This window comes from Lutjanus erythropterus, chromosome 3 (assembly GCF_056507025.1).
Source record: "Lutjanus erythropterus isolate fLutEry1 chromosome 3, fLutEry1.hap2, whole genome shotgun sequence".
NCBI lineage: Eukaryota > Metazoa > Chordata > Actinopteri > Lutjaniformes > Lutjanidae > Lutjanus > Lutjanus erythropterus.
The window spans coordinates 42,339,922-42,400,978 of record NC_139319.1 but is presented as its reverse complement, the minus strand read 5'-3'; the positions used below and the strand labels follow the sequence as shown (position 1 = coordinate 42,400,978).

Here is a 61,057-nt window from a genome sequence, read left to right as displayed (position 1 = left end):
ACAGTCAATACATCAGAGAAAATGTTTAGCTGATGGTGCAACTTAATTTAAAAGCACATCTTCTGAACCTCCACCCAAAAGAGGACTAAAGTGTTCCTAATGACCACAACAAATCTGACATTTTCTTATAAAAGTACTCCTCAGAATGTGTGGTAAGATACTGATCTTTGAACAAAAGGTCAGAAATACAAAACAATAAGTATGTCTTTGCAGTTAAATACAGTAGATCTATAGAAGTATTAGTGTAAAGGAATACAGTATCATGACTCACCTAATTTGCCGTCCATGTTTAGGTTGTAAAAGTTGCCGTCTATGATGCCTGAGTTAGAGTATGAAGCAGATGCTGCAGCTGAGGTGGATCCACCCTTCTTTTATCCCTGCAGAGCAGCACCAGACTCCTCCCACCCCTCCTTCCTTGTATTTACAAGAAATGGCTGCAGTTCTTTTAAGCTCCACATGATACTGTTCTTTGTCCCCCGCTGGCAAATAAGAATAGAACATGTTGTTAAAATGTTTCCAGGTTTAGATACAGTTTGTTAAACTTCAACCTTCAGCTGTTGAATGGTATTGAACAGCGTTCATGCAGTTTGATTAACAGTCACTTAATGTGTTCATATAATTTATTCAGTGCTTTCCATTAGTTGCAAATGTCATTTTCACATTTTTACTGGGACTGTTTTGATTTTCCTCTTAGAATTTCTATTGAATTCAGGAAGAGCCATTATATACCAATGAATCTGACATTATGAAATAAATCATTGTATTTAACAAATTAATTAAAAAGAAATAAATATATAAATGTACCTGAAATTCCAAACTCAATGCATTATGTATATTTTATATGTATAGTTTATGAAACTAAGAATTATCCTCTAAATGAACGCTTTCAAGGGTCTAAAGGTGCATGAAAAATCATGAAATTCACCACAGACATCAGAAAAGGTGAACATTTACATCTGATTTGTGCATTAGTGTTACGACCCCAACTTGGGCTAGGGGATGAGGGGTGCAACATTAATTAAATATAACCAGGGTGAAAAAGGAAGGAAGGAGAACTGAGACAAAGATGTAAACAAAAGTTCATTTATTAACAAATGTGTCAAATTAAGTTAACAAATTAAACTAACTGAACCTACTGAATTAAACGCACACACCACACAAAAGACAACAATGTATATTTTATATGTATAGTTTATGAAACTAAGAATTATCCTCTAAATGAACGCTTTCAAGGGTCTAAAGGTGCATGAAAAATCATGACATTCACCACAGACATCAGAAAAGGTGAACATTTACATCTGATTTGTGCATTAGTGTATTACTAAGAGTTGTAAAATTTCAAGTAGTCCTCGTGAAACATTTCACCTAGATGTACAAAATTTGTCTGTCGCATGTATCATGCAGAGACTTAGGCTGCATCTGAAAATTGCTAATCAAAGTCAGTTGTTTTTCCACACTGCTCTGGTTTGTTGAACTTTTGTAGCCAATTTTATCCCTGTCCTTGTAATGTCTCTATTTGGTTCCTTTTACCTCATGCATTTTTACCGGCTTTTGCTTTTATTTTGTGCTGTTTTACTTGCTGTTTCTTTTTTTGTTTCTCTGTTTTGGCTGCTCATATTTTTTATTTTCTGTAAAAATGTCGTTGAACATGTATTGAGATACATATCTAATCGGTCTCAGATACACCCCCCCAATATTACCATTTATTTACCCATAAGTATGGTCAACAATAGTTCACATACATTTCATGCATAATATGTGATTTTGGACGCAGCTTCACAAAAAAGCTGTACCATAAATCCAACAAAGTCAGCCATTTTGAATTTACGGTGGCATCTTTGCACAGTTTTGGGGCACTTACAAGAATTGTACTCTAACAAACTCCTCCCAGACAAGTGACCAATTTTACCCGAAAGGTTTGAGCTCTTGTTGAATGCTGTTGTCGTGGCAATGCTGCACATTTTTGATGAATCAACATGAAACAGGGAGTTGTTGTAACTTGAGTGCACGTGGTCTAATCTGCTCCAGATTTCACGTTTGAGAAGAGTCCTGACCTGAAGACATGTCCACACCAACACTGAATCATAATCATAGTGTCACCTCCTGGCAACAAGAATGAAGCCTTGTGTAAAAAACTTCATTCACTTTGACTGAAAGTTGCATAGTGTGGATTACACAGCATTGCCACCTCTAAAAGATGCCTGGCCACCCTATCTGCCACCCTAGTTTTGGACAGTTGGACAGCTGGAGTCTGTGGATCCACCCCTGGTCCCAACAGACTTCAGATGACTGTTGCCTCAAGCAGACCTGTTGCACTGGCACAGTGATACAACATGATGAGCTATCATTTAATGAAAATGAAATCATTTTTTCAAAATGCAAAGATGATGTGGGGCTGGGTCTTCACAACTTTGCATTATGAATCTTTTATTCTAGTGGATTTCGTGCTCCCATTATAATCACTCATGTGTTGCAGTTATGACAAACTGAACACTTGTTAATAATTGTCTTTTTAATTGATTTTCAAAAACACAGTAATTGGACTATCATAACTGTATGTTATTTTTACCAATTCAGTTTACATTGATTTTCCGAAATCAATATTGTATTGTACTTGTCATTACTTCTAAAATTACAGTTATTGTGATGACCATGGGTCGACAATAAAAAGCAAAAAGATTCTTGCACACTGTCCTATGCAACTGCAACCAAAGATTTATTAACAACAATGGTATTAAATCTTTGATTGAAAGTGCAGAAGACAGTGTGTGAGAGTCTTTTCGCTTTTTATGAATCTTTTTAAGAATCATATATTTTATTTTTTAAAACATATTATTCTGCCTTGGTTTCACATTTTTTGCTTACTACATAATTCCTTGTAATTCCATGGTTTCACATGGTTTAGATGTCTTCAGTATGAATCTATAATGTAGCAAAATAATAACAAGAATGAAAAGATGTGTCCAAAAGTTGAATGGTGGAGACAGGGGAAAAATTAATTAAAGGAAAAGCCTGAATAAATAAGTGGAGATACATAATGAATGTAGATGCTTCCACAAAGGTACACATGGTACAATTAACATCCAATCATGCTCTGTGGCATGAATGTATAAGAACACTGAGGAGGCTCAGTCCACTCTGTGAGAGGACTGAGGTACAATAAGAGAACACATGAAAATGTGCATTTTTATCTTGAAAAAAAAGACATTTATTGGGGACTGAACTGTTGAGTTGGTGCTCCCAATTATTGAATGTTTATTTGTTATTTTGTGTTGGTGATGAAAGGCAAACTTAATGTAATGTTATGTTATGTTTACTGATTGATTGAGGACTGATTGATTGCTGTCAGCTGTCTGATATCCGTTGTGGGCGTGTTTTAATAAAAGCCTTGCACCCACAGCTGATTTCAGTTGTGTGTAGGTGACCTGGCAAACAGCAGAAAATCTCCATATTTCTTTCATCCTTGTTTTCGGTGCTTGCTCTTTTAACTTTTTGGATTCACAATGCTGTGCCGCTGTATAGCCCTACTCTGTCAACACTATGACTATGGCTATTTCACACAGGCACCACTTTTTTCCACAAAGAGAACAGGTCATGACCCGCCCTACTCTGCCTCTGACTGGCTTACCCTGATAATCCTACTTAAACATTAACCAGTCACTCCTCATGGCTGAAACTACACAACCCAACCAATGAAGGGAACAAATACTATCCAATCAGAGGCAGAGTAGGGCGGGTCATTACTTTCCTCTATGTGCAATAACCATAGTTCAATTCCAAATAGATTTTTCTATTAAACTCAAATATCACGTTTTCAAGTGTCCTTTTACTGTGAAAATTCACAAAGCGGTGCATTTACATTTTTGCCATATTCTGTCAGTAGATCCCTCTAAATCTAAGACCATGAATGAACATGATCTATGTAGGGGACATAAACAAACAACAGGTTGTGGATTCTATCCTATGACCCTTTATTTCACTGAAATTCACTGTTTGAGTGTTTTGGGGTTTTTTTTTTTCATCAGTTCCATTGACAGTTATTGTTAAAAATTGTGGGTTGGGGGGCATGAAAGGGGAGCATGACAGAAAAAGTTTTGGAACCACTGCGCTAAGCAGACCCATGAGGGCAGTGTCATCTGAACTCCTTTGGATTTAACAAGATAACTATTGTCTTTAGTCACTGATGTAGAGCGTGAATAAAACCTTGTCCTGTGAGACTCTTGTATATGATGTCAGACTGTTTGTGATCAGGTCTGACCCAAGTGATGGTTGTGCAGTTTAAAATTCAATAATTTCTTAGCCCACAGGTGTGTTTGAACTGAATCATTGTAAGTATAAAGATGTTGCTGTTGAATCAGAGACATTCTGTACTCAAATTATCTTAGGTTGCATAATTAGTTTTAAGTTTTGTAAATACAGTTGAGTTAATTTAACTCAAATAAAACATGTTCAGTAGGCTTAAGATATTAAGTTGAACCAACAACTCTTCAGTTACAGAGACAAATTTGATTTCCTTTGACATTTTGTCAGTTTGAAGAGTCAGTTCTTCATTTCACACAGAGAATTTCCAGCTGCAGTGTAAGGGGGTAGAGACTGAAGTCAGTACTAATCTTCATCATGGTTTTTATTAATGTGAAAACAAACAACCAGGATTTATCTTTAAAATGTTAGAGACACATGGTTTCCATGGGAGGGGTCTCAGGGGAATTCTGACTCTCACACAATGCATGCTGGGAGGCAAATGAATGTTGCTTTGACTGTTAAGAAGGCAAAGTATTTTTGTGTTCAGCATAAAACTGCAATACTTTTTTTAATGTGTTTTTGTTATGTGCAGTGAACACAAATTATTTGTTTTATTGAACAAGAAACTGACTACATGTTCTATGATTATAAAACAATGATCACATATTGCAACAGTTGTTTTACTTCATTCAACTTTCAAAATGTGTACACAGTGTGTGTGTGCTGTTATTTGGTCCTGTGATATTTAGGCAATATAAACTAGGAAAAAATAGAAACTTGTTGGGATAACATAAAAATTATGTCAGTCTTAAGTGAACATAAAGTTTTCATGTTTTATTTTATTTTATTTTATTTAATGTGCAATTACAGAACAAGTGACGACAAGACAAGGCAAGTGCGTAAACAAGTCAAAAAGGATACGACAATAGACCATTCTATTGTCTATTGTCGTATAAAGTTTTTATGTTGACAGTACATATCATGTATGTGTCATGTATCTACACTAAACTTTTGTGTCATGGATGACTTTACAGTGAGTTTCAGTGTTGTTGTGTTGTTGATGTGCAGGATTTAGGCCTTTATTTCTGTCTTTATTTTTTCCACTTGCAAATATTTTAGCCAGGTGTGTTCAGTTCGGTTCAGAGGCCTCCATCTGTAGCTCAGAGCCACAAATCTTCAAGGAGACAAACAAATGCTGTACATGTACATGTGTCTAGATAAACTGGATGTCAGGACCTTATTGAATGTGATGGACTGAAATCTAGGTTGAAGTAGATTCAAGTAGTTTTGGTGTCTAAACCCAATCAAGTACCTACTTAAATGTTACTTACTTTAATCTAATCAAGTTTGGTGCCTAAACCTAATAAGGTAAGTTTGGGGCATCAAGTTAATAACACGGGTTGGTGCCTAACTCTAATCAAGTGTTTTTTTTGTCTAAATCTAATCAAGTGAGTTTGGTGCCTAAACCTAATCTACTCGTTTCAGTGCCTAAACCTAATTAGGTAAGTTTGCACTGTCAGCCTAATCAAGTAGGTTTGGTGCCTAAATCTAATCAAGTGGTTTTGGTGCCTTATGCATTTGGTAATTTATGCATCTGTATGCATGATGCTGAATGGTGACTATGTACACCAGTCTTCGAACGTGTTGGTAGTCCATGGCACCAAAGTTTGTCAAGTTTAACTTAATCTTTGTTATTGTTGGAATCTTTATGTTGTAATGACAAATCTAATACCTTGAATTATTATTACTAAAGAGGGCTGTAAATTCATAGTCATTTCAAGAAATGTTATCTTGAAGATCAGTTTTAGAGGCATTCTAGATATTTAAATTTTTCATTAATTACAAGTTAAAAGTTTTTTTGATTTATTGAGCAATAATTTGTCAGCTGACAACAAAATTTGTAGAATATCAAAATCAGATTGCAGTGACTCTTGAATTTGTGATATAGAAGCTTTATTTGCATATATAATAGAATAATCTGCATATAGTTGTACATATCAATCAGGAAAAAGAGTAGAACTTCATTAATAAAAACAGAGGTTCTGGTGCTGGTGATGTAAATGTGGAGTTTTAAAAGTAAAACAGTATCTTAATATGAGGTAACATCAGCTGATGAATTTCCATCATCATCCAGTTTTATACTGAGAAGATGGACTGACTGTTTCTTCCTCATGAATTTAAATCATTAAATAATTCATTTCAGAAGAGAAGACACATAAAAAGACAGGAAAACCAAATCATTGAATTGTACAGTTATCATTCACCCCATGTCGCAGATGTCCTGGAGATCTCTCGAGTATAAGACGCCTGATCATATCTTCATACAGCCTCTGTCTTTCCTCTCTCCTTATTTCTTCTTCAATTCCCTCCCTCTTCATCCTCTCTCTTTCAATCCTCCTTTCTTCCTCGAAATGTATTCTCTCCCTCTTCCTCTCCTCCTCTCTTTCTTTCCTCTCTCTCTCTCTCTCAGCCTGCATCATCTCATTAATTTTCCTCATCTCTTTTTCATATTTTTCCTGAATTTTTCTCTCCATCTCCTCTCTTTCTTTGCGTTTTTGTTCTTCTTTCTCTTTGAGGACGCGTTGTTTCTCCTCTTCGATTTTCCTTTCAGCCTCTTGGAACATCTCGTTGGTGTAGTGGCTTCCTCCGTTCTTCTGGACTATATTTCTGATCTTCTGGAGCAGCACACTGACCTGAGTGTGATCCTTCAGTTTATTGTTGAAGACGTGGTACTGGCCGTTACACCTGGCAACAAGTTCCTGCAGGTCTGCGCTTCCACCCAAGAACTCTTCTATGGTCATGTCTTCAAGAAGGTCACCACCAGTAAAGAGAACCATGCTGTATCTGTCTGCTGCCTGGCCAAAGATTTCTTGAATCCTCTGCACCGTCTGTTTTTCTTCCTCTGTGAATCTTCCCAGCCTGATGACCACCAGGAATACATGGGGTCCAGGAGAAGCGAAAGAGATACACTGGCCTACATCTTTAGCTGTTTTGTCCTTGCCAAACCTGGTGTCAAACAGGCCTGGAGTGTCGATGACAACAACCTGTTTCCCGTCCATCGTACCTCTGCCCTTAGAACAGTCTACAGTCATAGACTTGGCACTGAACTTTGATTCAAAGCACTGTCGTCCCAGAATGGTGTTTCCAGTGGCACTCTTCCCAACTCCAGTCTTCCCCAACATCACTATCCTCACCTCCTCATTATTTGTTCTGTTGATTCCTGTGTAGAAGAAAGAGCAACATAAAACTTAATGTAACTTATACAGAGATTGTAAAGAACAAACATCTATTCAGCTGCTGCAGCTGTCATCTAATATGGATTCAGTGCTACAGTGCTCTAGGACAGGGGTCCCTAACAGGCGGACCGCGGTCCGAGTTCGGACCCACACGCAGTCCTATACGGACCTGGACCTAAAACCAATAAATTATTAATAGATTTAAATTTTTGACGGGACGCTTCTATTTTAACTGGCGCAACTTTTCTAGTCTTTCCGCCGCTGGTTTATCTGATCAGGAAACACACAGACCAACTGCAGAGAAGCTGCGTGTGGAGGAGACTGTTGTTAATGACGAGTTTATTACAACAGAAACTAACGTGATGGTTAATGACATCGACACCAACCAGATGCATTTATAAAATTAAACAACTGTATAAGGAGGCCTGTACGTAAAACAGGAGAGTCTGTGTTTCTCTGTGAGAAACTTTCAGATCTTCTCACAGCAGAGTGAACAGGTGAGGGAGGAGAGGAGGACAGACTGATCACTAATCAATCACTGATACCGTCGTCCTCTCGGACTGATTAAAAAAATAAAAATGTCAAAATTGGTGACAAACCAAACCTGGGTGTCCACACAAATAAAGTCTTTGTGTGAAACACTGCAGTTTAACATCGTGCTGTTTACAGACAGTCTGCTGTCTGTAGTTTGACAGAGAGACAGAGAGGGTCGTGTCTAGAAGGGAACCCTAGACCCGCGAAAGATCGCGCGAGTTTGATTATTAGATTTGATTACTTGATAGTAGAAATAACGAACACAAATCTCGCGAGAGTTGTACAAATAAAGCGTTACCTTCTAGACACGACCGAAAAAGGTGCGCAGCTCAAAAAATAGAAAATCATGTGGTGGTGTCGATGTTTTTAATGTGGCAGGTCGCCATAAATAAAACACTATTCACTGAAACACTGATCACTGACCTGCTGTGATGGAAAAAATACTCACATTCTTTACTTAGGTATTTTTACATCGTGGTATTAGTGTTTTTACTTAATTACAATTTAAAAATCTCGTATGTTATTGTTTCCTTTTTTGAAAAATCAACGTTTTTATTGCTTTTGTTGTATTTTAATGGTATTCTAATCGTTATTTTTTGATGACTAAATACAGACGTGCAAACTCATAAGAGGAGAAAAAGGTGTCATGTTGGTAAACCAGTCCTCTGTCCTCTGTCCCCTGTCCTCTGGGGGTCTGGGAGCGTCTGTCCTGCTCCAGAAGAAAAATGTTGTGATTTTAACATGTGAACAAAACATTCTGGTGACTGTTTCAGTTAAAAGAGTTAGTAACATCTTCTGTTTGTGGTTTCTGCAGACATTACTACCTTTACTTTTACCTTTGTACTTGAAAAGCAAAGTAAAAAGTAAAGTAAATACAGTAAAAGTAAAGTTACTTTACTGAGTATTTTTACTTTAGTAATTTATAGTTGTTCATTTAATAGACCTGTCTTATCTTCTCTTTTGTATATTACCATTGTTCTTAAATAAAGCAAAAGTAATAGAAAAAAAATGCAGAACACGCAATATTTCTTATCTGATTACTCGATTAATCGGCAGAATAATGGATAGATTATGCTTTAATTTTACTGGTCCGGCCCACTTGAGATCAAATTGGGCTGTATGTGGCTCCTGAACTAAAATGAGTTTGACACCCCTGATGTAGACGTTGATACAACTACTATAAACAATACTCTAAATCAGTGGTTCCCAAACTAGGGGGACGGCAGAGCAAGGGGGGCGTGAGTGACCAGGGGAGAAATATATGATTTATAGGTGAAATAAACAAATAAAAGCTTGTTGACACTGTTGTGCTGTCCTTTATTTTACTAAAATTAACATTAAAACTCTTTTTATCAGCTGCCTCCACCAATATTGTTAATGATTGGTTATAATTGTGGGGTGTTAAAACTAAAGAAAACACTCATCATAAACAAGGAATTATTTATTTACATTTATTGATCAGAGCATCCACATGTTATCATTCATAGTCAGCAGGAATAGTTTGCAGCCCTCTCTACCAGCAGGCACATCTGCATCTGCCACAGATTAAGTCCTGGTTATACCACCGTGTTATAATTGTACTTCAAAACAAAGATACAGTATCATGACTTACCAAAGTTGCCTGCCATGTTTGGGTTGAAGAAGTTGCTGGCCATGTTTGGGTTGTAAAAATTGCCAGCCATGTTTGAGTTCAACAATGTGGTGTAGCTCCTGCAGCTCGAGGTCAGAGTGTGTTTGCTGCAGCTCCTTTTTAAGTGTCCCAGTGCACCAAACCACACCCAGACTGCTGCACTGGTCTCATAGTGAAAGTGAAACTAAAGCTTTATGTGGTTGTTTCTGTTTCACAATGGTTTTTAATAAATGTGGTATACATAGGAATATATTTCAAACACAATAAACAGGCTTCAGTAAATTTGAATAATACATCTATAGTTTATGAATGAAGAAAAAAAAGTATCACTAAAATACCAAGTGACCCTTCACTGAGTCCCGTCCCTGACATGATGAACTGTTTGTCCCCTGATTGTCTCAGTTGTGTGTCTGCTCTTGTTTTATTTCCCTGTGTTAACTGCAGATCTCAAACCTTGCTCTCCCCTCCCTCACCACTGACATGAAACAGCAGCACTAAACTGCTGCACAGAGCAGCACCGAGCTCCCCACCCCTCCCTCCTCATCATTTACAGGAAATGCCAGCAGTTCTTTTAAGCTCCTATACTGTCCACTGCTCCCCATCACATGAACACAGAACAGCAGTGTTAAAATGTGTCTGGGTTTAGATACAGTTGCAGTTTAATGTTCTTATATAACTTATTCAGTGCTTTCCCATATTTACAGATGTCATATGCACATTTTTGTCAAGACTGTCGTACAACAAGTTGTACTATTTAGCTAACTGATCACTTATTAATCATAATCTCCACCATATCTATAAAATACAAACAGTCATTTTGGGTAAACGATAAATTAACTTTAACTCACTGATGTTGAGAATTTCTGTGGAATTCAAATAGAGCCAATAATCAGTCCCTCCAGGAAGCTGCGATTTTGTGATTGCAAGTTCCACCAATCACAACAGTCCTCTCAGTTAACCGACTCAATGTCCACAGTCACCAGATCTTAATCCAACAGAGCACCTTTGGGATGTGGTGGAACAGGAGTTTCGTGTCATGGATGTGCAGCTGACAAATCTACAGCAGCTGTGTGATGTTGTCATGTCAGTCTCTGAGGAATGTTTCCAGCACCTTGTTGAATCTATGCCACGAAGAATCAAGGCAGTTCTGAAGGGGGGGTCCAACCTGGTTCTAGTAAGGTGGACCTAATAAAGTGGCCAGTGAGTGTTATGTATTCTTTATTGTGACATTCAAATAATATATTTAGCCAATTGAAATTTATTATCTAAATTATTTTTTTATGACATTGAATGAAAAACATAATATATCTCAAAGCTAAATTATGAAAATGGGTGATTTATAAAAAATATTTATGCAGATTTCACTTATTGATGATGTATTCACCTCATAAAAATGATGCACTGCTCTCCCTTACATGAACATACATAAGCCACTCTTAATAAAAAGTATCTGTATCGATATTAGCGATTCTGGCGCAGATGTACTCGGTGTTGGATGGAGATAAAATTTTACAGTGTTGCTCAAGATTGGCTGACCTGGTTACTCAAGATAAGACCTTGTTGTCAGCAGTTTCATGTAGGAACTGTTTTTTTTTTCTACTAGAAATAAAGTGGTTTCTACATGCTCACATTAAGGTCTGTGGATTATCATGAGTTCCCTGTGTCATGAGTTTTGGAAAGAGATGCTGGTTTTGGTATTTTGTTGGTGCCATTTAGTCCCATTATACTGGAGACAGGACAGACATCTGCAAACTCTGCAACTCACACCAATGAAATCAAGACGGATTAATAGCTCTACAAGCCAGGGGAAAAGATGTATTTTTGATTTGGGGGTGAAGTGGCCCTTTAAATACTATATTTTTCTGAAATCCTATGTTGAATTGTATACTTGCCTGTAGGCAAATTTCACATTTTTGTGTGTTCAGCTGTGTAATGACTTAAAAACTTCCTGGCCATGAAACAGTTAATATCCAGGCCCTCTAATAACTGCACACCTCAACAGTTACTCATCCCTCCCTTCACCGTTTATAAGAAATGGCAGCACTTCTCTTAAACAGCAGCAAACACTGCAAATGTCTTTTCCCCCTATAAAATGAAAATGTAACAGCATTATCAGTCCTCTGGTTCCATAAACAGAGCTGTTTGGTAACATGTGACTCTGTGAGCTGAGGACTTTGACCAGCCTTCATGTTACGTGATCATGAGGTGTCATGAATGGGCTCTTGTGTGAGACTCACCATGACCCCCATCTGGCCTATTTCAAATTGGGTTAAAGAGATAGTTCACCCAAAAATGAAAACTCAGTCATTATCTACTCACCCTCGTTCTGATTGAGGGTTGGGTTTATTTTGTAAGTTCACAAAACACTGCTGGAGTTTTACAAGAAAACAGAGCTGCAGAATCTCCCAAACAATGGAAGTGAATGGTGACCAGTTTTCATACTTCCCCTGACATGCTGTTTGCACACCGTCACACCACACACACACACACACACACACACACACACACACACACACACACACACACACACACACACACACACACACAGAGTTAATACAGACTTTTGTGGACTAAAAAACTAAACCTGACCTTCAGTCAGTATGAGGCTAAGTACATAAAGATAGTTTTAATTTTTGGTTGAACTATCCCTTTAATGCAGGCAGCAGATCTATTCTGTTGTATTTTACATAAATACAAATAATCTGAGGGTTAAAGGCAACGCAAGAAATATCAAACTGATTTTTAAAGTTAGACAAAAAATAATGAGTGATTTCTCCGTCCAGCTGTGATTTCAAAGTTGTCAAAGTTGGTTAAGTTGTCATGGTAACGCCATTACTTAACCAACATTATCTTAACTACAATCCCATTTTTGTTTGTAGTATTTTTTTAATATGAGATCAGCCAAATAAAGATTGAAGAGCTGTTTGATGATGATATGAAGCCAGAACCATGGTGTGTGTGTGTGTTTCAAAATGACAAGAGTCCTCCTGCAAGTATCCATCAGTGTACCTTTCACTCAAAATGCACATAAAAAGGGTGAAAGGTCTGGAGTTTGTTGGGCCAGAAGCACACACACATATAAAACACCAGCAGCACATATTTAAATAAAGCACCATCTACTAAAAGCCTGGTGTCTTACTGCAAAGTGCAGTTAGCAGTTGAGCAACAGATATCAGTCTCTCTCTCATGCACACACACACACACACACACTCTCTCTCTCTCTCTGTGTCATTTGTCATGAGCTCTCTTTAGGGATGTGAAGTTTGTTGTAAGTTTCATTTTTATTCACAGCTATCATTGACATTAGATTAATCAATCAACGACATCAGTAAATATTAGCGGTGACATTCTTACATGTATCATGATACTCTCTTGAAAGATTGTGAACCGATGCTGAAAAGTCAATTATTTAGAACCAAATTCTCAACACTATGATCACCTGTAATAATCGCCTGTGCAACTTTAAGTAACGCACGGCACAGTCTTTTGTAATGAATGAAAACCAGGCTACTTCTTGAGTTTTGCGTTCAGAAGCATTTTGGCCATGAAGTTGAAGAGAACAGGGAGCAAGTTGTGTCGAACAAAACTAATCATGGATCATTACAGCTATGCTATGTTTTAAAAGTAGCAAGTGGTCACACAGTGAAAAAAAAAAGATGCATCAAGAGTCACCAATAATCGATTCATAATCTCTTCATTCATAAGCCCTCTGAATCAGAAATGAATCAGAGTTGTGTATGTGGATCTTTTTTTTTGTTGAGTTGATTCAGTTGAGTGCAGACAGGTGTCCCTCACTGGAGGACATGGAGAGAGAGAGAGAGAGAGAGAGAGAGAGAAAGAGAGAGAGAGGAGCCTGCTGCAGTGGTAAAAGGGATTTTTTTTAATTGCTTCAAAAATGCCTGTGTCCCTGTTAATCCCCCTTTACTACTATTATATTGAACATTAATTAATTGAACATGTGATGAGACCACATGGCTGAGTTTCCCCTTGTGAGTTTTCCCCTGGAAAGTCAGCTTCCTTTAGGGCTGGCTCACATCCCTGTTTGAACCAGGTCATGTGGCTTTATTTGCATGAACTGAAACAAGAACACTTTCTCTTTCAGTTGTTAAAAACAGACAGGTATTCCCCATCATTTGGTGCTCGCTGTAGGGCCTGATTTGTGTGTTCTTACAGAAAGTGAAACAAATTTTAACCTCACCCAGGCAGGAAGGGTGTGTGTTTGTCTTCAGTTCAGCCTCTAACTGAACTGCAGGAGACTCTGGTTCTTTCCGTTATTTCCCTCCAGCCTCCCTTCTTTTTCCCCTCTCCTCTCTACATCTGCATGTTCATGAAGGATCAGATCAGAACAGAATCTGATGTGGCTCAGGGTGTTTATTCCTCCAGAGGCTCTGGCTCTACCTCAGTCTCTCTCCTCTAAAGTTACCCAGGGTTCTGCAGCTGTCTGTGAGCGAGCAGTGTCTCTGTCCCTCCACTCCACCCGGTTCTCCCCACGCAAAACTCTGCAAAGTCTTGCAGTACACATGAATGCATGACATACTGGGAACTCACACTTAATACAATGTTTCCAGTGACATGGTGGAATGGTTTTTAAAACGGCTAAATCACTATATAGCATATGGCCACCAGCAGTAGCTATATGTCAGTTTTAACCTATGGTGGCTCTGTAACAACCAGTAAAAAAGCAGGAAATAATCAATTAAAATGAAAACAGAAAAAGATAGAGCAGGAAGTACATCCCTTTAATATTACCAGGGACATAAAGTTATCTGAATTTGTTTGAATGTTATGGCTGTTTCATCCAGATAAAAGCAGCTGTATTCATTTACAAACTGGGCGATAAAATAAACTTTTAGTGGATGAGCACTTCAGGATTAAACCTGAACTGAGGAGTAATATGACACCTAAATACCTTAAGTCACCTTCTCTCATGGCAGTAAGTGAACTGATCAGTAATTGCACTTTGATGATTTGGGGTACAACGGATCACAGTTTTGTCCTGTGTACCGTACGAATCGTCCCCCACAGTTCAGCACGAGTGTGATCCACAGACTACACAGAGCCAGCATAGTATGAAACATAGTTTTACTGTTGCTGCTATTTTTATCTAAGTAATAGTACCCAGTATCTCAATTCAGAGTTGCAGTGAGAAGACAGGACAGATGCTGCTGTGTTTTACTTTGCAGCACATCTCAGTGAAGAGCGACTAATTTAAAAGCCGTCACATCACCTCGAGTGAAATCCTGACTGTGACTTTGAGCAGTTTCACAGGTGGAACTAGGATAGTGCAATCAGAAAGAGCTGTGGGCGGGACATTGAGCCAGACTACATGTAGTGTAGAGTGATTATACTCTATTATACTGTACAGTGTATAATTATCTATTATAAGGTACTATAGTATCTACAGTACAGTACTACAGTGCTGTATAATACACAGTACAGTATTCAAAGTATACTGTTTAATATTATAATCATTAATAATATTATAGTGTAAGTTCGATTATATTATTATTATATTTATATTATATAATATATATATATATATATATTATTATATATATATATATGTGTGTGTGTGTGTGTGTGTGTGTGTGTGTGTGTGTGTGTGTGTGTGTGTGTGTGTGATGATTAATATATATAATGATTTAACTCTAATCCCACTTCTCTTTTTTGCTGATTGGACAAATGATCTGATCCGTGACTCAAAACCATGATACAATCCCAACCGTGATTTTTGCTATCTGTTGCACTCCTATTGATGATACTGTGGATGATTCTAAATGAAGCAAAGCAAGGAAAAAAATGCACTGAACGTCCAAATCCCCCAGCCGGCTGAGGGGTTGGAGAGTTTGCAGCTGGGGGGCCTTTCTGTGCGGAGTTCACATGTTTGCATAGTTGTTTATTTTTCAAAGACCGCACATAATTCATGTTTGCATTATGATTATACATGAACTAAAGTGGACTGGTGTGAGGCATCAGAATCACTGGCAGAAAATCAGCCCCACTCCACATTAAAGAAAACATACTATGCAAAAGCACATAAACACAAACAAAAACCAGTGTTTTATAGATGTGCAGAATGAAGTAAGAGATGTGATGTTCTGTGGGTGTGGTTCTATGATGTTCCAGGTATATGCAGCTCAACAGGAAAAGGATGATGGGTCAAAAGTACAATTACTGTATGGTTTGTTTAGCAAGTTATTTTAATAATTAATTCATGTACTTTTGTGGCTAAAGGAGGAAAAGCTTCCTTGTATTTGCACTTGAGTTTGGAGCACTTTTACTATATGTGCACACACACAAACACACAAACACACACACACACACACACACACACACCTTCAACTCTTGTGTATTTACATATATGTTTTGATGAATGATAAAGATGGATGGATGGATGGATTGGTTGATTGATTTTATTCAGTGATGTAGAAGACAAAACAAAGGATAACATGTAAAGTGTAAACATGATCGCTGATGTCATAAATCACACTTCATAAGGGCATTCACCAAACCAATAAAAACAAATTAGAGGCTATTAATGCACTGATACATTTCACAACACAACAAAATAAAAAGACACTGATAGAACGCCAGAATGCCAAAAACCTGTGGTGTTACTTCATGTGATCCTTAACCTGTCTGCCAACTGCAACTAGTCCAAAAAACAAACAAACAAACAAACAAAAAATGAATTTTAGTTGTAATTGCACTTCCAACAACATTTGCTGGTTACACAAAGAAGAGTAAGTTGATGCTAACTTTAACATAGTTAGTTAGTTAATGTGTAGATAATGTTAGCTTAAGAGCTCAGTCACTTCCATCACATGCTGGCCATCACAAAACGATCCATTCAGTTATTAGTGATTATCAATTATTGATTTGACATAATGACAAAGCAATTTTTCATTTTGGTGGCACTGATCAATTTACTGACACAATAACTAGATTTTGAAGCATGAATAAAATGTTTTGGGGGATTTACAATCTTTTGTAGTATATTAGTGATGTCCCATGCACCACCTGTGAGAGATGCACTCAGTTTAGAGAATGGTACAGCCTGAATCTGTCTGGCGCTCAGCTTGGGCTCGGGCCATTTCTTCATAACGCTGATCTAACCTTTCTCTTTCCTCTCTCAGTCTTCTGTCATGATCTTCCCTCATTTGATTCATCATGTTTGTCATCTGCCTGTCTTTGTCCTCTCTTTCTCTCTCTCTCTCTGCCGCTCTCTCCTGCATCTCCCTCCGTCTCTCCTCATTCATCTCCTCCCTCATCCTCTTCCTCTCCTCCTCTCTTTCTTTCCTCTCCCTCTCTCTCTCAGCCTGCATCATCTCAGTCATTTTCTTCATCTGTTGTTCATGTTTTGCCTGAATCTTTCTCTCTATCTCCTCTCTTTCTTTGCGTTTTTGTTCTTCTTTCTCTTTGAGGACGCGTTGTTTCTCCTCTTCGATTTTCCTTTCAGCCTCTTGGAACATCTCGTTGGTGTAGTGGCTTCCTCCGTTCTTCTGGACTATATTTCTGATCTTCTGGAGCAGCACACTGACCTGAGTGTGATCCTTCAGTTTATTGTTGAAGACGTGGTACTGGCCATTACATTTGGCCACGAGTTCCAGCAGGTCTCCACTTCCATCCAAGAACTCTTCTATGGTCATGTCTTCAAGAAGGTCACCACCAGTAAAGAGAACCATGCTGTATCTGTCTGCTGCCTGGCCAAAGATTTCTTGAATCATCTGCACCGTCTGTTTTTCTTCGTCTGTGAATCTTCCCAGCCTGATGACCACCAGGAATACATGGGGTCCAGGAGAAGCAAAAGAGATACACTGGCCTACATCTTTAGCTGTTTTGTCCTTGCCAAACCTGGTGTCAAACAGGCCTGGAGTGTCGATGACAACAACCTGTTTCCCGTCCACCGTACCTCTGCCCTTAGAACAGTCTATAGTCATAGACTTGGCACTGAACTTTGATTCAAAGCACTGTCGTCCCAGAATGGTGTTTCCAGTGGCACTCTTCCCAATTCCAGTCTTCCCCACCATCACTATCCTCACCTCCTCATTATTTGTTCTGTTGATTCCTGTGTAGAAGAAAGAGCAACATAAAACTTAATGTAACTTATACAGAGATGGGAGAAAACAAACATCTATGAAGTTGCTTGGAGAGAAAAAAAAATTGGGTTACATTTAAAGTTTTTACACTGTGGGACACTGACAACATTTCTTTTACAGACTTGATTTGTACTTGTCTGGCCTTCTGTCCCTGATCTGATGATTCAGTGTTCTGTTTAGTTCACCATTTAAAAGAAAAGGCTGCAGTCCTTTTAAACTGCCTCCTCTGATAGCTGAAAGTGAAACTAAATGTTAGAAACCTGACCACATGTCCAGACTGACACATTTGTTTGAAGATTTCAAGATTTTCATGAAGGCATACCTTTTCTTCAACAAAATAATAAGGTTAAATGACAACAGTCAATACATCAGAGAAAATTTTTAGCTGATGGTGCAACTTAATTTAAAAGCACATCTTCTGAACCTCCACCCAAAAGAGGACTAAAATGTTCCTAATGACCACAACAAATCTGACATTTTCTTATAAAAGTACTCCTCAGAATGTGTGGTAAGATACTGATCTTTGAACAAAAGGTCAGAAATACAAAACAATAAGTATGTCTTTGCAGTTAAATACAGTAGATCTATAGAAGTATTAGTGTAAAGGAATACAGTATCATGACTCACCTAATTTGCCGTCCATGTTTAGGTTGTAAAAGTTGCCGTCTATGATGCCTGAGTTAGAGTATGAAGCAGATGCTGCAGCTGAGGTGGATCCACCCTTCTTTTATCCCTGCAGAGCAGCACCAGACTCCTCCCACCCCTCCTTCCTTGTATTTACAAGAAATGGCTGCAGTTCTTTTAAGCTCCACATGATACTGTTCTTTGTCCCCCGCTGGCAAATAAGAATAGAACATGTTGTTAAAATGTTTCCAGGTTTAGATACAGTTTGTTAAACTTCAACCTTCAGCTGTTGAATGGTATTGAACAGCGTTCATGCAGTTTGATTAACAGTCACTTAATGTGTTCATATAATTTATTCAGTGCTTTCCATTAGTTGCAAATGTCATTTTCACATTTTTACTGGGACTGTTTTGATTTTCCTCTTAGAATTTCTATTGAATTCAGGAAGAGCCATTATATACCAATGAATCTGACATTATGAAATAAATCATTGTATTTAACAAATTAATTAAAAAGAAATAAATATATAAATGTACCTGAAATTCCAAACTCAATGCATTATGTATATTTTATATGTATAGTTTATGAAACTAAGAATTATACTCTAAATGAACGCTTTCAAGGGTCTAAAGGTGCATGAAAAATCATGACATTCACCACAGACATCAGAAAAGGTGAACATTTACATCTGATTTGTGCATTAGTGTATTACTAAGAGTTGTAAAATTTCAAGTAGTCCTCGTGAAACATTTCACCTAGATGTACAAAATTTGTCTGTCGCATGTATCATGCAGAGACTTAGGCTGCATCTGAAAATTGCTAATCAAAGTCAGTTGTTTTTCCACACTGCTCTGGTTTGTTGAACTTTTGTAGCCAATTTTATCCCTGTCCTTGTAATGTCTCTATTTGGTTCCTTTTACCTCATGCATTTTTACCGGCTTTTGCTTTTATTTTGTGTTGTTTTACTTGCTGTTTCTTTTTTTGTTTCTTTGTTTTGGCTGCTCATATTTTTTATTTTCTGTAAAAATGTCGTTGAACATGTATTGAGATACATATCTAATCGGTCTCAGATACACCCCCCCAATATTACCATTTATTTACCCATAAGTATGGTCAACAATAGTTCACATACATTTCATGCATAATATGTGATTTTGGACGCAGCTTCACAAAAAAGCTGTACCATAAATCCAACAAAGTCAGCCATTTTGAATTTACGGTGGCATCTTTGCACAGTTTTGGGGCACTTACAAGAATTTTACTCTAACAAACTCCTCCCAGAGAAGTGACCAATTTTACCCGAAAGGTTTGAGCTCTTGTTGAATGCTGTTGTCGTGGCAATGCTGCACATTTTTGATGAATCAACATGAAACAGGGAGTTGTTGTAACTTGAGTGCACGTGGTCTAATCTGCTCCAGATTTCACGTTTGAGAAGAGTCCTGACCTGAAGACATGTCCACACCAACACTGAATCATAATCATAGTGTCACCTACTGGCAACATGAATGAAGCTTTGTGTAAAAAACTTTATTCACTTTGACTGAAAGTTGCATAGTGTGGATTACACAGCATTGCCACCTCTAAAAGATGCCTTGCCACCCCATCTGCCACCCTAGTTTTGGACAGTTGGACAGTTGGAGTCTGTGGATCCACCCCTGGTCCCAACAGACTTCAGATGACTGTTGCCTCAAGCAGACCTGTTGCACTGGCACAGTGATACAACATGATGAGCTATCATTTAATGAAAATGAAATCATTTTTTCAAAATGCAAAGATGATGTGGGGCTGGGTCTTCACAACTTTGCATTATGAATCTTTTATTCTAGTGGATTTCGTGCTCCCATTATAATCACTCATGTGTTGCAGTTATGACAAACTGAACACTTGTTAATAATTGTCTTTTTAATTGATTTTCAGAAACACAGTAATTGGACTATCATAACTGTATGTTATTTTTACCAATTCAGTTTACATTGATTTTCCAAAATCAATATTGTATTGTACTTGTCATTACTTCTAAAATTAAAGTTATTGTGATGACCATGGGTCGACAATAAAAAGCAAAAAGATTCTTGCACACTGTCCTATGCAACTGCAACCAAAGATTTATTAACAACAATGGTATTAAATCTTTGATTGAAAGTGCAGAAGACAGTGTGTGAGAGTCTTTTCGCTTTTTAAGAATCTTTTTAAGAATCTTTTTAAGAATCATATATTTTATATTTTAAAACATATTATTCTGCCTTGGTTTCACATGGTTTAGATGTCTTCAGTATGAATCTATAATGTAGCAAAATAATAACAAGAATGAAAAGATGTGTCCAAAAGTTGAATGGTGGAGACAGGGGAAAAATTAATTAAAGGAAAAGCCTGAATAAATAAGTGGAGATACATAATGAATGTAGATGCTTCCACAAAGGTACACATGGTACAATTAACATCCAATCATGCTCTGTGGTATGAATGTATAAGAACACTGAGGAGGCTCAGTCCACTCTGTGAGAGGACTCAGGTACAATAAGAGAACCCATGAAAATGTGCAGTTTTATCTTGAAAAAAAAAAGACATTTATTGGGGACTGAACTGTTGAGCTGGTGCTCCCAATTATTGAATGTTTATTTGTTATTTTGTGTTGGTGATGAAAGGCAAACTTAATGTAATGTTATGTTATGTTTAGTGATTGATTGAGGACTGATTGATTGCTGTCAGCTGTCTGATATCCGTTGTGGGCGTGTTTTAATAAAAGCCTTGCACCCACAGCTGATTTCAGTTGTGTGTAGGTGACCTGGCAAACAGCAGAAACTCTCCATATTTCTTTCATCCTTGTTTTCGGTGCTTGCTCTTTTAACTTTTTAGATTCACAATGCTGTGCCGCTGTATAGCCCTACTCTGTCAACACTATGACTATGGCTATTTCACACAGGCACCACTTTTTTCCACAAAGAGAACAGGTCATGACCCGCCCTACTCTGCCTCTGACTGGCTTACCCTGATAATCCTACTTAAACATTAACCAGTCACTCCTCATGGCTGAAACTACACAACCCAACCAATGAAGGGAACAAATACTATCCAATCAGAGGCAGAGTAGGGCGGGTCATTACTTTCCTCTATGTGCAATAACCATAGTTCAATTCCAAATAGATTTTTCTATTAAACTCAAATATCACGTTTTCAAGTGTCCTTTTATTGTGAAAATTCACCTTTTGCGTGCACAGAAAAAGCAAAAACAAAAGCGGTGCATTTACATTTTTGCCATATTCTGTCAGTAGATCCCTCTAAATCTAAGACCATGAATGAACATGATCTATGTAGGGGACAGAAACAAACAACAGGTTATGGATTCTATCCTATGACCCACTGATAATCACTGTTTGAGTGTTTTGGGGTTTTTTTTTTCATCAGTTCCATTGATAGTTATTGTTAAAAATTGTGGGTTGGGGGGCATGAAAGGGGAGCATGACAGAAAAAGTTTTGGAACCACTGCACTGAGCAGACCCATGAGGGCAGTGTCATCTGAACTCCTTTGGATTTAACAAGATAACTATTGTCTTTAGTCACTGATGTAGAGCGTAAATAAAACCTTGTCCTGTGAGACTCTTGTTTATGATGTCAGACTGTTTGTGATCAGGTCTGACCCAAGTGATGGTTATGCAGTTTAAAATTCAGTGATTTCTTAGCCCACAGGTGTGTTTGAACTGAAACATTGTAAGTATAAAGATGCTGCTGTTGAATCAGAGACATTCTGTACTCAAATTATCTTAGGTTGCATAATTAGTTTTAAGTTTTGTAAATACAGTTGAGTTAATTTAACTCAAATAAAACATGTTCAGTAGGCTTAAGATATTAAGTTGAACCAACAACTCTTCAGTCACAGAGACAAGTTTGATTTCCTTTGACATTTTGTCAGTTTGAAGAGTCAGTTCTTCATTTCACACAGAGAATTTCCAGCTGCAGTGTAAGGGGGTAGAGACTGAAGTCAGTACTAATCTTCATCATGGTTTTTATTCATGTGAAAACAAACAACCAGGATTTATCTTAAAAATGTTAGAGACACATGGTTTCCATGGGAGGGGTCTCAGGAGAATTTTGACTCTCACACAATGCATGCTGGGAGGCAAATGAATGTTGCTTTGACTGTTAAGAAGGCAAAGTATTTTTGTGTTCAGCATAAAACTGCAATACTTTTTGTAATGTGTTTTTCTTATGTGCAGTAAACACAAATTATTTGTTTTATTGAACAAGAAACTGACTACATGTTCTATGATTATAAAACAATGATCACATCTTGCAACAGTTGTTTTACTTCATTCAACTTTCGAAATGTGTACACAGTGTGTGTGTGCTGTTATTTGGTCCTGTGATATTTAGGCAATATAAACTAGGAAAAAATAGAAACTTGTTGGGATAACATAAAAATTATGTCAGTCTTAAGTGAACATAAAGTTTTCATGTTGACAATACATATCATGTATGTGTCATGTATCTACACTAAACTTTTGTGTCATTGATGACTTTACAGTGAGTTTCAGTGTTGTTGTGTTGTTGATGTGCAGGATTTAGGCCTTTATTTCTGTCTTTATTTTTTCCACTTGCTAATATTTTAGCCAGGTGTGTTCAGTTTGGTTCAGAGGCCTCCATCTGTAGCTCAGAGCCACAAATCTTCAAGGAGACAAACAAATGCTGTACATGTACATGTGTCTAGATAAACTGGATGTCAGGACCTTATTGAATGTGATGGACTGAAATCTAGGTTGAAGTAGATTCAAGTAGTTTTGGTGTCTAAACCCAATCAAGTAGCTACTTAAATCTTACTTACTTTAATCTAATCAAGTTTGGTGCCTAAACCTAATAAGGTAAGTTTGGGGGATCAAGTTAATAAGACGGGTTGGTGCCTAACTCTAATCAAGTGTTTTTTTGTCTAAATCTAATCAAGTGAGTTTGGTGCCTAAACCTAATTAGGTAAGTTTGCACTGTCAGCCTAATCAAGTAGGTTTGGTGCCTAAATCTAATCAAGTGGTTTTGGTGCCTTATGCATTTGGTATTTTATGCATCTGTATGCATGATGCTGAATGGTGACACCAGTCTTCGAACGTGTTGGTAGTCCATGGCACCAAAGTTTGTCAAGTTTAACTTAATCTTTGTTATTGTTGGAATCTTTATGTTGTAATGACAAATCTAATACCTTGAATTATTATTACTAAAGAGGGCTGTAAATTCATAGTCATTTCAAGAAATGTTATCTTGAAGATCACTTTTAGAGGCATTCTGTAAAATAATGTTATTGTGGTACATTATTGATGATAAAAGTTGTGAAACAATTCTTTGTAACATTATAATGGAAAACAATGTCTGGAAAGATTCAGAACACCGACACCAAAGTTGTTGTTTTTTTCAAGTCATGATCAGTGTGATTTATTAAAGATTAGTTCAGAATCAATGCACACAGCTAGATATATTTTTTTTTTTCATTAATTACAAGTTAAAAGTTTTTTTTGCTTTATTGAGCAATAATTTGTCAGCTGACAACAAAGTCTGTAGAATATCAAAATCAGATTGCAGCGACTCTTGAATTTGTGATATAGAAGCTTTATATCAATCAGGAAAAAGAGTAGAACTTCATTAATGAGAACAGAGAAAAGGACTAGAACCTTGTGACACACCTATCTGCAAGCAAATGTAAACAAAACAAATCAGATGACACATTGCTTAATGTTGTGAAGATAAAAATTAAACCACAGCAATGCATGCTGGGAAAGACCAGTAGTATAACGAACAGTCTACATGTATATTAACACTGTTACTGATGGTTCTGGTGCTGGTGATGTAAATGTGGAGTTTTAAAAGTAAAACAGTATCTTAACATGAGGTAACATCAGCTGATGAATTTCCATCATCATCCAGTTTTATATTGAGAAGATGGACTGACTGTTTCTTCCTCTCATGAATTTAAATAGTTAAATAATTCACTTTAGAAGAGAAGACATAAAAAGACAGGAAAACCAAATCAGAGAATTGTACAGTCATCATTCGCCACAGGTTGCGACTGTACTCTAACTCTATATCTCTCTCTTTCTCTCTCTCTTTCCTCTTCAAGTTCTCTTTGACGCTGTTCCTCTAAACGTCTCCTCATATCTTCATACTGCCTCTGTCTTTCCTCTTCATCTCTCCTCCTTTCTTCCTCTATTCTCATCCTCTCCATCATTAGCTCCCACTCCCTCCTCTCTCTTTCCCTCCTTCTTTCTTCCTCCCACCGTATTCTCTCTCTCTCTCTCTCTCTCTCTCTCTCAGCCTGGAGTTCCTCATTAATTTTCCTCATCTCTGTTTCATATTTTTCCTGAATTTTTCTCTCCATCTCCTCTCTTTCTTTGCGTTTTTGTTCTTCTTTCTCTTTGAGGATGCGTTGTTTCTCCTCTTCGATTTTCCTTTCAGCCTCTTGGAACATCTCGTTGGTGTAGTGGCTTCCTCCGTTCTTCTGGACTATATTTCTGATCTTCTGGAGCAGCACACTGACCTGAGTGTGATCCTTCAGCTTATTGTTGAAGACGTGGTACTGGCCGTTACACCTGGCAACAAGTTCCTGCAGGTCTGCGCTTCCACCCAAGAACTCTTCTATGGTCATGTTTTCAAGAAGGTCACCACCAGTAAAGAGAACCATGCTGTATCTGTCTGCTGCCTGGCCAAAGATATCTTGAATCCTCTGCACCGTCTGCTTTTCTTCCTCTGTGTATCTGCCCAGCCTGACGACCACCAGGAATACATGGGGTCCAGGAAGAGCAAACGAGATGCACTGGCATAAATCTTTAGCTGTTTTGTCCTTGCCAAACCTGGTGTCAAACAGGCCTGGAGTGTCGATGACAACAACCTGTTTCCCGTCCACCGTACCTCTGCCCTCAGCACAGTCTATAGTCATAGACTTGGCACTGAACTTCGATTCAAAGCACCGTCGTCCCAGAATGGTGTTTCCAGTGGCACTCTTCCCATTCCCAGTCTTCCCTAACATCACTATCCTCATCGCTACGTCCTTTTGTCCTGTTTGGGAGAATAAATAATATTAGATATGAATCAAAGCTCTAGATATTATAGATAAGATTTTATAAATTCCATAAACACCATGGAACTTTTTACAGTCTGTGCAGAACATTAAGATCCATAATTCCACATGGGACTCATAAGGTGGCAATATACTTGCTTTTAACTATAAGTTCACATATGCATCCCTACACACCACCTACGATCCCTGCGCTTCATGGCTGCCTCGTGTATCCTGCGTCCATTTGGAGTGATGGTTGTGTGCGTCGTCAGAAATGAATGTTACGCATACGCAAACGCAAACACATTATCAAACAGCAAGTATATCTCCAACCTTAATCTTTATTGAAATCTTTAATTTAAACCTTATAGCATTTTGAGATGCTCTGATAAGCTTTTTAGGGCTGATACTTTTATTCTCATTTAGATATAGAAACCTACAAAAGAATATGTTGGACTCCAAAATATTCCTTCATTGCTCAAGCTCTACCTGTTTCACATTTTCTGTTTCATAATTCAGTTTTCCCAGGAGCAGTAATTGACTTCATATCGTTATGCACAGCAGATCACACTCACAAAAATGGCTCCATTCTGAGAAGTGATATTCCAGTTTGTTTTGATTCGAATGGAGTGAAGATTTTCAGTAAGTGTTGACGGGAAACTAAGACCTAACCAGGGGTGGATCTAGAGGGGTGGCATGGGGTGGCATTGCCACCTCTAAAAGATGCCTGACCACCCCATCTGCCACCCTAGTTTTGGACAGTTGGACAGTTGGAGTCTGTGGATCCACCACTGGTCCCAACAGACTTCAGATGACTGTTGCCTCAAGCAGACCTGTTGCACTGGCACAGTGATACAACATGATGAGCTATCATTTAATGAAAATGAAATCATTTTTTCAAAATGCAAAGATGATGTGGGGCTGGGTCTTCACAACTTTGCATTATGAATCTTTTATTCTAGTGGATTTCGTGCTCCCATTATAATCACTCATGTGTTGCAGTTATGACAAACTGAACACTTGTTAATAATTGTCTTTTTAATTGATTTTCAAAAACACAGTAATTGGACTATCATAACTGTATGTTATTTTTTACCAATTCAGTTTACATTGATTTTCCAAAATCAATAACAATATTTGTCATTACTTCTAAAATTACAGTTATTGTGATGACCATGGGTCGACAATAAAAAGCAAAAAGATTCTTGCACACTGTCCTATGCAACTGCAACCAAAGATTTATTAACAACAATGGTGTTAAATCTTTGATTGAAAGTGCAGAAGACAGTGTGTGAGAGTCTTTTCGCTTTTTAAGAATCTTTTTAAGAATCTTTTCAAGAATCATATATTTTATATTTTAAAACATATTATTCTGCCTTGGTTTCACAGTTTTTGCTTACTACATAATTCCTTGTAATTCCATGGTTTCATGGTTTAGATGTCTTCAGTATGAATCTACAATGTAGCAAAATAATAACAAGAATGAAAAGATGTGTCCAAAAGTTGAATGGTGGAGACAGGGGAAAAATTAATTAAAGGAAAAGCCTGAATAAATAAGTGGAGATACATAATGAATGTAGATGCTTCCACAAAGGTACACATGGTACAATTAACATCCAATCATGCTCTGTGGCATGAATGTATAAGAACACTGAGGAGGCTCAGTCCACTCTGTGAGAGGACTCAGGTACAATAAGAGAACACATGAAAATGTGCAGTTTTATCTTGGAAAAAAAAAAGACATTTATTGGGGACTGAACCATGGCTATTTCACACAGGTACCACTTTTTTTCACAAAGATCCCGCCCTCTGACTATATTTTTTTACTTCAAAAAAGAAAAAAGGAAGCAAAAACAAAAGCAGTGCATTAAAATGAGCACAATAGTATTATAACTTACTCAGATAGTATCTGCTGGACATGTTTGGGTGACAGAGTGAAGGTGCTGCTGGTCCCAGTGCTGCTGAGGATCAGAGTGTTTCTGTTGGTCCTCCTTTTTGTCTGATGGCTCCAAGAAGCAAACCACACCTACAAACAGTTACACAGTGAGCATCACAATGAAACTGAAACTAGGCGAGTTCAGTTAAAGCAGGGATTATTACAGTCTGTGCAGACAAGTACACCTGGACCTTTGACAGTATTTACAACTCTGTATTTTACTGCTTTTGAAACATAATATTAACTGAATTACTATTCTTAGTACACAGTAAGAATTCCCCGCTGAGGCTGTTGGAATATCTAGAGCTTCTGACAAATTACTGGGGGGATTCCTGCCTCAGTGTGCTGTCAGTGTATGGAAGTTAGACAGTAACTAAATACAGTATTTCAAAAAAAAGATCAAATGGAGAAGGGAAAAAATAGATTAATAGATTACAATGACATTTATTTATTTTTTTTATTTTATTTTATTTTAGTCACCCACACTGCTTGTAGTCAAGCCTTGTTTTTAGCCTAGCAGTTGTTGATGACCTGCAGCCCCTACTGGCTGGTTGAGAGGAAAGAGTAACAGTCAGTGTAAGTTATATATAGGTTTTTTCATGTTTTTTCAAATATTGTGAATCACTACAACCATGACAGGTCCTTTAACACATAGTAATGAATGTGCACAAAAATTTTTCACCTGATGGGTCCAGTAGTATGTGAGACTAGCAGCAGCAGGCAGCCCTGTCACTCACACACACACACACACACACACACACACACACACACACACACACACACGCGCACGCGCATACATGAGTCATTACATGGTCTCAGCCAGCCATAACAAATATATAACATCTGGGTAGACTTTCAAAATAAAGGCAGAACAACTACTTGGTCAGGTTTAGTGTATGTAACATAATTTATGTAACTTATGTTATGTGTGTCACACAGGACATGAACCACAGTCTCTTGGACTAAAACTGTCCTATTTGTTTGACCCATCCACCCACCCCACCTCCACATGGACTTTGTCACTTTTTATACTTTCTCACTTGACTTTGACAGCACATCAGAATTTAATGTTAGAGGGTGCTGACATAAGACGGGAAGCTACAGCAACAAAGTTTGAAGCACAGGGAGTGAGACTGGGATTCTTATCGTAAACAGTAACACTATAAATAAATAAAAAATCTATGTGAATACTGCTAAAAAATATGAGACATCATTGCTGACATCCTTAATCATGGACCTATTTTTAATAGAAGTGCCTTCCTCATTCTCTTCTCTGTTGCTTTTCCTTGAAAAGGCCAAACATTCATTTGTTCATTCAAGCAAAAGGAACAGGGAAAACAAATAAACCTGAAAATAAACCTGAATACTTATAATTATTATTTTATGTTATTTTTTTTGTTCTTATTTCCACATTTTTATTTGTTTATTTCTTGTTTTCATTTATTCCTTTTTGTATTTCCACATTTCTTTTCTAATTTTTTAAAGATTTATTCTTGTTTATGGCACTCCTATAACTTCATAGTTTAGGGGTGTAAAACTCATTCATCAGAATATGTGTAATACATTTTGATCAACATGACATAAGCAACTGATAATTGAGAAAACAGCAGACAGTTGTACAAAGACATTTGCATGAATGTGCCAAAGAATCTGGAATTTGTGCAAAAGAATGTGAGAAATTCATGACGTACACAGAAGACTAGAGAATGTGGAGGTTCAAGTATCTGTAAATACTTGAACTGTATATCTGAGTTCAGCTGTACTCCTCTGATCATCCCACACTCACCCCTCCCTTCTCCATTTACAAGAAATGGCAGCAGTTCTCTCAAACACCAGGGTGGACCACATGTCTGCTCCCCCTATAGGATGAAATGTAACAGCACGTGTTCTGTGGTTCTATAAACAGAACATACTGTTCATTAACAATGTGAACAGTGTGTCCACACAGAGCTGAGTCTGACCTGAGTCATTTACAAATAGAGCACACAACTTGTATTCAAATGAACATAAATCAATCATTAACTTACACAATAGACCAGTGGGAACAAACTTTTTCCCTCAGAGCCTCCTCAGCCTGCATGCATTCAAATATGGCAAAAATAATAAGTGAATAATTCTAAAGTTTTAACATCAGTTACATTCTTAGAACCTTTACCTTTTAATAAATATCCCTATTCTAGTATAAGCTTTACATTTTTTTCTTTTAACAACACAACACAGTCAGTTTATACACACTCAGAATGATTCATTGTCACAGTTGTGACCCACTAAATGCCCAACTATTGATTGAAGACAAAAGAAATGGATCTTTTAAATAGATTGGTGTACAGACATTTGTATAAATTGTAATTAATTAACAAATCTAATTTTGATGACCTCAGAGCAGACCAAGCCTTGGGGACCCCCTGTGATTTTTGCCGCCCCCCTCGGGGGATCCAGACCTCAGGTTGGGAGTCAGTGCAATAGACAACTAAATACAGCCCTCAGTATGACCCAGTTCAGCCTTTGATTATGCCAGACAAGCAGTATGCAGGCATTTTATTTATGTATTTATTTATTTATTTTTGTTGTTCTTTACATTTGAAAACTGGTTTAGGAGATTCTGCACCACAGTTTTCATGTGAAACCCCTTACTCAGCACAAGGGTGAGTACATAATGACTGACTTTTCATTTTTGGGTGAACTATCCCTTTAATTGTGTCTTAGAAACTGAGAAAAACAGTAATGTTAGATGGTAATGAGGCGTCTTGAGTGTAGCTCACCTTTACTCCTGTCTGACATGTATTAAACAGAGACAGTCTTTGCTCTCCAGGTTAATGAGTTCAGCAGATCTGCACTGCAGACGCCTTTTTGGTTTCAGTGTGTTGTTTGTTCACAGAACTCGGTACATGTGAGGGCAGATAAGGAGAAAATAGCTCTCTGTGTGAGTATGAGAAAGTAAACTTATCTCTGCTGTAAAAGAGGAAGAAATGTGGACTGACAGATGGTATCTGAGGAAGAGGCCTCTGTGGAATCTGTACCTGTGACAGTAAAACTCACAGCCGCTGCAGACCTCATGATTCTTCTGACTGATAAGTATTTTACATGAAGAAAAGATGAAGGTTAAAGGAGAGACAAGAAACACTTCAAACTCAGTTTGAAGTTGTCATGGTAACATCATTACTTTGGCTATTTCCATCATGTTGGTGGTATTTTTATTATTAGAGTAACCAAATAAAGACTGAGGTGCCATGTTCTTTAATGAAACACTCAAATATTATTTCAGTTAGTAGTATTATTTAAGTGCAGAGATTGAACTCTACATGGAGCCCCCCAAAAATATTCAAAATTCAATTCAAAATTCAATAAATAAGACATTACAGAATAAATGAACTAACCATTAAATTGTTTAATCAATTAATAAATCACTAAAGCAAAACCATTATAATAAAATGTTATGTTATTCTTATTTTCATAATCAGTTTTATTGGTTAGAGTTTTTTCAAAATGCTCTCTTCGTTTCATTTTTCCCAAACACATTTTTATTACCATGTCACTTTGTCACGGGACAAATATCATTATGAAATAAAAGTTTCTATGTTGAAATGAAAATGAAGTCAAATGAAAACCCTGTCACCATTAAACTCACCTTGGTAAATTTATTAAAATTTTCAACAATTAATTAATTTTTTCACATTTTTTTCTTTATTTGTTTACTTTTTCAACTTTTTAGGGCAACATACTCTCAACAGTAAAGGATCTTAAATGATTTACCATATTTGTCTGCAATTAATGTAAGTCACATTTTTGATGATTAAGCTTTAACTTACATATTTATTTCTCAATGTATTTAATCATTGTATTATACAGTTATATATGTAAATATTTAGTATCAGCCCCCAGTGCCCTTCATACATCACTAATGAATTAAATAGTTTTTATGTGTAATGTTGATTATGTTCATTTTCAATAAAAGAAAAAGTCTACTCCGTTTCATTTTCAACTATTTACTAAATGTTAACAAAAATAAAAACAGCACAAAGGATTATGCACAACCATGTTTTTTATTACCAGATTATTGCACGCAGGGTTCTAGCCGTATAGAAGAACAGAACAAAAATAGAAATGAAGCGAGAACCATGGTTTAACATCAGAAATGACGGGATAAAAGTTCTCCTGCGAGCATCCTCCGCTCTACCTTTCGCTCAAAAGCACATACTGTACACACACAGTGTGTGGAATGATCTGTACAATAAATATTTATACCTGCTTCACATGCCACTTTTTAAGTTACACCAGTGTCATCAAAATGTATATGTAAATACACAAGAAACATGTGAGGGGGGGTTGATGTCAAAGGGTGAAAGCTCTGGAGTTTGTTGGGCCAGAAGCACACACACATATAAAACACCAGTAGCACATATTTAAATAAAGCACCATCTAGTAAAAGCCTGGTGTCTTACTGCAAAGTGCTCCAAACTCAAGTGCAAAAATAAAGAATTTACATGACAAGATCAGTCTCTCTCTCTCTCTCTCTCTCTCTCACACACACACACACACACACACATATACACACAGAGACAGGTCAGCTGCTATAAAAACGTAGGAAGTAAATCATCTTTATTAATTTTATAAATATTCCCCATGTAGCTACCGTTAATCAGTTAAACAGAATCAAAAACAGTGTTTTTACACATGGTGATGTACCTGCAGCCACACTGTGCTGGCTGAATAAACCACATTCACATCTGTTGTTTTCTGTTCACTCCTTATAGAACCTGGGCCAAACAGTGCAGTGCAGGACCACGGCTGCCATGACAAACAAAAGAAACTGAAGCAGGAGGTCAGTCTGTAAACTGACCGATGTTTCCAGTGGACAGTCTGGGTCATTATTTTACTGTCCACCACCTTTTTATTTTTATTTATTTATTTATTTTTTTACAAAGCACCTTGACAAACCTGGGGGCTTCTTTCCACATTTGACTTCTTTTTAAGGGGACAGCTTGGATTCTTTGAAGTGTGCTTGTATATCCACAGTCAGTGTATTTCCTACAGCAGATGGAGGTGGACACACCCCCAGTTAGGAGAAGCAGCAGGAGTACTGGTCTAGGAAGCTAAGCAATGTGCTGTTGTGGACAAAATGTATTTTACCTGATTTTTTTAGATCCATTTAAGAAAATCAATGCCAGTCTAAGTGCGTATCAACCTTGCTGTCAGATGTTGCATTCACTCACAATCAAACTCCATTGATGAAATCAGTCATTTTATCTTGCAGAACACGGGGGTTGCTGAAGCTCAATTAAGTTTTTACAACCAAGAAAAATAAAAGATCCAGGCAGTGGTAGACCAGCAACACTGCATTTTCTGCAAGGTAAAATGTTTTTGTCAATGGAGCTAGAAAAGTCTGTCTGACAGCAATGTAAAGTGGTGAAAATATTCTAAATATAGCATACACTTAAAGTGATACAGATTTTTTAGGTATATGTATAGAATACATTTTGCTGCTTACCTGTCCACAGCAGTACACTGCTTAGCTTCCTACTGTACAGTACTCCAAACTGGGGTGTGTCGACCACCATCTACTGTAGATAATACACTGACTATGGATATACAAACACATTTCAAAAAATTCAAACTATCCCTTTAACAGTGCAGTGCAGTGCAGTGCTTGGGCTGCCATGCAAAACTACAGAGGAGGGTTGAAACTGAAACAGGAGGTTAGTCTGTAAACGGTGAATATTTACAGTGGGCAGTTTGGGTCATTATTTTACTGTCCACCATCTTTTTTCATTCTTGATTAACATGAGGATTCTTTTTTTAATCATGCCACCATGTTCATAGATCTCAGCAGTGAACTTGGTGAGTACTGTGTTTTGATTATGAATGGAAATGACAGCTGTAACTACTGAGCTAGTTAAATCAGACACACACTATGTTTCCATGACAGCCTCCAGAACTGAAGGCAGCACAGTTGAGTACAGACTGAGTCTCAGCTTGATTTGGTTTAAGAGAAATGGGGCGTGTGTTATCGTAGACCCTTTTCCACCAACCAAGTGGTTCCATTCAAGACTCTTGGATCCTTGGTGCAATCTGGCCAACCAGCACACGTTTTGGCCAGTTTTGAGTGGAACCATTGCAGTCAAGAATTTCATCAGCAGAGGGTGTCTCACAATGCCCAGATGGGTTTATATTTAGGTGCACAAACAGGAAGGTGGAAACGGCCCATGTAAGTCAGACTAGCTGCTATTTTTTAGTTCCAGCTGGGAACCAACTTTTTTAAGTAGTGCTCGTTGCAGAGCCAAATTTAGCTCTTTAGCACCTCTCTGAATCTAGTGAGGCTCCACCCAGGGTTTGTGATTGGGTAGGATTAGGGTAAGAATATCAGTGAAACTGGCCTGTTGTTGGTCTTTGTGTGTGGCTAGATGTCTAGCTGGGTTCAGCCACACCCATTGGCTCTGCTGTGAGCAGCCTCTCAACTTTTTGGGTTCCAAACCGATTTATTTTTTGGTGGGAATGCTCTGAACAGTTGAAACGGCAACGTGGCTGGATCCATGTTGGTGGAAAAGGCCTGTGTTAGTCAGACTAGGTGCTCTGTTTGGATCGGCACCATTCCAGCGGCAGTAATGTGTTGTTGACCCTGAATGTTCAGTGCTCAGCCCATTGTGTTTGAACTCTGCCTGTCTTTACACCACCATGGTCTTCACTGTCACAGTGACTTGTTTTGTTCCTCCAGCCCACCAGGTGGCGCTCTAATCATCAACTACTACTGTTTGCAGTGACTTTACAGAATTAACAACACATCTCAGATGCTGGGCTCAGGATTGGGTTCTCAGTATTAGCAAAGCAACATTTTGTGCTGCTCTGTTAGTCTGCTAGCATTTAGTGCTGGTGCATGTCACAAGTCCAAAACCACATCCCCACTGGGCCAGCTTATGTCTGGGCCTCTGGCAGGGACCGGCCAGGCTCACATGGCACCGAGGGCCCGCCCACTACCAGTCCATTTGTGCTGCGACACAGCAGGGCTTTGGTTGCTGTGGCAGCTGTTGTTGATGAGGAAGTGCTGCCACCAGTTATGGGGCCGTTGAGGTTCCGGTAGGGCCGCTGCCGTGGTAACGAAGCCCTTCGACGGGGGGCAGGCACAGCAGCTGAACCACGGAGGCACACCGAGGGGAAACTTAGACCCACCAGGCAACAACCTGGACAGGAAAGTACCTCATCCTGCTCAGAGGGGCCGCTAGGTTCAGAGGACAGGACCTGGGCTCCGCTGTAACCATTAGCCCGCCCTCCTCCACCCCACTGGATCTGCTGGCCAATCACAAGGCCAGAGCCGTTGTTGTTGTTCAGTCGTGGCAGAGGAGGCAAGGAGGGCGGCCCATTGGAGATCGGAAGTCTCCAGCCATTTATTCGTAAAGAGGAAGAGGACGTGGAGGTGAGCATGGGTCTTCCAGGTGTGGAGTCCAAGCCTCTCTCTGCAGGCTCTGGAGACTTGGTGCAGTCCATGGGTTCTGTTAGACACACGCTCTCCTCATCCTCCTCCTCTTCCTCGTCCAGACGTTCCAGAGACACCATCTCCAGCTCCACAGGAAGACCTGAATCGTCTCTTGTCCCATCTTGCTCCTTTGACAGCTCTCTCTTCTCGCTTATCTCTATGTGCTCCGCCTGCAACCTTTCATCCACCTGTTCTAACAAACCTGTCGTCTTCCTCGTGTCCTCCTCCATATCGCCCCCTGTCTCTCCATTAATTTCTGCCAATCTGATGTCCTCATCCTTTTCCTCCTCCATGTCTCTTGACAGGGCTACAGTCCGGCTGAGCTCTGGGGTACAGGGGAGCGACTGACACCTCCTCGGCAGTGCTCGTGTCCCTGGCATCCCTCTGTGAAGGTGAGGGGAGGTGCATGGGTCACGAAGCGCTGGAAGGGTGAAGGTCAGGGAGATGACAGACTTGCTGGGCGTGTCTAGGAGTTTGCACCGCCCCCCGTTCAGGTCCTGTCTGAGAGAGAAGGGGTTGACCCGCGCAGGGGTCCCAAGGAGAGGAGGAGTCAGGGTCGCCGGGGGTAACATGTCCGACTGGCTCCTCGCCAAGCCTTGCCGTTGCTGGCTGTGATCACTGAGGTGACAAGGAGAGCTGCGTCGCCGGTATGGGCTGACATCGACCGCCACGGGCTCTGAGCGAGGGAAGGAGGTAGAAAGACATAAGAGACATGAAAAATAACCAAGACCCAGACGGTGACAGGCTAAGAAAAACACAAAGGACACCAGGAATGTGTAACACATTATTCCAATAACCCAATAACTTTCTTTTCAGTCAGGGGCATTAGGTTCACGATGGGCATTGATATGGTGGGACTGTTTTACTGGCCGTTGTGGCTGTGACATGTAGCCAGTGCTAGTAGCTATAACTGCAACAATTCTAAGTTAATTATTAATCAACTATTAAATTAATGGCCAACTATTTTACTCATCAGTTAATTGTTATGAAACAGTTTTCAAAGAAAACATATCCAAATGATCTGATTTCAGATTCTAAAATGTGAATATTTTCTGTTTTTTCTTTACTTTACTCCTCTCTGACAGTAAAATGAATATCTTTCGGTTATGGACAAATCAAGACATTTCAGGACAAGACACTGGGCTTTTGGGAAACTCTGATTAACATTTTCCATCATTCTCTGACATTTATGGATCAAGCAACTAATCCATTAATCAAGAAAATGCCCATGAAAATAAACGCAGTTCAGCCCCACTAGTATCCCTATGCTATTGACCATTTTAAAAAGCACCAAAATGAGTCACCAGGTGTATCTTAATACAGTACTGCCAGTGACAGTGTACACTAACATCCTGAGTCTGATTCTGTTTTGATCTGATGTACTTCACTTCAGGAACACACACACCTACAGACAGGAGAGGAGGAAGAGACACTGAAGGGAAATAACAGAAACAACCAGAGTCTCCTGAGTGACCTGAAGACAAACACACACACCCTCAGACCAAAATTTGTTTCATTTTCTGTGTGAACACATGAATAGGGATCTACAGCAAGGACCACATGATGGGAAATTCTAAGAGTACCTACAAAAAACCTACATTTCCTTAGCAACACTGCTGGCTGAACTAAAATGCTGTGTGTACTCAACTAATCAGAAATGTTCAGCATTGCAAGCCCCACCCCCAAGGTTCCTGTTCTTTTGGAGAGTATGATCCCCTGAGCAGAGACTTTCTGGGAAATGTGCTTTTGGTCCTGGAACTTAATTGAGACCTTGGTCCCTGTGCTGGAAACCGTGGCACCGTGCTCCTCTGAAGGTTCATAGTCACTGTGGTGGAAACTTTCCATAACGGAACTGGCAGCATGGACACTGCATTAGGGTTGAGGATTTTCACAGAATTTTCAAATTCTTATGCAGTCAGTGTGATTGGTATTATAAACTAATGCTGAAGAGGTTTGAAGAAGGTGTCTTTGTTTCAGTTCATGCAAAAATGCCACATGACTTGCTAAAGATCCTCGGCTACAGCAGGCAAGTATGAGTCAGCCCTGAAGTAAGCCAACTTTCCAGGGGAAAACCTAAAAAGGGAAATCCATCTCAGGCTGTCGTGTGATTTCATTTCATGTTGGAGAAGTGGAGAACTACTCCAGGGGCCCAGCACCTTCAGTTTACTCTGTGTCAAGTGGTTTGTGCTACTTTTATCAAAAGTTTGTTTGGATATAAGTCAAACTAAAGATCATTATCCACAGACATGGTCAAGGCCATAAAATGGGTCCTGCTTTAACCTGATCTCAGGGTTCTTTCTTGAGGAGGGTCCCAGCACCAAATATCCTAATCCTAATTACTGTTCAATATCCAAACAAGAGAGGGAAAGAAAGAATTTTAATCCTTTTACCAAGTGCAATGGGCTTCTCTCCCTCCTCTTCTCTCTCCATGCCCTCTAGTGTGAAGACAATGTCAGAGAATGAGGGACGCCTCTCTGCACTCATCTGAAAACAGCACAAGGAAAAGGATCTTCACATCAGTAAAAGTCATTTATTGAGAGAACTCAACAAGAACACACTGGCTCAGAGAGGTCCAGTGGTTCAAAGTAAATGAAAGTGAAAGTGAAAACATTTTACAACTTTGCAACATTATTTATGGCTGATGACAAATGGCACAGTGTGTGTGAGTGTACTTACATTACAGCAGGTGACAGCGAGGCTAAAGAACGCAGGTGGACAATCCCCAACCATGTTCTCAAATGCATCCACGTCGAGACCAAAGTCCTACACACACACACACACACACACACACACACACACACACACACACACACACACACACACATTCACACCAGTGTTTCAGTGACTCAGTGTAATGATTCCTTCCTGTCTTGTTGCTGTGTTACAAATACTAAATAAAAATCACTGCATATCAAGTATGAACAAGTGGAGAGGCTGCAAATCCAGGTTGTATAAGACAATATTACACCTTACACACACATACGAGGGAGATTTAGGGCCACATATAGCAATTTTCCTATTTTGCAATTGGAGAATAAAGCTGAAATGGCAGTTCAGCTCACTTGGACTTCATTCTACATATTTTGACTTTATTCTCCATATTTCCACTTCATTTTCAACTTTATTTTTCCCCATTTTAACTTCATTGTTGACTGTATTCTCCACATTTTGACTTTATTCTCCACGTTGACTTTATTCTTCATATTTCCACCTCATTTTCAACTTTATTCTCCACATTTTGACTTTATTTTTGACTTTATTCTCCATACTTTGATTTTGTTAATTGACTTTACTTTCACATTTCAACTTTATTGTCCACATTTTAACTTTATTATCCACATTTCAACTGTCCTCTCCAGAGCTCGACTCTTCCCCCCACATTTGACTTCATTCTCAAAATGCAAAATAATAAATAAATCTTCCTCCTCTCATTTTTCTTGTCTTTATGCCTGCCATGATACTCTTCTGTACACACAGGTACACACCTCTTCAGTGTTGAACTAGTCAGGTCCTCTCACTGCAGACTGAAAACTAGTTTTATCTGGATCGACAAACTACAACTAGTTTCCTTGTCTGCTCTTCCCTACAGAGCAGTCTGAAACATTGACAGAAAATCTTGTTTTTCCTCAACACAGTATTTGATGGACGATGAACATGTTTCTGTTGGTGACAGAGAGACACATCACTCATACATACACACTCACACACACACTCCCTGACAGCGAGCTGCAGCAGACTCCTACCTCTGTCCTGGGCAAGAAGTCAGGATCAGCTTCAATCCGGGCGATGATCTCACACAGGATGATGCCGTACGCAAACACATCCACCTGAGGAGAGGAGAGGAGGTGTGTGTCAGATGTGTCCTGGCTGTTCACTCTCATCATGCACACACAGCTTTAGGCTTCAAGCTAGATTTCACTCAGCAGTAATCACAACCATCTGGGTAGTAGAGGATTAGTACAAATATGATTTGGGTTAAAGCTGCTGTGTTAGTGCACAGGTGTCATAAAATACTTGAAAATCTCAGAAATTTCAGGTTCTAGTTCACTCCCTAACTTTGTTTTCATGCCCAATAAAACCTCACCAAGGCTAAGTTGAACTTAGTTGAGACAAAGGGCAGAATTTTAAAATGATATTCACCTACTTTAATCTTGAATGCTGTAACTTAATTTCATTGCAATTTCATTTGAAATGGACCAAAAAAATGTTTTTCTTTTAAGAACCCAACTTCCATATTCTTTTCTATTTTTTGATGGCTACTAACTTCAATCAAATCACTGTACACAAATGAGGCCAAAATGTCCCAATATCAACAAATCAATCATGATGCAAAACTTTTTACAGATTCAAATAATTAATTTAAACCAAACTGATCAGAAAAAAATAACATCTGAAGAAACATCAGTGTGATAGGAACGACCTAATATCTGCAAATCTTTGGGGAAAATTTCTTTGACTGGTATTTTTCAGTTTGGCTCAGGGATCTGTAACCAGTGGCTTCATGTGGCTCGACAAAAAGTATATTGAAATAAATAACACTTATTAAACATTTTAATTTTCATTTATCATCACTGTAGGCTTAAAGGGAGTCTTACATTCGTCAGTTGTAAAAATTTGTAGCCTATACACCACATTAACAAAAAACCTGCCAGCAAAATCACAGGACATGAATGAACTGAGATGCTGATGTTAAACAGCTGCACTGTTTGCATTCAGTGAAGAAGAAGAGAAGAAGAAATGAGACGGATCTCCAGGAACTGCGTGTTTAACTCTATTTTAAGTTTGAAGGAGGAAGAATGTGTTAGTTCTTCTTTCACAAGTCACACAGTGTGGCTTTATGTACTGCCCTCCAGTGGTCTGTGTGTGACAGCTGTGCAGAAACCAAAGTTAATTACTAGTTAACAGTAATTACAAAAACTTTCATTTTTTGCATATACCCAACAATAACAAATGTGTTTTTTCTCCCCTCAATCAGAGCTTTATTTCCACAGCAACATATTGCATATTCTCTAACAGTGTTAAATAGACTATGAATCATATACAGTACAAATACAGTAAATATATACAGTAAATATATATATGTATATATATATATATATACATACACACATTTTTTTTTTTTTTTTTTTTTTGTTAATCGTATCCCGTGTTCACAGCCTTTAACTGTTAAAACAGACAAACGTTTCAACACTAACGTGTCTTCATCAGAGTTAAACTATGCAGAAAGCAGGTTTACCTTCTCATCGTAGAGCTCTCCTCTCAGAACTTCAGGGGCCATCCAGTAGGGGGAGCCCACTATGGCCAGAGGCTGCTTCAAACCATCACTGCAAAGAAAACAAAATTGTCCTTTAAGTCAGCTTAATGTGCAACTACACATATCCAGCCAGGTTGTTAAATGGTAAAACGGCTTGTCACATATACACTTCCTGTCAGTCTCTTAGACAATGTTTTCCAGCTAAGAATGACATTAGACTTTCTTGCTTCTTTGTTATGAGACTGCAGCAGAGGAAAGATCCTGGATTTCACCACACTCACCTGTAATCGGGGATCTTCTCTGCCAGGCCGAAGTCTCCCACCACAGCGGTGAACATGCCGTTATCACAGCGCACCAGGCAGTTCTGCACAGGAAGAGAGTCAGGAGGTCAGAAATGTACCAGTTCAAATTTGCACACACCTCAAAGAACAAAAAACTATTTTTCTCACTGACCTTTAGTCTAACCATGCAGATAGTTTTGGTTTGATCACTCTGTGACATGAGCCTTCTGTTCCAAACTCAAGTTACAAAGTAATCCACCTGGACTGGATGCTAGCAACTATCTGATTGGTCACTGCAGCACCTTGGCGGATGAGGTAGTACCAGGTTACAGCAAAAGTTGAGCCTAGTCAGGCTGAGAGGGTAATTTTAAAAATGTATTCTGATACAGTTACTGATTACCTGTTAAAAATGTATTCAGTAACATAACCCAAGTATCACAATGTTGAAGTAATGTAACTTGATTATTTTCCATTAATTTTGGATTACCTCAATGTTAAATATGGTGAAATTGTTTGGCCATCGTTATTTATTTTAAACTGTAATCCTGCTAATAATCTACATTTTCTTTAAAAGTATCTATAATCTGATTACGTACTTTTTATCTGTAACCGTAAAAGAAATCTGTTTCCTTTTCCTGGTATCCAGATTATGTAATCTCTTTACATTTAATCTCTTAATTTCTAAGCCTTAGCCTAGTTCATCTTTTTTGACGATGACCCTGCATATTTTTGCTGGAGTTCCACGTTGACACTCCTCTCTGTGATACAACGCGGCCTCATTCAGGTGAATAAAGGGGCAGTATTTCTTCACACAGTGCTGAAGAGTTTCTGAGGTTTGAAAGTAACAGCAGTACTATATACAGCATCTGAATAATCCAGCTTGTGTTTAGCTTCCTGATTGTCCAGCCCTGTCCAGTATCACGGGATATAAAAAACTTTCAGATAAGAAACACTCTTCAGGTTGTTTCCTGTTATTAATTTGTCTTCCTGTTCCTATTTGTGTTAACAAGCGACAGGAAGAAAGATTTTTCACAAAGGGATGTGGCAGACTATACTTTATTTATTAGCAGTTAGCAAAGAACAACAAAGACTAAACTTAATTGTCATGTTTAATCTAAATGTCGGAAAATAATGAAAAATGTTCAGTCCAACATGATGTCTTCAACTGTCTTGTTCTGTCAGACCAAAATCCAAAGATACTCACTTTAATAGTTGAATATGTTAATAAACTGATAAAAGCAGGGAATCTTAACATGGGAGGCTGAAAACAGACCTTTTTTTTTAAACATTACTTTTATCACTAATTAATTATCAAAATTTTTATATCCTTTTTACCACTTGCCCAGTTGGTCAAGTCAGCTGCTAGATTTACTAGCCCAACATGGCATTTTAGTTGCCCTGGGAGAGCAGGCAGTCCTTATTGTTGAGCCATGAAACAGCCGTGTGCAAGTGATCCAAGCCCACACAACAGTATCCATGAGCAGAGAAGCACAATGTAATCTACTTAGTTACTTTTAAAATCGTAATTGAGTACCGCATACAATTTCAATTAGTATCCAAACCTTTCATCTGCACTTTTGGAGCCAATAAGACAACCAATGACAACATAGCAATGAAAAAAAAACAACAACACTGCAGCAGACACAGGTGAATCACCAGTCAATTCAAATCAGATCGCGAGATTCCCACCGCTGATCGATGTAGCTGATGACGCCCCTGTGACCCCCTCTAATCACGTCATCCTCAGTGTTGTACCTTGGAGGTGAGGTCTCTGTGGAATATGCCCTTGCTGTGCAGGTACTGCAGCCCTCGGGCGATGTCCAGAGACAGGCCGATCCGGACGCCCCACGACAGGTACAGATCACTGTCCAACAGCTGCTCCAGGTTCCCTCCATTTATATACTACAGAGAAGACAAAATACAGAGAGGACAGTAAGACAGGGAAGGGTCAGACACCAGACACATCTTCAGTTCAGCTTCTGTGAAACACACTGACAGTCAGCACACACACAGATTTATCGCTTGAATCATTTATTACAAACACAGCTTATGGTGTTGCCATGGATACCACCCTCTGTGTTACTGTATGTTAGGAAGTGTTGGGGTTTTACAGACTAGTGGTGAAAATGCTTAAATCTTCTCTGAATTCAATGAGGGAACAGTGAACTTAAACTCTGTTGAGTTTCTTTTTATGAGACACTGAACTGAGTTTGTCCCTCATGGTGTATTTTGGTTGCTCCTGTTCTTGTACTGTGGCCACTGCTTGTACTTTTCTTTTAATGACACTTTCTCCTGCTACTCCACCACATTTCAGAATTAAATGTATTTTTTTTATTACTTAATTGTGATTATCTGACAGCTTTACTAACTATTTAACTTACAAATTAAGATTTTTGCATACAAGAACGTCACAGTGTCAATTATTGAAGTCATATTTCACATAAAAACATTTCATCATTCCAGTGTCACACATGAAGATATGTTGTTTTTCCTTTTAATTACTTTCATTTGTTTTGGTAACACTTTCTAATGACGGTCATGTCTATAATGCATTGTAAGGACATTAAAATCATCTTTATAAAAGTTTATAATCATGCATGTCAACTTATAACAAGGTTTAGTATTCATAATGCTTTATAGCTCCACGCTAATTTGACAGTGTTTGAGAGAAGAATCTGAGTCCTGGGTTACACAGCACATTATAACAACCATGACTCTAGCCAGTTATAAAGACACAGAGAGCTGCTCTAAACTGCCATAACAGATTATAAAGTTATTGACATGGAATTTCTTATAAACATCAATAAGACATGATAGTATGATGATTGTTTTAAGTGAGGTGACAGTGATGTTTATAAGACACTGTTCCATTTAAGAAAAAAAAGGAATTTAAAATCTGTTTTGATAAAGTTTTATGAAGCCCCATAAATGCATTATAATGCCTAAAAGTGTTCCATTTGTTTTTAATAATTTTAATTTTCTACAGCTGGCTGGACAAAACAAGCAAAGTGAAGGTTTCACTTTGGGTTCTGGTTCATTTCTACAAACCAACCAATCAATCGATTCATGGTGAAATATATCATATACATTGATTTTTTTCTGCACCAAGTGCTTTATACATTTTCCTGATACTAGATACTTTTACTTAAGCAAATGATCTGAATATGATCACTGCTCTGACCATAAATTTGTAAAATGTATCTTACAATCTCCTGAATCATTCTATTTTCTGCATATTTCCTGAAGAACTGCACGGTGGATGAAACAGATGAAACAGTTCAGCACAGTTTACGGTAAACAGAGTCCTCTGCTGGTGAGGACGGCTATGTTCAACTATGTCTCTGTGGTAACCATGGTAACAACTGCACACCATGTAATAGGCAGCTTGGTGTGGTGTTTTGATTATTTTATCCATTACTGGTACAGATATGCAAATGTATGTATAAGCAAGGTGCAGATTTTTTTTTTTACCACCTGCCAAATGTCTAGCAGCCACTCAGTAGATAACCACTGTGTTTTTGTTGGCTGGTGAGTGAAACTAATGTACCAGCTGGATGTTTTACCAGCATCCGGCTGGTGGCTGCTGCTAATTTTGTGTCCTGTATGTCTAAATGAAACAGGGTGAGAAAAGAGGAAGGCTAAAGACAATGAAAGGACACTCAAAGTCAGAAAAAAGAGACATTTCAAGAAGTTAAAGAAGTCTGACAGTACTTAAAAAAGAGACATGGGACTGATGTTTTACCTCAGTCAGAGCGTGGAGCTGACCTTCGTGCACACAAACCCCAAGAAACCTGAGAAGAGGTAAAGAAATATGACTGAAAAAATACTGTCATTTTCGACATTCGCATGATCAGATCCAGCCTTTCAAAACCCTATATGCAGGAGGTGAAATGTGACTCTGGCAACCCCTTGTGTTTTCTCCACAGTAGTGAAAAAGGTTATCTGAAACAGCTGGTCTTGAATTCATCTTTCATGATATGCCAGAACACTTTGTGTGTTAATTTGGTTGACTAATAATTTGTCATAGTTTTAATTTTTTTAATTGATGTAAACAAGACAATAGCTAAAAAAAAAAAGTAATTTATGATAACAAAAACTTCAACAAAATCAATAGACACTTTCATTAATGAATAAAAACGAGATGAAAATGTTAGGGTGGGACTAGTTGGAAAGAGATCCAGTCTGTTTGTGTAGCAGAGATTACTGAGTCTTAGCCTTCACATACTGCATGTCTCATAAACTGCACATAAATGTCAACATTTGGGAGAAAAAGATGGATAGATGTGGATGAATTCAAGAAATTCAAGGAAAACAAGACCCTTAACATGTGGAGCAACAATCACCAATAAAAACCCGACAAATGTGAAACATTTGCATGAATCGTCCTGAAATTCATCCAAAGTTTTTTACAAGATAATTTTTTTCAGCTAACTTCAGTGAGGGCTGTACTATGAAGGAAGCTCAACACAGCTGGGCTTTCTTTACACGAGCTGCTCAACAAAACCTAAAACCCCAGTCAGAGAAAGGGGCGTTTGTTGCCTCATCTTCTTCCACACAAAGTGAAGGGATCGCGAGCCGCCCACTTCACTCAGAGTGATGAAAGCTGTGGGAAAATACAAAACATACATAACAGCAAAAAACAACTGTTGCTGCAAATAAGGGAGGAGAGGAGGAATGCTGTCAAAAAATTACTTATTGACTGAATACTATCTGATGTTTATTTCTAACATGACAACTGAACATTAAACTACTGAACTTCAAACAGCAGATTTAAACATGATGCTGTCAGTCTGACACTGTCTAATGATGACAGAGACGTGGAGATCACTTCAGGTTTTGGCCAAATCAAAGTAAAAATGAGTTCTGAGCTGCAACATCAGAAATCCAAAACAGTTTTCAAAGTGGTCTGTAGCTGCTTCATCATTATTTCTATGTGTGGATGATACACTGTGTAAACGGAGGTTCCTGTGACAGCGCGATGCATTCAGTTACATTACATTATGTTAGATTTCTACATTATACGGCTTCATTCATTGATATTATGAACGTACAGCTCAGTAGGTTTTCATTTTTAATGCCTTCCCTCTGTTCATAATCTATATCGCTCACAAAGAACTTTGTTAGGAAAAGAATTAGTTAAAGAGCGGCACTTTTTAAAGACGATTTAATCTGAAACACAACCCGCTCTCGACCAGGTGATGAGTTCAGCATCAGTTACCATGGTGATCTAACCAGGTCAAATGAGAGACGCTGTCCTGACACTGAATACCATGGCTTTAACATACCACGCTAATACATTAATCTCACCTTATAATACACCCCGTTGGTGTGTTTTTGCTAAACTGAGATACAATAGAAGCTAAAAAGAAAACACAGCGGCTCCAGCAATATACATATCTATAATGAGTTTGGAAACATTTTAGACTAAACTAAACTCATTAGAGTAGATAAAATCTACAGTAGATTTACCTGAAACTAAGTCAGAATTTGCTGTCAAATGTAATACTGGTTTCCAGTAGCAATATTTATTATATTTGTCTGTGGACACGTACTCTTAGGATGATTCTACTCTACCAAAGTTCAAAATCTTCTATTTGACTTTATTCTAGGTAGGGGTGGGTGGTATAAATGGTATACGGTAGAAACGATTTGAATTTGGCCAGTGGTAGAGATTTTGACTATCCCGGCCTACCGCGACAGCGCATGTTGATGATGTCATCAAGCTGGCGAACACCCTCTGATGTGCAAGAAAGTTTAATCACTGCATGCAAGGAGCATAAACACTAGGGATGTTCCTGGCGACCAATTTCTCTGTCAATTAAATGCAAAATTTAATTTAGACTAGTCGACTAGTCTAACACTAAGAAAACACTCAGAAAGCAATTTAGCAGAATTTATCAAATTTATAATGTTAAACGTTTGAAAAAATATAGTGTGTTTGAAGAGTCATTTGAAGCCGTTAGTCACAGTCTACAATCGCCAAGTCGTACTTTAAATGCCACTGAAATGCGTGCTACTTTGTGCTGTGCAATACAATGTGCAATTAATGTACAAAAGAGAGGGTCACAGTGTCTGCAGGTAAAGGACACAGAGCTAACATTAGCTGCCAGCCTGACACACAGTGTGACTAACGTTAGCAGTGCTAGTAACATCAGCAGCAGCAGCTCTGCTTGCAGGTTTATGTCTGTGTCTGTGTTTAATGTGGTCACATGTTTCTCCAGTCGAGTGAAAATATATCAGCTTATTCTGTCACAGTCTGCACTCATCTGTCCAACTTTGCTAATATAAACATCCGGGGTTGTCAGGGCGATCGGTTCATACGTGCTGGGTGAGAGGTGCTGTTGTCTGACGGTGACGCAGCCCTGACTAGTGGCCGGAGGCTGCATAAAATCTTAGAGGCAACTGATAACAGGCATCATGCATGAATGAAATATTGATAAATATTTTAAATGACTAGTATTTCTGGTGCCGACTAGCGTGGGTAAGGACATTTAATTGTATAGTTGACTAATCGCGCGCATCCCTAATAAACATCAATGTTCAGTGTTCGTATTTGCACTAGATATTGCAAGTTTGAAATTTGTTGTTCTATATTTAATGGAAAAGAAACCTGTTGAACTTGAAGGATTTTTATTTCAAATACGTGCAGCTTTATTTCTGTGGAATATAAATAAGTAATCGGGTTAGCAGGAAGAAATTGTAATGTTTGTTTTTTACATTTTGCACTTTATTTTAAACAATTTAGAATTTTGTGCTTTACTAACATTTTACTTGTATTTCTTTTATTTAAAATATCTGCATCTGTCTTTATGTTATTTGAGAATTTTGTGTTACATTGCTTGGAGAAAGATCCATTACACATCTTCAAAATTACTTGAAAGGTTTTGGATTCTTTTTTTAAAAAGTTTTGCACAATAAATGTTCTTAAAATGGCATTCTATACTATTTTGAAGTGTGGTTATTCTGCTGCAATGTATCTGCTAAGTGAGTATGTTCAGAAACAGTCATTTTGACATAAAATAATAGTAAAATAGTTTGAGGTTACCAGCAGAGAGGTACAACAATGCCTGAACAGTGATTTCATAACACAGGCATCACACATAGCGTTACCTTTTGATGTTAGAAGTATATTTTTAGATATACGTTGTTACCTACCTGAGGATGTTGGGATGGCAAAGTCGGTTCATGAGCTGCACTTCTCGTAGCATGTTAGCTTTGTTGCTAGCCAGCGTGTTCATTTTCAGCGCCATCACCTGCCCTGTGATCCGATGCTGCACCTGGAAAACAACCAGAGATGATTTACGGTGAGAAAGCAGAGACACAGAGGGACAGCCAGACGTGGTGGTTCACCTACATGACACACAAAACAGTAGTGAGGGGACAGGTGTGGCAGCATCCTGATATTGATCCATTAAAATATGTCCCAGTCAATCTATAACTCAATCTGATTCTTGGAGCAAAATAAACTATAAACATACTGTGTGTGATTATTTTGTATTACTAGTACAAAACTGTAAATTTTGTGCTAAATTTGTATTTGAACCTCAATCAACTGTTTTGTAAAATTATAAGCCGTTTCTCTTTTTCATTTCCCATAATGGTCATCTGGAGTTGAAGTGTTATGGCATCAAGATGACCATGTTATAATTTTATTCCCTTGTCATTTCTCTTCTGTGAGTGAGTGAGTGAGTGAGTGAGTGAGTGAGTGAGTGAGTGAGTGAGTGAGTGAGTGAGTGATCACTGGACCTACAGCTTGTCTGCAGCTAATCTTCAATACTACTGGACTGATCAGCCTAATTGTTTTTGTGCACATACACGACTGTATGCAGAAAGAACTCTGTGATCACAGTCTTTTAAAAACTTTAAATAAAACCGTAATGCCAGAGACACATCATTTTTGTGAATGCAATACCTCAAGAACGCCTTGAGAGCATTTCTTCAAACTTGACAAAAATATTCACTTGGATTAGATTTTGGTGGTCAAAGGTCAAAGGTCACTGTGACCTCATGTCTGTCCTGTTCTTGTGAACATGATATCTCAGTAATGCCTGAAGGGAATTTCTTCAACTTGGTTAACTCAGGGATCAGCTCATTAGGTCACTGTGATCTCACTCAACACATTGTTGGCCATAACTCAAGAATTCATACACTAATTATGACAAAATAACAGATAAAATATCTAAATGACAGCATGTTTTTTACTTGAAATTATTCACTGGAATCTCACATGTATAGTGAGAAAAAAAATACACTTCATACTTTTTATTATTATTACTATCATTCCATGTTAAATTCCTTCAAAGTCTTTTCTACAGACATTATATGAGTCTGGACAGACATGTATGTAAACTGTAACTTGACTGATTGGTGGAAACAAACAATTGTGAGGCAGTCATTCTATTTCTGACTGCTCTGTTTTATACAACCACTGACAGCTGACTTCTCATTCAAGTATTCAATTAACTTTGTAGGATTTGTTGAACAGTCCCTCCAAGAGTTTTGCAATCTTTTCTTGGGACTGATGTGGGATAAAATGCCTGATTTCATGGCAGCTTTTCTAAAAACAAAAAAATTGTGGTGCATGATGTGATGTTTTTAGCTGTTTTTGCAATGAAATTATGGGAGCAAGAGAAAATCTTCTTTTCATTAAAATCAAAGGCAACTTGTTCCAGCGAGAATAAAAGCACATTCTGCCCTGAGTCTTCTAACTAACCTTACCAAAAAGGCTCAGGATTACAAAAATGTTAATTGTGTAAGGCTACAATGATGGGTCCAATTTGCAAAAAAGTTGCAGCAATTGAACAAAATTGCAAGGTCATGCAGAATTCACAGGTATTGGTTGAATTTGCATTAATTCTTGCGATCGCAACATTACAGCTTCCCGGAGGGACTGGTTAGAGTGGTAGGCTAAAATTTGGAAACCCCATGTTTTCACTGGGTTAGAACCCAGGTCAGTGTTCACTTGTTAAAACGGTTCCTCCTGTGTGGTGGAGAATCACAGCGTCACAGTGTATGAACAGGCTGCAGGTACAGCAGCTCTGTGATCGTGTGTGACTGGACAGGTCATTGACTGGTAATGTGTGCCTGCAAAGTTCAGCCAGTGTCTGGACCTGCAAGTGCATGCAACTGTGCCTGTGTGTTTATGTGTGTGTGTGTGTGTGTGTGTGTGTGTGTGTGTGTGTGTGTGTGTGTGTGTGTGTGTGTGTGTGTGCGCGTGTGTGTGTGTGTGCGTGTGTGTGTGTATTAATAGCGTTGCACTAATAGGCTTTCTGGATTTCCCATCACTCCACCTGATCTGCACAAATCCACTGGGCCATTACTGAGGCCTCGCCCTGCAGCAAACACACTCAGCGCAGAGTTAACAGGAAAACAGTAGGCTGAGTTTAACTGTAATAATTAACTGTATGCATTTGGAACTGAATTAAGATCCATTATCTTGATTATATTGATCAGTGCTCATTCAATCAGTGGATGTTCTAGGAATGGGTCCAATAGCAATAGGTGCAGTGGAAAACTCCTTTGTCAGGCCATGCCCTGTATACTGAATTGAAAACAGTACAAAAACCCAATCAGCTGCATTGAATGACATAAATTTGCTTATTCTGCACTTGATGCCTGCAACGTGTTTCAAAAAAGTTAGGACAGAGGCAACAAAACACTGTGAAAGTTGTGGAATGCTCAAAAAACAGCAGTTTGGATTCCACAGGTGAACAGGTGACAGTATCATGATTGGGTATTAAACAGGCGTCCTCGAAAGGATCAATTGTTCACAAGCATGGATGGGACGACTTGGAAACACTTTATTGGATAAAGGATATTACTACCTGGGCTCAGGAACACTTCATATAACCACTGTTGGTGATTGCATTCTGTATTCCAGCTTTGGATGACACAGCATCAACAGGCTGGTGAAGTATGGTTGACCAGGACCAGCATATTGCTAACCTCCAGACATTATAGCCTAAACTGGCTATCAGAAGATCTTCCCCTAGAAAGCTGTTAGTTTCAGTGACTGTTTTCCTACATTCGACTGAATTTATGAAGTGATTTTGTTGCCAAAATGTGGACTCAGGAGAAAGGGGGCAGTGAAAAATGGGACCCTGAGGAGAATCTGAGGATTGCCAAGCAGCTACATCTACAAACAGTAACACTGCATTAAAGCAAATGAAGGAGAAAAACACAGTTTGTCTCTGCATATACAAATGCAAGTTAAGTCTCTACCATGCAAAGAGAAAGACATATATCAACAACATCCAGAAACACTGCAGACTTCTCTGGGCCCGAGCTCATCTGAGATGAACTGACACAAAGTGGAAAAGTGTGCTGTGGACTGACGAGTCTATGATTCAGATTGTTTTCACTAATCATGGATGTCGTGTCCTCCAGGCTAAAGAGGAAAAGAACCATCCAGATTGCACCAACTTCAAAAGACAGCAGCTGAGATCGTATGGGGGTGTGTTCGTGCCCATGGCATCATGGGTAACTGTCACATCTGTGAAGGTCCCATTAATACTGAAAGGTACATACAGGTTTTGGAGCGACATATGCTGCCATCCAGACGATGTCTTTCAGTAAGACAATGACATTGTCTCGTAGTAAAAGAGTTCAGGTACTAGACTGACCTTCCTGCAGTCCAGACCTGTCTCCCATTGAAAATATGTGGTGCATTATGAAGCACAAAATACGACAACGGAGACAGAAATTGTGTGTTACGAATGAATGAGTAAGAATTTCATTCTCAAAACTTCAACGATTAGTGTCCTCAGTCCCCAAACACTGATGAAATGTTGTTAAAAGAAAATGTGTATCAGTGGTAAATATGCTCCTGTCACAACTTTTTTTAAATGAATGTGTACTTAGAAAAAAACAACAACAAAATTAATCAGTTTGAACATGAAATATCTTGTCTTTGTACTGCATTCAACTAAATATTGGTGAAAAAGTTATTGCAAATCATTGAATTCTGTTTTTATTTACATTTTACACAACATCCCAACTTTTTTGGGTCTCACTCTAATGAGACATCCAGTGTCACTTTTATGTGCCACAGTGGTGCTTTGTGCTAAATCCCAATGCTACAAACACAATAAAAGTGCGAGTTGGGTCATTATGGAGGTGTCTTATCTCAGCTCAGATCTCTTGTCAACAATATAAGAAACAGAATAAATACAACAGGGACTGTAGTGTTAGTGTTGTAGAAGGAGTTGGGTTAGTTTGCAGTTTGCACACACCCACACAGACAAAGTTAAAAGCATGAAACTGAGCATTGAAACATTGGAAAATAACCAGAAGTATCCATATCAGTCAAATCACACAGGGTACTTAATAACTTCAAGTATGAAGTTTCATTGGATAAACAGATGTTTTTAGCCACAGATGCTCGAGTAAAAGATGTTCTTCAAACTACCTCAAGCTTTTTACAGTCATATTCTACACAGAGCACCGCTTCTCTGGATCTGATGTCTTGGTTTCTGGGTGTGAGTGTGTAAAGCTTTGGCTATTTCAGATAAGAGCAGAGGAATGCGGACTGGAATCCACTTTGCATAAACCCTCACCCTGAGCAAATACCCCAACCACTACATGACATGCCTTTACTGTACACGGTCAGGACTGCTACGTGTGAAGGCTGAGTGGGGTCTTGATTTGGAGGTCAGGAGGAGACCATTTATGTACACACATAAATGTTACCTCAGAGGAAAAAGTAAGACACACACACACACACACACACACACAGGTGGTGTGTGAGTAATCTACTTAGTCTGGACAGTGGAACTTGTCCTCCAATCAGCCTGTCAACTCACATACACACACACACACACACACACAGTCTGTAACACACAATAAATATTCACTGATGAACACATGCACACATTTATCTACATGTATGAAAAACAGACACACGTGACATCAGAGCATTTGGGGCAGGACCAGTACAGTGTATGTATATGTTATACATTATGTAAAAACCAATGAAATAAACATCAGTGCGATGCATTAAAGAAGCTACAGTCGGGACCCATGAGGAGTGAGTTCCTAATGCAGTGCTGTAAAGGCCTGTGCATTATGCATCACTTGAAATCATCACCATGGTGCAGCTGCTCAGAGCTACAGCTGGTATCAAACTTCAGTCTGTCCTGGTATTGTTGGTACGGACACACACAAGTAGAGTATCACAAACAGTCAAGTCCTGTACGGTGGTACTAACGTATTCTTCTCAGCTATTGTGAATGGATCACAGTATTGGTACTTAGTTCAGTGTCAGTTTTATCAACTCAAACTATGACAAAAAGTTTAGTGGACCATCTTTTGTCTATACTGAAAACAAGACAAACTAAAACTGTTACAATTTTCCACAGTCTATAAAAAGTAATTAAGCAATAAAAGGTTTCCCCTGGATTTTTTTGAGACAAGGGTGACAAATGCTGAAGAATGTGTGTGATATGTGTGGTGTAAACAATTTAAATAACAAATGAACCAAAAAACTAAACTAAACTAAACTAAACATCTGAAACTAAAACTTTCGAAAACTAAAACTGTTACAACTTTTGAAAGTAAATTAAAAGTAAGTGTGCAGTAACAGGATATTCCCTGGATTTTTTTTTGAGACAAAGGTGGCAAAGGCTGAAGAATGTGTGTGACAAGTGTGGCGTACACATTTACAGCCCCCCCCAATTAAGTTGGAAAAAAAAAAAAGAAAGAAAAATCCTAATTACACTTTTCTGCTTAGCAACTTCAGGGTAGACAAAGAATTGGAGAGATAAAAAAATATTTAATTAAAATCATGTGTTTTCCATGAATATATTCATATAAAAAAGAAGAAGCACTAAAATCCAATAAAGAAAATGGTCTGTCATCTTTGTGCAGTGTTACTAATACAATTCAGTATTTATTTGGTGTCACTGTGTCACATGACACAGATGCAGAAATGCAATTATTATCTATTCAAATAATTAGGTAAAATAAACAAATTACACATAGGCAAATATAGGCGTGCTATACAAGACCAATTTAGTATAATCTTTAATCGTAATTTTCACAAAGTCAGTGTGAGGGTGTTGACTATAACACTGATTTTGTTTCATTCAAACAGTAATTTATTGACGGTCCCTAAATGAACCGACAGAAGTTTCTGCAGCTTGCTGCGTCTGATCAGGTTGGGACAGGATGAACAGGAGCTTTATTATTATGATACCACTGTTACACACTTTTTAATGGACTGAATGGACAAAGTGCATGCAGCATTTGTGTTTTCTAAATGATGTATCAAGTGTGGGCGCTCAAACAGTAAACTGAGGTTCAAGATCAAGTCCTCTTTACTTGTGTAACATAAGCTGTCCTAGCTTTCATTACAAACACACACTGATTGCCTCTAAATTAACTTGACCTTGCAGAAGTTGTCAATGTGTCATTCCTTCATTGCCTCCACACTCAAATGCTGAGCCTGGGCGCGGAGTGCACACACTTCGTATCAGTGCGCCACGGCGGTTGCTGATAAAAGGCACAATAGTTTTGGCTTCATAAAAGCCTTAAAGTCAGAATTTTCAACACGGGCAGCGGCCAGAAATACAAAGGTGGCCTGCCTTTAAGTTAGACAGAGAAAACCCTGAATAATCTGAAAGACACATGGATGGACACAACGACACAACAAACACGGTTTGCTCTTGCACTGGTAAAATTGTATCCTTCTAAAGCCAGATCTGTTCAGTTGTAAATTTAGCCACTTCACTTGCATCTTACAGGTTCATGCACTACATTCATCTATAATCTCACTGAATATTAGCCGAGCAGCATCAATAAAAACAGCTGTGAACAACCAAGAAACGACAAAGGCCAACACGCAGACACAGCTGTAGATTTGAAATGCTGAGAAACAAAGTTTGAGAATAAGGCCAATTAGATGAATAAGAGCGAGGCATAAGAAAAAAATAAGGAGGAGGAAGTTTTGGTGTTTTTTTTTTTGTTTGTTTGTTTTTTTGCATTTAGGAAAATAATCAAAATGTTGAGGGGAAAAAAAATCGAAATACCATTCTGAAAAAACATCCTCACCCTCTGATTTATTTTTTCTGGGACTAAGACTAAAGTTTGACTTATCTGTTGATGCTTATCTGTGTGGTGAAGGATGAGGGAGATGACTGTGATCATTTAGATGATATTTGAATCATTTTTCTATAACCTTGCTCAATAGTCTGTAAAACCCACAATGATCCAACTGCTGTGCTGAGGCTTTTCCACTTTCAACAAAAACTTGCAGGCAAAAAAATGGTCTTTAATCTACTTAATCTATATCAGCCTTTACTTCACAGTGTTTTTTTTTTTGCAGAAACATGTAGCAACAGTGAAACACAAAGCCCCACTGTAGTCATACAGCAGCTTTACTTAATGAGATTGAGCTGCTCTGCTCCAGGGGAAGTGATGCAAGCGGGGGGCCGTTAACTACTATAGATTACTACGTTCCTGCTCACTGGATTTTCAGATCAAAAACAGCACTGTGTGGACAAAAAAAACACAAGAGGGTTTGCTGGGGGTGTGTTACTTCAGATGCAGCTAAGATGATGACTGATGATGATTAAAACTGAAACAAAATCAAAAGGCAGGATCAGTGTCACACATTAAGACTAACCATATAGAAATCAGTGATGGGACGTAACTAAGTAGAAATACTTTGTTACTGTTCTGAAGTATCTGTACTTTATTTGAGTATTTATTTTTCTGACAGCTTTTTACTTTTATTCCCTACATTTTAACACAAAAATCTGCTTTCTTCTCCTTACATTTTCAAAAGAGGCTTGATACTTTAGTTTCGATGCAAGACGAAAACAACGTAAAAAGGTGTAACAAGATGAAAGCAACATAAAAGACAACCTGACAAAAATGACATAAAAGACATAACAAGAAAAAAAATGACATAACAATACAGAAAAAGACCAAAGTGACAAACAAGATGTAAGAAGATGAATAAGGCATAACAAGACGTTGCAAGATGAAAATAAGTTAAAAGACATAACAAGGTGAAAACCATGTAACAAGATGAAAATGACAAAAGACGTAACATGACGTAACAAGACAAAAATGATGTTCAAAAAGTAACAAGACAAAAACAACATAACTAGGGCGATTTGTCAATATAATCGGCGTCATTACAAAAATACGTCAGTTTGCATATGATTATGAACTGCTGCACCTGGTCAGAGCACGGATTCACCTGGAGAACAAGCTGCAGAGAGCCTCACAGCGATCATCTAAAGTGTGGGAGTATTTTAGACAAAGAAGCAACAGTTTGGCTTTCTTAAGCTCCACAAACCAGACGTGACTTATCACAGTGGGACAAACTGCTCCATACAAGAGCTGGAAGTGAAGCACCGAGCGACCTGTCCTCCTCCTCCTGCAGCTGCAGCAGCAGCATCGCCCTGTTTACTTTCTGACAGCACACAAACACAAAACACGAGGACCATCAACACGTGGAACATGTTTCTGTTAGAAGAAGTCACTTTAATTAGCTTTTCTATATGTTTCTTCATCGCCCCAGTGTTAAAAGTGATGCCTGTGCTGCTGCTGTTGACTTAACATCATGTGTCATCTGACGGTGTTGTTTTGGTCTTCCGGAGACAGACATAATGTAAATTACTGCCTGTAATTCATTTCAGTTTCAAGATCTTTTACCTGCAAATGACTCCAGTGATGAAATAACCAGTTTAAAGTTTAAGTCAAAATACTGTTTGTCCAGTTCAGTGAGGGGCTGAAACATTGATTAGTGATTAACTCAAAATGCATCGCAGCTCCTTTTGATTTTGAGGTCCAGTATTTTCTGATCATCCATCTGACATGGAGTCTATTCAACAGGGTGGATATTAGACTAACTTTAAAATGTGAAACTATTATCATTATTCTAATGTATTTTACATGTCTGTTTTTGATACATATTTTAGGTTAATTGATTGTTATATAATTCAATAATAATACAAAAAATCATTGTTAGATTAATCAATAAATGAATCAAATATATAATTGATAGGTTAATCATTTAAAAGATAATTGTTAGGCGCAGCCCTAAAGATAACAAGATGAAAATGACGTATCAAGACAAAAACAATGTAAAAGACGTAACAAGCTAAAGCATGAGCCATGGAGAAAAGGGGAGGTTCACTTAGTTTAGCACAGAAACAGTCAGCAGCAATGTCCTTCAGAGGACGACTTTTCCCTTTTATACTCTGAGGTCATTTCAGAGCCTGCACTTTTTCACTTTTTACCGCAGTAAACATGTTGAGTCAGTACCTCTACTTTCACCAGTCTTTTTTAAACAGGTATCTGTACTTCTACTCGAGTGCAGAATGTGTGGACTTTTGGCACCTCTGAAAGAAATATCTGATTTTCTCGCTGATGGTCTTGTTTGTTTATGTAGGTCATGTGAAAGTATTAGTATTAAACTGAGACCATTTCACAGTCAGTTAAAAACTTCTTGTGGTACATTTAACTACCCCTTATAGCGTGCTGGCACCAGGACAAACTCACCTCCTACAACAAGTCCTCTAGAGTGTGTCATATATTATGATTCAGATTAACACGAGGCCAACCATAACCATTAAATTACTCTGTAATTTAATAATGGCATAGCTGTTTGTGGGGAAAAAAGTGTTTAAGTCAAAAATCGAATCAAATCGTGGCATTAAAATCAAAAGTCAAACGGAATTTTGGAGAATTGTGACACCCCTAGTGCTGCAGTACTGTGAGGAAAGATTTTACGAGTCATCTGAGAATACACCTTTTTCACAGGTGTTACCATTAATTAAGGTCCTGTTCCATTTAGTTCAGCCAGTGAGCCAACATGCACAGCAGCCCTGATTCTGTTTGACCTGAATGGAAGGAGACCTTAACTGGCATCACTGGTAACACCTGTGTTTAGGGATGCACAATATGGATTTTTTTTCAGTCGATACCGATAACCAATAATCGCCTGCTTCTCATGGCTGATAGCGATAACTGATGAATTTATAATTTCACTCTGTCTTTCAATCTGTCAAATCAGATATTAATACAACTTAATAGCTTATAGCTTTAGTGGCTAATAAAGGTGGATACCAGTATAGACAGGTATATCTGGACAGGCTGATATAATTGATCATGCATTTCTGCCTGTGTTTTCTCTACTGTTTCATATCAATACGGCTGCTTTGAAGACAGTCTACTGTGAACTGAATGAGAAGATGCATTCCTTTTATTCCTTGGACTTTTTATCATGATTTGTGACAAACATTTAAAAAAAGGTTCCAAATTCAGATTGGTGGAAAAGTTGACGGCCTTTAAACTGAAAATGAGCCTACCTTTTCAGCAAAGTTTGTTCAAGGCTGGTCAGTGTATTGTGCTGTTAGGTGCTGATGGGTAAACTTTAGTTTGTTGTGTATTACAGTGTGTGAATAATTCCATTAGGGATGGGCCATGGAGCAGGTAATTGACCAACACGATCCAACACATCAGTTCAGTGCATCTAGTTGATCTGAAGACGAACGTGCACACAGGCAGGGCTGGATTACACATGGCACCTTTGTTAAAGAATTTGGAGCTCTTAATTGTCTGTCACAAACATGATCTCAGATGGGATTCATACCTCTGACTAGAGTTGTTACAATAGCAGAAAAAAATACCAGTATAGAAAAAACTGTATGAGGTTAATTGTTTTGTTTTTTATGAACAGCCTACACACACAGTTCTCATAAAATTTCAGGCTGGACGGTCGAGACTGAACTGAACTGTGGTCTTCAATGAGCACTTGGATCATTTGTTTTTACAGCTTTGGTTCTTTTGATACTATAATTAACATATTGTTTTAAACACATGGCATCATAAAAGTATCAAAGTAGCACTATTTTTGACAACCTTTCCTCTGACTTCTGAGTTACAGCACTGTTGAATGAACAGGGATGCTGCAGTTCTGATCAACAGTAAACGGGGATAATCGCAAACATCCTCACAAGTGACTTTAAAAAGCTAAGGGACAGTCCTGTACTGATTTCCTGATATATTTTGAAATTCTTCTCAGGAAGTCTGCATGTTTAGTCATTCCAAAATCCTGTTTAAATCCTAAAGTGTGTGTTACTTAACAAAATGCAAGGTAAACTGATTCCAGTATGTTTTAGTGCCATTTTAATAGGTTTAAGCATATTTTGATGATTATGGTATAGAAGAGTGTTAGGGTTAGGAATAAGACGAAAAAAATGTATTCCATATTTTGAGAAGAAAAAAGTCAAAATTTCAACAATAATGTTAAAATTTGTTTTTGACTTTATTCTCAAAATGCTAAATTTTTTTTCAAAAATCTTCTCTGATTTATTTTTTCTTACTCCTGGCACTAATATTGATGAGTATTGAGATAACTTTATTCTCAACATTTAAACATTATTTTCAGCATTTGTCTTTACTCTCGACATTTTGACGTGATCTTGAAATGAAATTTGTTTTTATCTTCTCTTTTACACCCTTGATATGGCTTGATATGTTCACTCCAAAATCAAAAATACATATTTTTCTCCTGCCCTGTAGAGCTATTTATCCATGCAGATTTTTGTGTGAGTCCTCTCCAGTATAATGGGACTAAATGGCACCTGGCTTGTGTTGCTCAAAGCACCAAAAAATACATTTGAAAAATTCAAAAACAGTGTCTCTTTCCAAAAGTCATGACCTGTAGCACAGTACTACAGGCCAGAGAAAATATTTTGAGGTGTACTATCCCTTTAAAGCTATATTATTGAGATAATATTGTGAATCGCAATATTCACAATATTTTGAGGAGTAATGATAGACCAACCAAGGTTTATTTTACCCACTGACAGCTTGTATTTCAATCAGTAGATGTCTTACCTTGAAGACCTCAGAGAAGAATCCTGAGCCGATCTTCTCACAGAAGAAGTCGTCAATGCGGGCCAGACTGGACACAGCGCTCCTGAGGGCCCGGTACGAGGACGGGCGGATCCGGTTCGGGGCGTGGATGCTGTGGAGCGGCGGCTCGTCCGGCCCGCCGTGACCCTCCTCGGGATCGCAGAAGCAGCACTCGGCGTGGTAGTCCATGGTGCTGGAGGACCACCACGCTGCACCTGCTCTTTTGTTTCCCACAGGGGAACAGAAATGTCTTTTAGACCACAGTAGTCCTGAGGCGGGAGGTGATGGTGGCTCCCACCATCATGGTGGCAGAATGATGGAAACCTGACCTAATAATACAGCTGTTTTACACAATTCTGCAACTGAGTGCAGGTGATTTCCAGGCTGCAGTAGACCTCAAGTTGCTACTCAAATATAGAGAAAAATAAGATCTATAATAATACTTTCATGAGCCACATTTCTCTCTCCAGTCCACCACTCCTCTATGGTGCCACAGTGCCCCTGAGCAAGACTCCATATTCCCACCCTGCAGGTTTCCTTATTTGTGGCTCCTCCCAAGCACCCCGGAATGATGGATGGAAAAGTCCCACTAAGAAAAGTTCAGTCACTTCAAATCTCCACGCCGCTGCCACAGCGGTTGTAAGAATTCCTGCAGCCCCTGAACGTTGCCTCACGGTGCCGGTACGTGAGGAGGCTCGGTTCCCTCCGTCATCAAGTTAGTGTGGAGATGAGATGATGGATGCTGCAGCTGCACCGTACCGGGAGAGAAGAGGAAGATGAGGAGGAGGAGGAGGAGGAGGGAGCAGTGAAAGCCGTGTAAAAGTCCCTGTGGAAGAATTACAGAGATATCATATGAAAAAAATATAACACAGCCCTACTAAAGATATACAACGAAGAAATATCACCTCTGTGTAATAAAGGGACACACGCAGTGATCGTGTCGCATTGGCCGACTAGGAGCCTCCTGTGTGGGCAGCCCTGTCGGGCCCACACGGTGGCTGTGTGCGGTAGCCGCGGGGCTGATAGCCGCAGGGAATCACCGCTCACAGGGCGATAAGCCATAACCTCCACCGGATAACATCAACCTGCACAGCTCAACCGGACTGTTTGACTTGCAAATAAATACAGGCCTCATTTGGCCACATTTAATTTTTATGCAGCGTATTGTAAGCCGAATAATAATTTGAGCGACGCTGAAAAAAAAAAAAAACGGAGAATAATGTGAGCGCCTCGTAATTCCATATTTCTCCGGGCCATTAAAAAACCCCGAGCTGCTGTTAATAACGGGAGCTGCTGTCAATGACAAGCGGGTTGCAGAGGCACAGTCGACGGCTTACCTTTCGCCTCCCGTCGGTCTGGACGGAAACGTCGATGCGGTCCGGGTGCTGGAGGTGAGCTGTGTCCACTGATATCGTCCGGCGGCTCGGCGGTGTCTGCCGCTGATAATCCCGTCTGGATTCCTGCTTCACGAGCCGCTTGTTGGGACGGCTACCATAATGACACGGCCCGCAGTCAAGCACGCGAGGGGGATGGAGATGACTTCCTGTCAGAAATTTCAGAATAAAAGCTTTTCGACCTGTACGGTGCAGCAGGCAGTCACGAGTTCAAAGTTGGTGTAGTCAGGGGACCGAAGTGAATTGGAGGGAAGATAAGGGAAAATGCTAAAACAATTAAATAAATAGAACTACAATTACAGTCTTGCAGTGGTATGCCTCTGCTAACCAGACCAGTTACAGTTTACATCCATGTGTCTCATATAATATATGTAGTAAAAATTTTGTATTATTATTTTTATTTGTATTATATATTTAGTATTAAGTGTTTTTTTTGTTTGTTTGTTTTTTAAATAA

General features: G+C 38.6%; 4 protein-coding genes across 5 annotated transcripts in view; all 4 read right to left on the bottom strand.

Moving 5' to 3' along the window:
- Positions 1-7,458, bottom strand: part of LOC146330780 (GTPase IMAP family member 9-like) — a 9,286-nt gene extending 1,828 nt beyond the window's left edge. Inside the window, exons 1-2 of one of the 2 annotated variants that reach the window (XM_084746996.1) lie at positions 6,794-7,458; positions 3,604-3,619 (exon numbers count right to left, since the gene is read on the bottom strand). In XM_084746996.1, the coding sequence (XP_084603122.1) occupies positions 3,604-3,619; positions 6,794-7,424 (647 nt within the window). In that variant the 5' untranslated portion in view covers positions 7,425-7,458. Of the gene's footprint in view, positions 1-271; positions 423-3,603; positions 3,620-6,793 lie in introns of those variants that run through there. The other variant, XM_084746978.1, reaches the window with a different exon arrangement.
- An 8,583-nt stretch (positions 7,459-16,041) lies between these two features.
- LOC146330779 (GTPase IMAP family member 9-like) lies at positions 16,042-18,519 on the bottom strand. Its single transcript, XM_084746966.1, has 2 exons — positions 18,369-18,519; positions 16,042-17,710 (listed from the first exon to the last, which is right to left on the bottom strand). The coding sequence occupies exons 1-2, from the start codon at positions 18,382-18,384 to the stop codon at positions 16,683-16,685; spliced, it is 1,044 nt and encodes a 347-aa protein (XP_084603092.1). The 5' UTR covers positions 18,385-18,519; the 3' UTR covers positions 16,042-16,682.
- Positions 18,520-23,820: 5,301 nt separating this feature from the next.
- Positions 23,821-27,429, bottom strand: LOC146330778 (GTPase IMAP family member 9-like). The gene is made up of 2 exons (XM_084746954.1): positions 27,297-27,429; positions 23,821-25,397 (listed from the first exon to the last, which is right to left on the bottom strand). Exons 1-2 carry the CDS (start codon positions 27,316-27,318, stop codon positions 24,373-24,375), a joined length of 1,047 nt encoding a protein of 348 aa, XP_084603080.1. The 5' UTR covers positions 27,319-27,429; the 3' UTR covers positions 23,821-24,372.
- A 5,498-nt stretch (positions 27,430-32,927) lies between these two features.
- On the bottom strand, positions 32,928-60,758 carry tesk1a (testis associated actin remodelling kinase 1a). Its single transcript, XM_084746943.1, has 11 exons — positions 60,545-60,758; positions 59,190-60,033; positions 47,493-47,614; positions 44,080-44,128; positions 42,093-42,239; positions 40,338-40,420; positions 40,039-40,126; positions 38,546-38,629; positions 37,479-37,565; positions 37,193-37,286; positions 32,928-35,478 (listed from the first exon to the last, which is right to left on the bottom strand). Exons 2-11 carry the CDS (start codon positions 59,394-59,396, stop codon positions 34,244-34,246), a joined length of 2,196 nt encoding a protein of 731 aa, XP_084603069.1. The 5' UTR covers positions 59,397-60,033; positions 60,545-60,758; the 3' UTR covers positions 32,928-34,243.
- Positions 60,759-61,057: the final 299 nt, after the last annotated feature.

What these genes read in the sequence shown, in the direction of transcription:
- LOC146330778 (XM_084746954.1), bottom strand. Translation starts at nt 27,318, where the DNA reads ATGTCCAGCAGATACTATCTGA. An exon ending in GTCCAGCAGATACTATCTGA is followed by an intron (nt 25,398 to 27,296) that starts GTAAGTTATAAT and finishes TCTCCCAAACAG; the next exon opens with GACAAAAGGACGTAGCGATG.
- tesk1a (XM_084746943.1), bottom strand. Translation starts at nt 59,396, where the DNA reads ATGGACTACCACGCCGAGTGCTGCTTCTGCGATCCCGAGGAGGGTCAC. An exon ending in TCTTCTCTGAGGTCTTCAAG is followed by an intron (nt 47,615 to 59,189) that starts GTAAGACATCTA and finishes GTTGTTTTCCAG; the next exon opens with GTGCAGCATCGGATCACAGG. An exon ending in TGCCATCCCAACATCCTCAG is followed by an intron (nt 44,129 to 47,492) that starts GTAGGTAACAAC and finishes ACCTCTTCTCAG; the next exon opens with GTTTCTTGGGGTTTGTGTGC.